The sequence below is a fragment of the Saccostrea cucullata genome, unplaced genomic scaffold (assembly GCF_032062105.1).
Source record: "Saccostrea cucullata isolate Sc308-1 unplaced genomic scaffold, CSIRO_AGI_Scuc_v1 ctg4169, whole genome shotgun sequence".
Lineage (NCBI taxonomy): Eukaryota > Metazoa > Mollusca > Bivalvia > Ostreida > Ostreidae > Saccostrea > Saccostrea cuccullata.
Genome location: NW_026919217.1, coordinates 60591 through 132679, shown reverse-complemented (window position 1 = coordinate 132679; position 72089 = coordinate 60591). Strand labels below are relative to the sequence as shown.

General features: G+C 32.5%; 1 protein-coding gene, 1 long non-coding RNA gene and 1 other non-coding gene across 3 annotated transcripts; 1 reads left to right on the top strand and 2 right to left on the bottom strand.

Moving 5' to 3' along the window:
- The first annotated feature begins 40445 nt into the window (after positions 1-40445).
- On the top strand, positions 40446-42822 carry LOC134282536 (uncharacterized). The gene is made up of 2 exons (XR_009995314.1): positions 40446-40642; positions 42213-42822. It is a non-coding gene; the product is annotated as an uncharacterized LOC134282536 (long non-coding RNA).
- Positions 42823-44848: 2026 nt separating this feature from the next.
- On the bottom strand, positions 44849-45002 carry LOC134282564 (5.8S ribosomal RNA). Its single transcript, XR_009995315.1, has one exon. It is a non-coding gene; the product is annotated as a 5.8S ribosomal RNA (ribosomal RNA).
- An 11636-nt stretch (positions 45003-56638) lies between these two features.
- Positions 56639-70795, bottom strand: LOC134282554 (uncharacterized). The gene is made up of 9 exons (XM_062764958.1): positions 70787-70795; positions 69390-69462; positions 69220-69289; positions 68872-69119; positions 61454-61516; positions 59497-60057; positions 58350-58439; positions 56778-56891; positions 56639-56670 (listed from the first exon to the last, which is right to left on the bottom strand). Exons 1-9 carry the CDS (start codon positions 70793-70795, stop codon positions 56639-56641), a joined length of 1260 nt encoding a protein of 419 aa, XP_062620942.1.
- Between the last annotated feature and the right edge of the window lie 1294 nt (positions 70796-72089).

The window sequence follows — 72089 nt, the reverse complement described above, 5'->3', positions numbered from 1 at the left end:
AAATGGTTATGGTACCATTTCTAGTTTACTAGGTATGGTCCTCTCGTTTTTAGCCCTACTATATAATACTGTACGAATAAACATCAGGATCGTGGGCATCGATGTCCCCTACCCTGGGGTCTGTGAGTTTGGAGTTGGGGTACCAGAGGCCAGATACCACTTCTGTGAAAAAATGGAGACGGTACCATCTCTAGTTTTCGAGAAATGGTCCTCTAGTTTTTAGCCCTACTATATAATACTTTACGAATAAACATCGGGCTCGGGGACATCGAAGTCCCCTACCCTGGGGTCTGAAATTTTAGGGTGGGGTATTAGGGGCTAAATACCACTTCTATGAAAAAATGGTGATGGTATCATTTCTAGTTTACTAGATATGGTCCTCTCGGTTTTAGCCCTACTATATAATACGATACGAATAAACATCGGGATTGGGGGCATCGAAGTCCCCCACCCTAGGGTCTGAAATTTTAGGGGTGGGGTATTTGGGGCCAGATACCAAAAAATAATGATGGTTCCATATCTAGTTTCGAAGATATGGTCCTCTAGTTTTTAGCCCTATTATATAATACTATACGAATAATCATCGGGCTCGGGGACATCAATGTCCCCTACCCTGGGGTCTGTGAGTTTGGAGTTGTTGTACTAGAGGCCAAATATCACTTCTGTGAAAAAATGGAGATGATATCATCTCCAGTTTCCGAGATAGAGTCCTCTAGTTTTTAGCCCTACTATATAATACTATACAAATAAACGTCGGACTCGGGGACATCGAAGTCCCCCACCCTAGGGTCTGAAATTTTAGGGGTGGGGTATTTGGGGCCAGATACCAAAAAATAATGATGGTACCATATCTAGTTTCGAAGATATGGTCCTCTAGTTTTTAGCCCTATTATATAATACTATACGAATAAAAATCGGGCTCAGGGACATCAATGTCCCCTACCCTGGGGTCTGAAAGTTTGCGGCTGGGGTACTAGAGGCCAAATATCACTTCTATGAAAAAATGGTTATGGTACAATCTCAAGTTTCCGAGATATGGTCCTCTAGTTTTAAGCCCTACTATATAATACTTTACGAATTAACATCGGGCTCGGTGACATTGAAGACCCCTGTCCTGGGTTCTGAAATTTTAGGGGTGGGGTATTAGGGGCTAAATACCACTTCTATGAAAAAAATGGTTATGGTACCATTTCTAGTTTACTAGGTATGGTCCTCCCGTTTTTAGCCCTACTATATTATACTATACGAATAAACATCAGGATCGTGGGCATCGATGTCCCCTACCCTAGGGTCTAAAATTTTAGGGGTGGGGTATTAGGGGCCAGATACCCCTTTATTAAAAAAAAAATTATGACGGTACCATATCTAGTTTCGAAGATATGGTCCTCTAGTTTTAGCCCTACTATATAATGCTATACGAATAAACATCGGGCTCAGGGACATCGATGTCCCCTACCCTGGGGTCTGTGAGTTTGGAGTTGGGGAAATAGAGGCCAGGTACTACTTCTGTGAAAAAATGGAGATGATACCATCTCCAGTTTCCGAAATATGGTCCTCTAGTTTTTAGCCCTACTATATAATACTATTCGAATAAGTTTCGGGCTCGGGGACATCGAAGTCACCTACCCTGGGATCTGTAATTTTGAGGGTGGAGTACTAGGGGCCAGATACCACATCTATGAAAAAATGGTGATGGTACAATCTCTAGTTTCCGAGATATGGTCCTCTTGTTTTTAGCCCTATTATATAATACTATACGAATAAAAATCAGACTCAGGGACATCAATGTCCCCTACCCTGGGGTCTGAAAGTTTGCGGTTGGGGTACTAGAGGCCAAATACCACTTCTATGAAAAAATGGTGATGGTACAATCTCAAGTTTCCGAGATATGGTCCTCTAGTTTTTAGCCCTACTATATAATACTTTACGAATAAACATCGGGCTCGGGGACATCGAAGACCCCTGTCCTGGGTTCTGAAATTTTAGGGGTGGGGTATTAGGGGCAAAATACCACTTCTATGAAAAAATGGTTATGGTACCATTTCTAGTTTACTAGGTAAGGTCCTCTCGTTTTTAGCCCTACTATATAATAATATACGAATAAACATCGGGATCGGGGCATCGAAGTCCCCTACCCTAGGGTCTAAAATTTTAGGGGTGGGGTATTAGGGGCCAGATACCACTTCTATAAAAAATAATGATGGTACCATATCTAGTTTCGAAGATATGGTCCTCTAGTTTTTAGCCCTACTATATTATACTATACGAATAAACATCGGGCTCGGGGACATCGATGTCCCCTACCCTGGGGTCTGTGAGTTTGGAGTTGGGGAAATAGAGGCCAGGTATCACTTCTGTGAAAAAATGGAGATGTTTCCATCTCTAGTTTCCGAGATATGGTCTTCTAGTTTTTAGCCCTACTATATAATACTTTACGAATAAACATCGGGCTCGGGGACATCGAAGTCCCCTACCCTGGGGTCTGAAATTTTAGGGTGGGGTATTAGGGGCTAAATACCACTTCTATGAAAAAATGGTGATGGTATCATTTCTAGTTTACTAGATAAGGTCCTCTCGTTTTTAGCCCTACTATATAATACGATACGAATAAACATCGGGATTGGGGGCATCGAAGTCCCCCACCCTAGGGTCTGAAATTTTATGGGTGGGGTATTTGGGGCCAGATACCAAAAAATAATGATGGTACCATATCTAGTTTCGAAGATATGGTCCTCTAGTTTTTAGCCCTACTATATAATACTATACGAATAAACATCGGGCTCGGGGACATCCATGTCCCCTACCCTGGGGTCTCTGAGTTTGGAGTTGGGGTACTAGAGGCCAGATACCACTTCTTTGAAAAAATGGAGATGATATCATCTCCAGTTTCCGAGATATGGTCCTCTAGTTTTAAGCCCTACTAAATTTTTGGGGCGGGGTACTAGGGGGCCGATACCACATATATATATAAAAAATGGAGATGGTACCATCTCTACTTTCCGAGATATGATCATCTAGTTTTTATCCCTACTATATAATACTATACAAATAAACATCGGACTCGGGGACATCGATGTTCCCTACCCTGGGGTCTAAAATTTTGGGCGTGGGGTACAAGGGGCCAGATACCACTTCTAGGAAAAATGGTGATGGTACCATCTCTAGTTTCCGAGATATGGTCCTCTAGTTTTTAGCCCTACTCTATAATATTATGCGAATAAACATCGGGCTCGGGGACATCGAAGTCCCCTACCCTGAGGTCTGAGATTTTGGGGGTGGGGTACTAGTGGTCAGATACCACTTCTATAAAAATGGTGATGGTACCATCTTTTGTTTCCGAGATATGGTCCTCTAGTTTTTAGCCCTACTATATAATACTATACGAATAAACATCGGGCTCGATATTTTGAATACATGTATGTTCTTCATTCCTATAAATAACAGGTAAACCCCTTTTTGTCATTGTTTTCTTCGGAAAAAAACTTGGATTTTATACGAAACAATGTTTAGCTTCCAAGTAATACTTGTAAATAATATATCGCATTGTTTCTGTATTTACATCAGAAATTGGAAAAAAAGCTCGAGTTTATGTTCCGATTATTTTGACTTTATATTTTATTTCAATGATTGTAATGTCATTCACCTCTGAAAGTTCATTTCAACTATATTGTCATTTCGGAATTATATTTCTTAACAAAAATAGGTCTACTTAATTACAGCAGATTAGATCTACATGTACATGTGTATAGTTTAGTAATTGGGGAATTGGGGGTTTACCATTTTAATAAGAATCCAGCAATTAAAAAAGGGGGGAGGGTTACTGAGAAAGAATTGAAAAATAATTAAAGTGGAAGAGGATATCCAGTATTTTTGCGAATATCTTTGGATATGATTTATAGGCCGTAATAAAAGTGTTCTTATAATTTATTTTAGATTTCTTTCTCCATGAATATGAAAATTTTATATAGCAAGATTTAAAATCTACGTTAATTTTTTTTAAGTTATAAAAATTTAATTATCAACTTTTGTTTGATATTATACCGATATTCCCCTTTCATGATGTTTATCCATAGATATAGTTGTGTATATACTCTTCACAGAAATGCAAAATACTTTTTTTGGTGGAGTCTATATATAAATGAATTGACCGTATGAAAGGACAACCAGGTACGTTTGTTAATTGAAAGCAACTGAAAAAAAATATTTTGTATCAGCCATAAGTTTTCTCTTTCATCTTTTTATCCACCAAACGAAGTTTAAAGGAGTATATACAAATTAAATTGTCTGTCTAGCTGTCTGTTCGTCTGTATAGCTGTCTGGTTACATGTGCAAACGGGTCCGGTCCACATGTTTCTTTTGATGAAACTTATGAATTTTACGTCTTCCTGCTAAGATTGCTCATGACCCAAGGATGTGCCATGACCTTAACGAAAGGTGAATTTGGAAAGTTCAAGGTCACTGGAAGAAACTTTTTCATATATCGTGCCCGGCTCATATTTTATGTATACACTTAGTAAGTTCCCATTTCACACTAAAATTGCTTATGACTTGAGGTTGTGCCATGTCTTGACTTAAGTACATTATTTTGTGAAAGTTCGAGTTCAACTTTAAGAAACTGTTCATAATTATATTTTCTATGCAAAAACATAAATCTACCACTTTACACAAAGAATGCTAATGACTTGACGGTGAGTCATGACCTTGATTCAAATTATTTTGTGCAAGTTCAATGTGACTTTAAGAAAAAGTGCATAATTTGTGATGTAGTCCATATCTTAATTATGGAAAAATTTGGTTGGTTTTCTTTTATACAAAGATTGCTAATGCCTTGAGGGTTTGACTTGATTTTTATTCAAGGTTTTTTGTTCACGTTCAATTTCACAGGAAGAAAATAGATATATGTCCATAGGACATAAATGCCCCGCAGAAGATATACCGGGATATTGTAATGCAACATAAAAATTTGTATGAAATTTGTTCAGAACATCTTGAAAAGTGATGCAGTTGAATACTTACATCAGTATGTATCAGCAAATGACGTTTCAGAAAAGTGAGGTCAAGGTCAAATGAAAGTTCATGGTCAAAAACTTGTGATACAGTATAACAGCTCTCATCCGTATGTATCAGCATATAAAGTTGAAAAAAAAAAACATTATGAATGGTTTCTTTAAAATTCACATTACACAATTTGATAAAAATGACGTCCAGGTCAAATGAAATGTCAAAGGCAAAATGTTGATATAGTTGAAATGCTTACATCAGTATGTATCAGCATATTAAGTTTGACACTAATTTTGGAAAATTGAGGTCAAAGGAAAGGTCAAGGTCAAAATTGTTGGTGCAGTTGAAAAGTTCTCATCAGTATATGAAGTTTGATAAAATATCTTGGGTGGTTTCTTTAAAACTGAGTTAAACACTAATATAAGAAAAGTGTGGTGAAAGTTCAATGGAAAGGTCAAGGTAAAAAATATTGATGCAGTTGAATAGCTATCAATACTATATATCTGTATATGAAGTTTGATAAAAAAATCTTGGATGTTTTTTTTTCAAACTAAGCTAAACACAATTTAAGAAAAGTGTGGTCAAGGTCAAGGAAGGGTCAAGGTCAAAAAGTTTGATGCAGTTACATAGCTCTCATCAGTATATACCAACGTGTGAAGTTTGATAAAACCACCGTGAATGGTATGTTTAAAACTTACAAAACACCCATTTAAGAAAAGTGAGGTCAAGGTCAAAGGAAAGGTCAAGGTCTAAAATGTTGATGCAGTTGAAAAGATCCCATCATTATGTATCAGTAGATGAAGTTTGAAAAAATATATCTTTGATGGGTTTTTTTATAAACTGAGCTAAACACTAATTTAAGAAAAGTGTGGTCAAAGTCAAAGAAGAGGTTAAGGTCAATTAACTTGATGCAGTTGCATAGCTCCCATCAGTAAGTATCAACATGTGAAGTTTGATAACACCATCTCGTATGGTTTCTTTAAAGCTGTGCTAAACACTAATATAAGAAAAGTGAGGTCAAGATCAAAGGAAAGGTAAAAAATGTTGATGCAGTTGCATAGCTCTAATCAATATCCATCAGCATACGAAGTTTGATGAAAATATCGTGGATATTTACTGAGCTTTAAACTGAGCTAAAGCCGAAATAAGTGTCAGATGAAAAAGTAAAACATAAGGTGCACAATGGCATTATGTAATGAATCTGTGTAAGTATTATTAAAGAACTGCGAACGTTCGTATTGTTCCCCTGCCTACCTCCAAGTCAGTTTTCAAAAGTTTGGATATTTGAATTATTTTTTTATATTTATATTGGTATTGATATTTCATAAAACATTGTTTATTTAAACCAACGAGAGGAAACTTTAACATTTGGGTAAAACTCGTGTTTTTCAACATAGCAAACGGAAAAGAGGGAAAATTTAAAGCATCTAACCCCTCCCCCCCACCCCCACCTTGAAGCATAAATTCCTTTTTACGGCCGGTAATATGGGCCGTGATTTCATAAATTCACACCAAAGTTTTTTTTTTGTTTTACGAGGGGGGGGGGGCATATGTTTATAGACAAAAAACGACAACAATGCTTATTTTTTCAGCAATTTCAAAGTGCTTTACAACTGAAACATTGTATTTTTACTAATATATATGCTTCCTTTTGTATGCATAAAACATATGAAAAGATTTCAGATACATTTATTCATATCCAAGACTATTTCAGAATATGGTGATGCTCTTTAACCCAATTTCAGTGAAAAATATCACATACCCCCTTAATATCAAGAGCTGGAACTAGTATGATTTACTTTTTAGCACTGGTGTTAAATAAATGATCAATTATCATTGAACTGTTCGTTATATTAAACAAATATGTTATGGCCAAATGTCATCAATATTGAATTAAATGGTTTTAAAATGTAAGCAGGAATCAAGAGCGTGCGTAGTTCTTTTATTCCGTGGTATAGGAGAAGTTGCGGATAAGAGTTGGGTACTCTTTAATACTAAAGAAAAATTTCACTGTTAATGTTTTGCCTTGGAAAAACAAAAATATGTGTCAAATCAAAAAGTAAAATAAGAGGTCACAATGGCAATATATAACAAAAATTCTGTGAAAGTCTCATTAAGGTACATTGATGTTCTGATATGAGAAATAACTCTTAATGACACACAAGTCTATTATTCCTTCATAAATTTGTCAAGTTTAAGTGCCTTTTTTTATTATCAAATTCTGCCCCGCAAGCCATGCTATAATTGTTTGTATTTTATTCAGTATATATATTTCCTTTGGAAAATCATAAACGGTAAAGAAAAAAAAGTAAGCAGGGGGTTTATGTACCTTTAATATAATTTAGTGGTAAAAGAAGAAGTGCGAATAAGAGATAAGTACCCCAAAGCGTAACAGACGGACGTACAGAAAGACGGACATCCCGATTACTGTACCCCCGCTTTTCAAGTGGGGTATAATAATACGTTATTTACTTTAATTGAGTTTCCATTTTTACTCAACTGAGTTGAAAGCTCGTGTGAGCTTTCCTGATAACAGTTGTCCGTCGTCTGTCTGTCCGTCTGCAAACTTTTCACATATTTAACTTCTTCTGAAGAACAACTGGACCAATTTTAGCCAAACTTGGTAGAGAGCATCCTTGTTTAAAGGGACTTTAAATTATTAAATTAAAGGGCCAGGTCCCCTTGCAAGTGGGGATCGTCACGAAAAGACAAAAATGAGGTTCCGGAGACTCTAACCGAAGGTCAGAATAGGGAATAAAAATTTGCATTGAAATATATGTAAAAATCCTTTAACTTCTTCTCAAGAACTTCAGGGACAGATAAACTAAAACTTAAATGCAAACATCTTATGGTAGCTTGTCTAAATAATTACCATTGCTGGTAGGGGTTTGGTAACAACAAGTTAAAGAAGAGGTAAGGAACAGCATGGTTAAAATAATTCAGGTGTGCCAAATGCATCTTGTACTAAACCCTCAAGATATCAGAAGCCGGGGTGGGGGACTTCGATGTCCCCCAGCCCGAGTTTATTCATATACATGTAGTATTATATAGTAGGGCTTAAAACTGCAGGGCCATATCTCAAACTCTAGAGATGGTACCATCACCATTTTTTCACAGAAGTGGTAACTTACCCCTAGTACCTCACCCACAATATTTCAGACCCAGGGAGAGGGGACTTCGATGTCTCCCAGCCCGATGTTTATTCGTATAGTATTATATAGTAGGGCTTAAACCTGGAGGGCCATATCTCGGAAACTAGAGATGGTACCATCACCATTTTTTCAAAGAAGTGGTAACTGACCCCTAGTACCCCAATCCTAAAATTTCAGACTCGGGGGTAGGGGACTTCGATGTCCCTCAGCCCGATGTTTATTCGTATAGTATTATATGGTAGGGTTTAAAACTGCAGGGCCATATCTCGGACACTAGAGAAGGTACCACAAACATTTTTTTACAGAAGTGGTAACTTACCCCTAGAACCCACCCACAATATTTCAGACCCAGGGAGAGGGGACTTCGATGTCTCCCAGCCCGATGTTTATTCGTATAGTATTATATAGTAGGGCTTAAAACTGGAGGGTCATATCTCGGAAACTAGAGGCGGTACCATCACGTTTTTTTCAAAGATGTGGTAACTGACCCCTAGTACCTCACCCACAAAATTTCAGACCACACAGTGTATGTTTAAATTTTGAATTGCGAACTGCGTTCTAGAACGCAGTTTACTTTTGAATTGCAAATGGTGAACTTCGAACTGCGTTCAAAAATATGAACGCCCTAAATAACAAACCCGATCTGTCAATACATTAGATTCTTTATTTTTATTTCGTTCCCACGAATTTTATTTCGTGACCACGAATTTTATTTTGTTCCCACGAATTTTTATTTTGTGGCCACGAATTTTATTTCACTCCCACGAATTTTATTTCGTGGCCACAAATTTTATTTCGTTCCAACGAACTTTATTCGGATGATTCGCTATGCATTATATATTCATGTAAAATATTGTCATTGCTACCCCAACCACTGCCATAGCCCAAATGATAAAATGTAAACTTAATTGAAAATGAAATTCTTAAAATATCTATGAATGGATTGATTTCTACTGTACACTTTTAATCGCACGTCATTCCTACCCCAACCACTGCCATAGCCCAAATGATAAAATGTAAACTTAATTGAAAATGAAATTCTTAAAATATCTATGAATGGATTGATTTCTACTGTACACTTTTAATCGCACGTCCTTTTAATATGCATGACGCAAGAGAGACATGTACGTTATTAACGTCGTCTAGCAAAATTAACGTCGGGACTGACCTTACTACCGCTTAAACACTACTTTTTATCATAATTTGCGATGTGTTACACGTAATTAGATAAAAAACAACTTATATATTGTTAGAAATAAAAAGTTCTCAACTTTTGAGTGCGATAAACTTCAATTTTGTTCACGGTTCGGTGAAAATCAACCAATAACGTACTTTGTTTGTTCTTTGATTTTTTTTCTAGAATAACGCAATCCCTAGAAATAGCGATTTTCAGAATGGTAAAAAGCAATACACGTTTCTTCCCTGTCTTTCCCATCTAGAAATACATGTTTGGAATTTTATTTATGCTGCTCACAATGAATTTAATCCATACACATGCTTAATCAAATATTTCATGCCTATTTCGGTCAGGAATGTCAAAATCCGAAACCGATTTTCTGTTTTCCTTTTCCATATTTAAAAACTGCCTTGTCTCTCTCGCTCATGTTTCTCACATGCTCTTAAATAAGTTATCGTCATCCATTTCAAACATAAAACAACACAAATCGGATATTTTCAATCATCTCTTTTATACATTTATAATGCACATATGATGCAGGTACATTTTTCAATGTTTTCACTTACGCTCAGGCTCAACTTCCGTCTCAATACGCAGATCATATGCATGTTATTCCCATTAATAGTTATGTCAGAAATTTAATCAGAACCTACCCTTTACATCTTAACTCGAAAACAATCTCATTCAAGCTCATTTATACACCTAGGAGTGTGTTACAATATTTTTTAACATGGTCTTCTTGCGTGGTCATTGGATTTTAATGAGATCACAGCTACCCTGAGTGGACACTAACTAACTAAAAATAATTTCGGAAGTATGTTTAGAGAAGTGATAGTTACACCAACTCCGAGACCGATCTTAAAGCCCAAATTTTGCCGTTTTATTTTTTTCTTGCATTTCTTCTACTTTTTTCCAGCCAAAATTACATTGAGACGCTCAAAAAGGTGAAAAAATCTCTAATTCGTCACTGAACAATTAGTCTACTAGTGTATTATTAGTTCTTTCTACCTTTCTGTGGAAAGACTTCTTGAAATCCTTACTCAGCTATGTTAAGGAAGGTCAGAGTTCACATTCCTTGTACACCGCATTGTAAATTTAATTGTGACGTCATTGAAATTTAACAAGTCACAAAATTAATTAATGTCATAATAATGCATATATAACAAATTGTATTTATTTATTTTATTAATTATTTATAAAAAACTTGTAAATTTAAATTACAATACTTGATAGCAATATAGTCGAGTTATAGAAGAAAGTCTTTCGTCAAATATGAAGTCATCAGTCTTGATATGACGCAACGCATGTGACCCAGAGGACTAGATTCACTGTTTAATAATTACAAGAATGCTTAAATAAATATAATATCATCGCTAATTTTTAAACCTAATCTTAAAGAAAATAATTTATTAAATACAAGTAGAATATGAATTTATCTAGTACTATTGGAGCTTAAAGGAATAAGGAATGTAGAAAATATCGCTAAAACGATAAGCGTATTCCTGATTTACATCAAAAGGGCAAGGGAATATACTATTTTGTTTGAGCTGAAATTTGGAATATTTATTGCTTATATAGTGTATATTTTAAAAAGTGCTGGGAGCTGATTCTGGTCTGCATATTGCCATAACATTATTTTTGATTATAACATATTTAATTATAACAGAAGTTAAGCGAAGTGGAAATTTTTAGCTATATATTATAAGCATTTTCGGAAAAAATTTCAGTACTCCGCAAACAGCACAGACTAGCTGCGAGCACTTTTTGGGTAGAGGAAATAAGCATCTTTTAATGTGTATCAGTTTTTTACTTGAAGAACAAGCCTATGCCCTTGAACTATCCCCATTTCCTACATTCAGCTTAACAATTCTATTTCTATACATGTCACGTGACAAACAGCTGATACATGCAATATAACTAGTAATAACTACGGCCCAGTCCTATCCATTATTGATAACTTTATTACATTTTTTTTTACAAGTATTCAGTTCCTTTATTACAATTTTTAAAAGAAGTAATACAAATTGAAACCGTGCAATGGAAAGATTTTCAATATCGGTCCTTAACATAGCTGAGTATGTTTCTTATTATTTTATTTCTCAACTTAGCTTTTAAGACCGTAAGACTTATCGTAAAACTTTATAGTTCATGATACTGGATATTTAAAGTTATTCCAAAAAACGAACTCCTATGTCTGAACTTTGACCCCTTACGTAGACACTTTCAACCTAAAGCTTGTTATCGCTACTCCGAAATCGTGAACAAAACCTTCACCAATGTCTTCAACTAATTTAGGAGACTTGTCAATCTACTCATTGCAAAAGTTTATTTTGACCCCTTCAATGAGTTACTGTCTTTGAGAGTTTATAAATTTGATAAAAAAATAAAAATTTCAAAACGAGAATTCGTAGAGATATGAAACTAACTGCATAAGGTTCATTGACCTCTGACCTTCAAATTTATTTCAAGGTTAAAGGACAAGGTCATTCTAAATATGAGGAATCAATTTCTTTTAATAGCTCTTATGTCCTTAAACACATACTGACTATCTTCTGACTTTAATATGTACTCGTGAAACTCTTTCAAAGATTTTATTTTTTGTGTCCTAAGATTGTCCCTTTTAAAAGTTCTTACTCCTTTCGCAAAAAAAGCTTGTTATCACTACGAAACCTTTACTATTGTCTTCGACTAAGTAAGTAAACACTTTAATGATTCATTGTGAAAGTATTTGTTGACCCTTTTAATGAGTTATTGCCCCTTAAACTTTTTTAATTTTACAAATAATTAAAGATTTTCAAAACAAGAAGTCGTAGAGACATGAAACCAACTGATAAAATTTACGGACATTAGATCTTGAAATTTATGCAGAGGTGAAAGGTCAAGGTCATTCCAAAACTGAGAAATTAAGCTGTTTTTACATATCTTTTGTCTTTCAACATATACTTTAGGTCTTTGCATCATTGATACGCACTCTTAAAACTATTTCAAAAATTTCAATCTTGTTCCCTAAGTTTCAACCTCTCAAAAGTTATTGCATTTGTGCAAAAAATCTTGATATCGTTACTCCTCCAAAACTGTAAACCGTAGAGGCACGAAATCTTCACTGATGTCTTGAGGGCCAAAGATCCACTTCAATGTATTATTGCATTAGAATCTGATGACCCCTTATATTAGTTATTGCCCTTTAGTGCATAAGCGCTTACTATTAATCCTTATAACATTAAAAGTATAAGTAGTAAAGACATGGGATTACTTGCAATGTGACTCTTGACTTTTCACCTTGAAGATCTGATCAAGGTCAAAGTTCATGGTTATTACAAAATTTTTATTTTAAATTTTTTTATTATCTTTCACTCTATTTTTCCTGAAAATTAAATTTAGAGAGAGTAAAATATAAAATTATTAGAAATTTATAAAGGTGGAAAGACCTCATATTGTTCTGTGAACAATAAGTCCCGTAGTTTTTCTTCCGCTGATTTTTTGTTTCGACATTTATCTAAAAAACTTTTTGTTGATCGCAAAGGTCATTAAAAGTTAGGAGCAAATTTAACCCAACGCATATGATCTAAGAACCATTTCAAAGTTATTGTCCCTTTCGCAAGAAATGCTTGTTATCCTCCGAAATCGTAAACGTAGAGGTACACATCTTCTTCAATGTCTTCGAGTAATTTAGTCGATTCTCCAAACTGGGATGTGCAAAAGAATTCCAAAACCCCTTTGATTGGAAAGTTTTAAAGCTTGAAAAACAATCTAAAACTTTTAAATGACAAGTGGTAAAGGCATGGGACAGACTGTGTGAGATCTTATGATCTTTGACCTTGAAAATTATGTCAAGGTCATTAAAATATGACAAACATATCTCTTTTTGTATCTCCTTTGTTCTTCACCAAATTTTAAACATCTCTGCACCTTCAATTTGTACTCTTAAAACCATTTCAGAGATTATATGCTTGTCCTCTAAGATTGACCCCTCTAAATGTTAGTGCGCCTTTCAGTGTAAACCATTGTTATCGCTACTCCTCCAAAACTGTAAACCGCAGTAGTTCTAAACCTTCAAGAATGTATATGACTAATTTAGTAGACTTTTGAATCTATTAATTGCGAAAGGATTTGTCAGCCATTTTAAGAACATGTAGTTATTGCCCCTTACAGTTTCTGATGTTTATGAGCAACTAAAAACTTTTTAACCACAAGTCATAAAGACATGGGGACAATGCATGAGATTTTTTTACCTTTGACCTTGAAGATAAGGTCAAGGCCAAATATTAAGGTCATTTGGAAAGTATCAAAATTGCTTATATATGTTTTTTGGTAAATGATCTTGACCTTTGACCTTGATATTTACCTTGAACCTAATTCAAAAGTAATAAAGAAAACATCATTATATGGATTAAGCAATTTTTAAGTGTTAAACGCAAGTTTATTATTTTTTTTTTTGGATCACCTTTGAACTTGAAAAATGGCCTTGACCTTTGAACCATTGTCCCAAAGGTCACAACCAAGCTTAAGGTCCTGGAGGTATTTACAATTCTCACTTTAAAGAATGCCTATAAAATAACCCTCACCGCCTTCTCTTCAATAGCAACGTAGAAAAAACAACACCACAGATCGACATAAAATTCATGGTATCATTAGGAAAAAACCTTAAAGAAAGTGTCCTGAAAGTTCTACGGTGATTCTTTTGAAAATAAATTAAATTCTACTCAATATCAGCAAAATGTACATTTTTTCTGTCTGAAATGTATCTTTTGTTGAACATACAAATGATTAAAGCTTGTATTGGCTATTTCTTCAAATTTTGTTATTATTATCTTTTTTTTGCTCTAAAACGACGTTTTAATACTAAATATTCTTCCTTACTTTAGAACGTGGAATTATTTCTATTTTATTTGGATTTAACATTAATCGATTGAATCGAGAAAATAACGATTTTTCCTGTCAAATAAATTTCCTCGCTCTCAGTGTCACGGTTTTCTTCCTGATATGCATGTTTCAAGTTTTATATATGTTGGTTACTATTAATTTGACCCAAATAAAGATGATTGTTTAATCTTACCTATGAGTTCACCACATCTGTCAAAACGAACGTTTTTTATGTTTTCATAAATTGTAAACAAAGTGTCCACACGGAAATTAGAATTTATCATAATCCCTGTATAATCAATTTATTCAGGCTATAAACAAACTCAATGGAATTATTTTATAGGAAATCTCCATTTTCATCATCCACCAATCGTTTTTCTCAGAACTATTCATTTTTCCTCTCTACATTCATCACAAACAAATAAATACAGGTAAACTTCGTTATCTCGACATCGAAGGGACAGTCGGGAAATGTCGAGATATCCGAGGTGTCGAGATATCAGAGTTGAGACTCGACGTCCTTAATTTTACTGAATAGTAAAACTATAGACCTAAACTGAACAGACGTGTAACTACAGATACCTACATGTCTTCAATTAGATTGTAGCTCGTTTGTTTCAGCTATCCCTCTATAATTATTAGAAATCTAAGAAGATTTTATGAAATGCTTTCTTTTTTATTCAAATCTTGTCATTTTACTAAAACCGTTTCCATCCAGTAGTCAATCCGCGTGCCACTAGCTCTGTCAGAACAGGATACAAAATGCGCTCTTTAAACTCGAAACCGGACCGGTACAATGTCGACTTCCGAGATCCGGAAAAAATCAATGCGTATATTTTTAAAATTATTTCATTTCACTTTTTTTTTATTTCATAATCAGTCATCATTAATTTTTCTTTCATTTTTAAACCAAATTTAATTGGAATTGCGCAATTAACAAGCTTAATTATGTTACATATGCATCCATATTACGGCAGATGCAGTATGTCGTAGATTTGATAGATTCCTGTTGAATGAATTTTTACTACAATTTCTAAGTTGATTTGGATTCATTGTGTATATTATTCATCGTTATATTCAGTTACTTTTCTTTTATAACATGTTTTAAGTTTTGTCAGATTTCGACATAAATAAACGGTTTTACATTTACGCAGAATCGAGATTTATCAATGACATTACCCAAGTTGAACATTAAACAATCAACGTATTAGAGACGCCGAGGGGACTTGGGATTCCTCTACAAACATATTTCTACAGAGCAGTATGTAGTCAAAACATGGGCGTGAAAGGTGTGAATTTCTGACGACGTCGAGATACACGGAGTCGTCCGTGCGTGACGAGCGACCAGCTTACAAACAATTAGGTTAAGTAGAGCAGAAAATTGCCCCGATGTCGACATATACCAGGTAAATTTTGCTCTTGGGACTGTGAAATACGTCGAGATAAGCGGGGTAGTCGACATTACCGAGGTCGACATATCAGAGTTTTTGCAAATCATTTATATAGTAAATAATGCCGGGACCGCAGGCAGACGTCGACATATCCCAGGTTGTCGACATATCCGATGTCGAGATACCGAAGTTTACATGTACACGTGTTTCTGAACTATTTAATAAAACGCATGTGTGTCTATTTTCGTTTAAATCCATGTGCTTTCATTTTGCCTGTCAATCTGATTGATTGTATATTGTTTAACGTCCCTTTCGAGAATTTGTCACTCATATGGAGACGCCACCACTAGCCGGTGGAGAGCTGCAAATTTTGTCCTTTGCTCGGCACTTAGGGCCATTGAGCAGGGAGGGATATTTTTCGTGCCAGCACCTACTGCAACACGAAGCCTCAGTTTATACGGTCTCATCCGAAGGACCGGTTTCCACGTCCCACAGTGGGATTCGAACCCGCGACGTAAGGATTAACTCCTTACTTTGCGACTCTAGAGCAGACACTCTAACCACTGCGCCACGCGGGCGATACTGTCAAACTGAAGGTCCCGAGTTCGAATTTGGCCCTGGACACATTTTCTTTGGGAATATTCTTTTTGCATTTTCTTCTTTTTGTCAACCCAAATGACACGGAAACACTTAAAAAAGGTGGAAAGACTGCTAATTGTTCTCTGAACGATTAGTTTACTAGTTATTTTAATTGTTGTTAATTCAGTACTACTGCTGAGCTGTACTTTGATTTTTCACTCACACCTGGACCTGTGACACCGTTCATATACGGATTAATTTACCTATAGATCTTTCTGACGAATTAATTCACCCGTATAGATCTGTGGATCCAGATCAGACCAACGCATTATGTTTTTGAACATCAGAACATTATAATCAGACCCGCGCCAAATTTATGCTTTTTACTATAGTACTTGCATATATAATTAGAAATACAATCAAATTATGGATTTATTAAACATAATCTAGTACATGTAGGATGAGATTGTAGTCGATGAAGCAACTACAAATTAAAAGAGATTGATAAAGAAAAAAAAATTTGATTTAAATGTTTACATAAATGTTTCTATTCTGATAACTTTATGGCTCTTTAAAATGTCATACAATTACTTTTAAAATATTATGAGGGAAAGGAGAATAAATTACAATTATTTTACACAGACTTACATATCTTGGATATCTGATGTATATTTGTGTCCTCCATAGTGACGTGAGTAAGTATGTTCATCTGTAGACGGAGTAGCAGTAGCTGATCAAAGGTACCGTAAAAATCGTCAGTAATGACACACTTCTCTCCAGGTTTTCTGTTGTATCCGTGTAATCTCAGGTACACACTGGCTGTGTCATAACTACTGTAATAGAATGGTTTATCACGGCTTATTGATGCTATCCTATACATTGTCTCATCTTTTGTGTCCCCCGTTATCTTGTCCTGATCTTCCCAAAGGTAATCACGTGACTTCAGTCTGTCCAGAGTCTGCTGTGCTTCCTCACGTGTTACATGATTCCATTTAAAGTACCCTGTCCATCCTATCCCATTAAGCAAGTCCAGCCACTCTGTGTCAGTGAAGTCAGGAGGACCGGAGTCAGAACACAGAAAACAGAATAACACCGACACCTCGTCATCAGTCAGTGTGGAGAACTGATCTAGAACACGAAAAAAAAACATCTAACTAATTTCTCTGCAATTCTATGATAAATGAATAAATCAATGATTATTTCTATTTATTGTCAATACAATGATAAGAGTACTGTTCAATATTAATCCCCGTTTCCTTGTCTTATGTTTATAGGAAGAAATCAGCTTTATTTTCACTTCAAAGAACCATTGTCAAGTTAAAAAGCTCTAAGGCAACGCACTTTGGGAAATGAATACGCACTTTGAGAAAGAACAACTCAAATTTCGTAATATTTCAAAGTGCATTGTAACAGAGCTAAAACACTATATTATTTCATTATTGTTAAACTGTAAAATTAATGTGATCTGGAAAAAAAACTGTGCAAGACCGATAAGATTAATTGTGTAAACCTATAGGGGTTAGCAAAGAAATATTGTTTGAACATTTTAAACTTAGACAATATTAATATTATAATCATTTTTAGTTATTAATAGTAAAATGATATAAATGTTTAATAAATCAGAATGCATTCTATTAGTGACGCAGATTCGGTGACTTTATAATTGGAAAAAGGACTTTAATTTTGTAAACAATTATTATCTTGTCAAAACAAATTGGATTTTGTTGTTGTTCAAATGCACTATAATTTGGTAGATCATTTTGTAATGAAATTGATCCGAATAGACTAATCAAGCCCATCGATAGTAAGTCATACAAGCAAATTCAAAGAATTGTGGTCCCCCGCTTTCGGTTGCTTTGTGGATAAGATGTTATTTTTTATGACATATTGTGTCTAATATGAACATTCTATCATATGTCATTTATTTAGAAATTATCATTGAAGTTGATTTTTTTTTTAAGGATGAAAACCCTAATCCTGACTGTAAAAAGTTATGGCCAAAGTAAAAAAGTTTTTTAAAAGTAGGTCAACTCCAAGGTCAAGATCAAAAGGTCAAATTTATTTTTATTCAATTAAAGATTTTTTCACAAGGATTACATATGTGAAGTATGAAAGCCCTAGCCCTTACTGTTCAAAAGTAATAGTCAAGGTTAAAGTTGTTTCATAAGTACGTAAATCTTTATGGTCAAGGTCAAAAGGTCAAAGTTGTTGAAATCAAATGAAAGGACTTGCCACAAAGAATACAGATATGAAATATAAAAGTCCTAGTATCTACCGTTTAAAAGTTGTGACCAAAGTTAAAGTTTTTCTAAAAAGTAGTTAAAACTCCAATGTCAAGGTCAAAGGGTAAAAGTTGTTAGTGTCCAATAAAAGGTCTTATCAAAAGAATTACATATATGAAGTACAAAAGCCCTAGCCCTCACCGTTCAAAAGATATGCTCAAGGTTAAAGTTTTATCATAAGTATGTAAATCTCCAAGGTCAAGGTCAAAAAGTCAAGGTTGTTGGAATCCAATTAAATGTCTTGCCACAAGAAATACATATGTGAGATATAAAAGTTCTAGTATCTACTGTTAAAAAGTTGTGACCAAGGTTGAAGTTTTATAAAAGTAGTTAAAACTCCAGGGTCAAGGTCAAAGGGTCAAAGTTTTTGGTATCCAATGAAAGGTCTTCTCACAAGGATTGCATATGTGAGGTAGGAAAGCCTTAGTTCTCACCGTTCAAAAGCTATGGTCAAGGTTTAAGTTTTTTTACAAATACGTAAATCTCTAAGGTCAAGGTCAAAAGGTCAAGATTGTTGTTATCCAATGAAAGGTCTTGCCACAAACAGTACATATGTGAAATATGAAAGTCCTAGTACCTACTATTCAAAAGTTATTGCCAAAGTAAAAGTTTGGAATTTTTGTGTAAAAGTGGGTCAAACTCCAAGGTCAAGGTCAAAAGGTAAAATTTGGTGGTACCCAAAGAAAGGTCTTGTCACAAGAAATACACATGTGAAATATGAAAGTCATAGCTCCACTAAATCAAAAGTTATGGGCAAGGTTAAAGTTTTTGTGACGGACAGACTGACGGACAGACGGACAGACGGACAGACGAATGAGATTTAATGTCCCCTCGCGTTCGCGAAAGCGGGGGACAAAAATTCGAACGGAAATACAATGGTATTATTAAGAGTTTTGACTAAGAGCAATAAAATTGGGAACTTTGATGTAAATAAGTAAAAGAGCTTAAGGCTAGAACTCCTGTGGTGCAGAGATGGGGACTGAGCCCATAAATATTAGTAACATGTATTTATTTGCATTTGAGGGTGGTGCCATGTTGGGGTTCATAGGTCAACGGACAGACCTACGGACAAAGCGTAGGTGGTTGGTGATGGTAAATTATCCAATTAGATGCATTTTTATATCCGGGACCATGTATACCCACTGAGCACAAAATACCCTGTTTTAGTAAGAAAAGAGTATTTCCGCTTTTATTCCTATTCCCAGTCCTAGGCTGAAATTATAACTTCTCTCTAGCATTCGATTATTTTGGGAATCATTATTTCGGACTTTTGATAATTTTGCTATTTGGAGTTCAGTCTTAAAACTCTTTACATTCTGGGATGGAGCTAGTGAACATTATTGTTCATTGGTCTATGCGAATCACTTTTCAAATTCGAAAACTATACGATCACGGAAAAATGTAAATTGAAATTATTTAATAAACTTTTGAAATCAACTAAAAAGTTGTCATTGGCTTACAATTGCCTCTAATTTTAATTATACTTTGGAAGATATAGGCCGACTGTAGCTTTTATTGAGCAATGTTTCGCGCATCATAGTAAAAGGAAGCATATTTAGGTCTTAAAGCATCGTTTTTCACTTGATTTATAAAATTAAACAAACTTAAGAAATGATAGGTTTAGAAATTTAATTAGAAATTTATATTCCTGAATATTTAACCAATTTTGCAACTGATAGGTAGGTTGACGGGTGTGTTCCCCGAATGTCTACTACCGATAAAAAAATGTGTAATTACCACACTAATTAAAAGGCCCGTCTGAGGGGTACAGGTAGAGTTTACCTGTGTTACCTGGCCTGTGTTCTAAACTGTATGAAAAAACTACCTGCATTAATTTTAGAAGACTATATCAAAATGGGGAATTCTAAGCAATAAGCCCTATTAAATAAATTAAATGTTATTCAATTTTTAAAATATTTTTTTGCTCAAATTTTCCAAGTATTTTCTAGGTATTTTAGGTAATTTATATTAATCAATGTTTCAAAAATCTAACCAATAATTCCTATAAAATGATTTAATTGTTATTCAAATTTTTAAGTAGGGAACTGAAGTTATATAAACTATTTTTCATTTTGATATTGAAAGCATAGTAGTTATACTTAAAATATGACTTTCAGAGAGTTCAAAGTGTTTTGATGTATTTAAAAATTAAATATTTGTAAATGATAAACTTGTTGTCACTTTACATCTATTGTATCATAGTGCTTGTAATGAAATGTACTGATATAATGATAAAAATATTTATCATGTTTATTAGTAAAAACACTTATTGGTGTCTTGAATTATTGTTATTTAATCAAATAAATTGTGTTTTGGTACATATTCTTTATCTGAAATATAAACAAATTTATCTGATTTAGACTGTTAAATCACGATAACACAGGTAACACGGGTAAACTCTACCTGTACCCCTCAGAGGGCCTCTTAATTGAGTGTGATAATTATACCGTTTATATAGGTAGTAGATGTTTAACCGGTTGACGTCGTTAAAGTGCGTCTTTGACGTGATGATAAACTGAAGCTCTTGACGAAAGGGTAACACTTAACTATTCAAATTTTTAAAATGATTGAAAGTATTGAAATGTTAATTTATTAGTTTTTTTTTATATTCTTGAATTCCAATACTTGATACTGATTTGGTTTATATAAACTTAATATTTTAGTTCAAAAATCTAAATTTTCAAATTTCCAAATAGGTTTGAGAATTTTATTATTTTAGATTTTACCTTAAATTTTCAAAATTTAAATTACCAAAAACCGTTTATGAATTTTGAACGTTTGAGTTTTTAGTCCACCCTTTGTTGAGAAATTTTACACTTACCAATCTAAAGTTCGGTAGTATTTTCGTCTTTTGATTATTTGAAATTAGCTTCAAACTTCTAAAATCCAACTTTGAAACGTTATTTTTTTTTAATTGGAATTTTTATTCAAATGTTCTTATTTTTAAATACTTTGAAAACACTTTGAGCTTTTAGAATTTTAATTTAAATATTCACAATTGAAACTTGGTATGGAGTTTGATATTTTGGATATTTAAGTAAACTTTAAAAAGCTCAAAATGTACAAAGGGTTTTCGTTACTAAAAAGTTGTGTTTTTAAATCAAAAATTTAAATCTCTAAAAATTTAAAGCGTTTCAAAGATGGAAGTTTGAACTATTTTTTTAAATGACCAAAAGACGAAAATGTTAAGAATTTTACATTTTATAGCGTAAAGTTTCTAACCAAACGGTAGATTAAATCTTAAAAGTTTAAAATACAAGATTTGCTTTTGTAAATTTAAATTTGAATATGTAAGATAAAAATCTAAAAACTAAAAATGTTGAACCTGTTTGGATATTTGAAAGTTTGGGTTTTTTCAGCTAAAATATTAAATTCCAATAAATAAAATCAATTTGAGTTTTTGCCATTTAGAAATTTGAACTATTTCATTGACATTCTAAAACTATTAGTCGCTTTAGAAATTTGAATTGCTAAGTGTTACACATACACGAAAGGGGTACTAAAAATGTTATTAAATAAAAAGTCATTAAAAAAAATAAAAAATCTTGAAATTTAAAACATAGAAATTTGAGAATATCTCCATTATTCCTATCATTTTTTCATGGAAAGCCTTTGTGTCCGTCATTTTTTGTAGTACTCTCTAAAACAGGAAAATTCGTTTAGTTTTATGTCTCTGAGATGCTCCCTCTGGTAACAAGATGGTAGAATTTTGCTATATTTTGCTATATTTTACTATATTTTACAATATAGTACTATTCTTCATACATTATAGTTTGAACAAAAATTCTATTCTAGTATTTGAATAAAATTGGAACTTTCCTATATAGTCCTATAAATAGTAAATGTACCTATAATGAGACGGTCCCTTAGAAATACCTTGACGGTATATTTCGCTCAAACTGTGCATTTAAGTTCATGTAAGTTAAATATGGTATAAAAATGAAGAGAGTTTCGTCATTGTAGTTTTCACACAATAAAACCCCAGTTGCCCCCCCCCTTAAATTCAAACATATGAACAAAAACTGATTTAAAATGTCCCCAAAGTTTGAAACACCTGACCTAAAATATTCATTAGAAAAAAAGTCGTCAAATTTATAGTGTTCAATTGTATTAGCTGCGTTACTCTAGCACCAAAGAAGAGGAAATAATTAAGAAATGATATAAAAAAAAAACAGAACAAGAACAAAAATTAATATACATTTTATTTTCAGTTGGTGACACTGTAGCTCTTCGGTCTGTCAAAATGTATTTTGGAGAGCATCAGTTCTGTAGCTAAAATTGTATCCGATACCACTAGCTTAAGTGAAATTACTATTTTTATCACAGAGCACAACCGTATTATATGGATTAAGTTGACTATAAACATTCCATAAATTTGATCAAATGTACTGTAATTTTTCTAATGCTCTTTGTTTTTTTCCTTGAAGCGGTTGACACAATTCTCTGAATCTTTTTTTTTAAACAATAGTACCTACCAGATAGCTCTGTCTTCCATAAATCATAATTTCCCAACCAATGCGAATAGAAACCTAAATAAAGAGATGAAAAGAATAAAAAAAATAATAATTTTCAAACTATAAGTAAACATCAGTTAGACACATTAAAGTCCTAACACCATTTTGATGTATATTTAGGCATTTTCAGGTAAAAGAGTTATAAAACTTCATTAACGTAAGTAAACACTCGATGTAAGATACGCCAAAGTTATCTTAATCAGTACATGAGATAACCTAGTTGATATATCGACCATGACGACATATAGTTAAACAAATTAATGAGGAATGAGACACCTTTAGAATCAAATTATGAATTATGTCAAATTGACATAAAGACTTTGAAGACATACTGCAGCACATTGAGAAAGAATATCTTTTCAGAAACATGATTTAATAGATATTTGAACTTGTGGACAGGACAAACCTACCAAAACGACCTTTCCTCGTAAGCATACGTTTTATGGGGCTAGGGTATGGATATAGGAAAACCGTTTGAATTGTTAAGAAATATTGATGTAAGATAATAGTGGGTGGGGTTGGGGTCTTGGGGGGGGTCATTAATTTTTAATTCTTGTGTAGATGGCTTAAATAGGCTATGCCTACTGCCAAATCCATTTATGTATAAAATAAGGTTCAAATCAAATAAACTTTTAAAACCTCAAACCAGGACTTTACATTCCAATTTCACGAAGATATGTGTTTTCAAGGAGGGTTCCGCGTTTCCTAGTGAACTCCAAGGCCACTTCTACTTGGTTTAGTATGAATATAAATATTCTAATTAGAAAAAAAAATCAATGGGAAATTGATTATCTGATTATCTCAGGCACAAAAACCACTTACCGCATAATCATTTATTAAGGTCTTCCGTCTTCACGGAAGACCTTATAGTGATTCTATTGTTTCTTATTAAGGTCTTTCGTCTTCACGGAAGACCTTATAGTTATTCTACTGTTTCTTATTATTCTTTTTATTTTTTTTCAAAAATTTTGTGCACGCGATTTCTCGAAGACTACTAGATGGAATTACATGAAATTATCATAAAAGATGTGTCGTAACATGAACTTGATCTATCTGAGCGATTTTTTGAAAATTCCCTTTTGGTGCCAAGTTACGGGACATTTCCTGATTTTAAAATGACATTTTGTCCGCGGTTAAACTCAAGAACGGTAAAAGATATCAATGTGAAACTTTCAGGGATTATAGATCGTGATATTCCCCTTCCAGGACGCGACCTTTCGTTCGTCGTCAGTACTTCCGGTCGTTACGACAAGCGAATGAAAAAAAAATCATATTTCCTAACTTTTTTGTTTTTCAATATTTTTCATTTATATTTGGAATATTAATAGAAACCTTTCTATTGATGCTTACCATATAATTTGTTTGAATATTAATAAATTAAAACTCTAGATATGAACATTTGAAAATCTGTAGCGGGCCAAAGATGGCGGCTGTCTCTGTCAACTCCGCCATTTCGCGAGTAGGGGGTTAAAGAGGCAGCTGAGCGTTTGCTTAAATGAAAGTTACATAAGGATGAATGGAATGTAAATGAGTACGTTGATTGTCACGAAGTAATTACGTTACAATTCTGTGTCAAACTAAAGATATATTCCAGGGTCTTCTCAAACGTCTTCTATAATTGGTTTTGGCTGGTTATCAAAGTAGAAAAAGAATAGACTAAATGTAGAAATGAAATAGATATCTACTATCTTTGAACCACGGAAAACAGATCTTAAATCTTAGTATGAGTAAAAGTTTTTTAAGAAACAATACCGATCTATATAGTAAGTATAAAACGTAAACATTGTTACCCCATGCACACTTGTGTCATATTAAACAAATAGAAAAGACCAAAATAAGAAAAATATTTTTAAAAAGATCGTTTAATGTACTAGTGATTTGAATTAACATTCTTTTCTCAAAGATCGATACGATCCAAGTTATTAAACATAAATGGTATCCGGTTTCTTGACCGTCGTAGGGCGATACATGTTTTCGTCGAACCATTTCAACCTTTTCATGAAAGTGTAACTAATAGGGATAGTTCACTCTGGGGATAAACGGGAAATTCAAAAGAGGGTTTTAAATTATAGCAATTGCATTGCTTTAGTTTAACTTACCTATATACGATATAGAATGTGTAGAATGCAAAATATAATTTCTAAACCTTGAAATTTAGGATTTAGGAACGTTCTTCTTTTTAATTTCACTGTAATAACGGTCTTAATATCACACCCATTTAATGGAACATTCCAAAGAAAAGGCGCAAAGATTTACTCGTGGCGTTTGGCGCAAAATTATGAATAATTGCCCGCCTTTCATGATGTACTATTGTAGAAGTATATATACAGGAACATTAAGAATAGTAGTCCCAATAGCGTAGTGGTGTGCGCTGCAGTTAGAAATAAAAAGTAAGTTAATTTTTCCCCATTGGGTTCAATCCCCATTGTTACAAAAAAAATTTAATCCCCTTTTTAGCTTCATTTTACTTTTTTTTTCAAGATCGGACGGAAGACCTCTCGTTGCTCGCAACGAGATCGTTTCTAGTTATAATTATTATTCTTTTTTTTTAGACAAAATTTTGTGCAGGCGATTTCTCGTAAACTATTCGGTGGATTTCATTGAAAATTTCAGGAATTATAGGTCATTATATGAATTTTATATAAAATTCCGTTTGTTGGAAAATTCGCTACAGTGCCAAGTTATTGGCAATTTCCTGATTTTAAAATGCAATTTTGTCTTCGAATGTTCTCGAAAACAGCTCAAGATATTAACTGGAGACTTGTTAGAGATGATAGACCATGAATTATAGATGTGCAATTTTGCCTTCGTTTGCGTCGTCAGTACTTCCGGTCGCTACAGGAAGTGAATTCAAAATGTGCACTTTTTCAACTTTTTTTGTTTTTCAATATTTTTCTTTGATATCATTAATGGTAATTAAGATTCTACTGGAAAGGCCAAATATATAATTTATTTAAGAATTGATCAATCCACACACTAGATATTCGCATTTAAAAACCTGAAGCGTGTCCAAGATGGCGGCGGTCTCCGTAAACTCCGCAATTAAGCATTTCGGGTTCTAGAAGGTCAGCTGAGCGTTTAGATGAACGAAACTTCTACCAAAAAAGATTTATGAAATGTAAAGGATTCTTTAGATTGCTACATCGCAATTACGTTGCATTGCGTATAGTTCTAAAAATGAGGTTTCCTCAAACTTCTATTGAAATTGCTTTTGTCTGCATCTAATAGTAGAATACAAAATGACTACAAGTGGAAATACGATGACTACAGTCTTTTGTTTTGCACCAGGGAAAACTTATCCTAAACCATGGTTATAAGTAGTAGCGTTTCAAGAAACTTGCCTGACTTAATATTCACTATGTTTCTGAAGTATTACTTGACTTCTGTTTATTTTACCTCGCAGGCTTATGACATATTAAATGAATAGAAAAGACAAAAATAAGAAAACTTTTTTTAAAAAGATTGTTTATTAAAGGTTATATAAATATTCTTGTAATAAGTGCAAGTTATTGAACATGAAGAGTATCAGATTCCTTGACCGTCGGAGGGCGAGTGATTTTTTTTTCAGTGAAACATTCTAGTCTTTTCATGAACGTGTAACTCATCTCCACTTTGGGGGTAAACAGGATACAAGATTCGTATAAAATCTTACCGAATTCACAGCTTTAGTGTTACTTGGCCGTATACGATATTATATTTGTATAATGTGATAAATATACATACTTACGCTCGAAATTCTGGTTATAATTTTCATTGAAGCTATCAGATCCATTAAATAGATCAAACATTTCAAAGGAATACTTGTGACGTTTGGCTAATGTATCATGGCCGACCTCAGTAGTAGATAAATGGCGACAAAAGTGCAGAAATATATAATAATGGCATGTCTGTATATGGTTTTGCATGGAATAAAAAGTTTAATACATATCGAATAAAGGAAAGAAAACAGTATCTGTTCATCACTATTAGATATATCCTAAAAATTACTGTTAAAACAGATAAATTGTTGATCATCTTGAGCAAGTTTGGCGCAAAGATTTAACCGCCTTTCATTATTCTAAGACAGATGAATTGTTTCAGAAAAAAATATACAAGTAGATTTAGTGGTCCCAATAGCGTAACAGTAAGCGCTTTGTATTTCCATGCTGGCGACCCGGGTTCAATCTCCTTTGTTTCCATAAAAAGTTTTATCACTTTTTCAGCTCGGTTTTTCGGGGTTTTTTTTTCAGAATCGGACGGAAGACCTCTCGTTGCTCGCAACGAGTTTCTTTTCTAGTTAAATCTATAATTACAAAGAATGTAACGGACGAAAGTTACCCATATATTTCATTCCTATTTAGAAACTCTATCGTGCTTCTAATAAAATTAACCCTTTAAAAAGTGTACAAAAAATGGTACTTTAATTCACGTGCATTTAATACTACTACTATTCGGATTTTAATGTGATTTAGTGGGCCGAATTTAGAACAGTCCTCTTTGTGTGGTTAAAAAGCTTTTGTATGTATTATGCGATTACTTTCAGGGTCATTGCATATTATAATACTACGTATGAAAAATAGCATCATCGCAAACCACAGCCAAAATGTACGATCCTCTCCCATTCTGGAGAGCGCTACATATACAGATTAAGACTTCGACTTGAGATGACGGAAAAAATAGAGGCAGAAAATATTTTGTTAGTTTGTCTTTATTTTTTTCTCGAGCAGTATACATTGTACGAGTGTTGTCTGTTAAAATCATGGAAAACGTTTTTCTCGAAAAATAACAATAATAATAATACAATATATAATTATTTTATTAAAGTTCATTTTAGCTTTGAGGGGTTAGGGATTTGTATTTATTTGTATTTTAATTTGATGGTAAATTATATTGCATCATTACTATCCATTGATTTTTCTCTTTTATTTATTTATTTTACCTCTTTTTCACTTCTTTGCATTATCTATATGCTACTAGCCAAAAAGCCAAGATTTTCAGACTTAGTTAAGTCTTTAAGCACTATCACACGCATTCCTTTGGACACTTCAGTTATAGTTATTGTCAAAATAATGTTATTGATTATTTGTTCTCATATCAAATTACTTTTTTTAGATCATTCACTTTCCGGTCAAATTCCTTTCCTCATGATATACTTAATTACAGACGATGGCTATTTGAACTTTTTATTTCACAGTAAGAAAATTCAGAAGTTTCCCAAATATTATCACCTATTGGTTGTTATAAGTACTTTTATTATCATTTAACAAAAATCTTTTACCAATTATTTTTTTTTAGTAAGATACATTTTTTATACATTATTATATGTGTTACTGTAACGGTTTTTAATTCGATTGTTTTTTTTCATTCCAGACAAATTATAAATTAAAATAAAAAAAATGCCTGAGAATTTAAGATATTTTATTAAGCTTAAAATTTGCTTTTAATTGTTGCAATTGCATATGCATGAAATAAATATTTTATCAAATATACTGTAGATGTGTATAAAAATATATAATAGAAGTCCTACATGTACTTAATATCAATTCTATATCAAAATCAAAATTTTAAATAGGGTCGTGGACATGACATGTCTCCGATTTAGCTGAATTTCACACCATTTACTACAATTGGTATATCTTTAATAAATATGATATTAAAGTCTAACTTTTCAATTCGGTTGCCATGGTAACAAGGATGTTAACAAGGTGCACATTCAATAAGTAGATGTAAATTCACATGAAAATTATATCCTCTGAGCTCATATTACTTAAATCTGAGAAATGAATTTCAGTCAAGATATTTGAACGGAGATTAAGCGAATTTTCATCGCAGAATTAAAGCTGTTAGCAAATTGGCAATTTGCCAAATTTGTCTTTTTTAGTCATATTCAATGAAATTTTTCACCATTTTGACAACTGACATATTTAAAACCATGTAACATTAAATAAACTATATATTCTAAGGTTTTATGAGAATAAAAAAATATAAATGAGTAAATCAAAAACTTTCTATAAATTATTGCATGAAAATTGGCAATTTGCCAAAATTGACTTTTCTAGTCATACTCAATGGTATTTTTCACTATTTTGACTACAGATATATATTTCAAACCATGTATCATTAAATAAACTATATATGGGTAAATATACAGCTTTCTAGAAATTATTGCATGACCCCCCCCCACCCCCACCCCCCATTAATCACAAATAACAGAGAAGATCATCTAAGAACATGTTTTATCAAATTGAAGAAATTGTTATGTAATATGAATATAACATTAACTCAGTGACAGGTAAATTAATATGTTGCCATGGAAACAAATCAGGCTTCTAGTTCTTTTATTCTAAATATGAAATAAAACAAGTGAGTTTCCCACAATTCTTACAAATCATATAATGGCCTGTAATTGTTTCCAATCCTTTTGATTTATTCACTAAAACATGTTCAAATTCAAATCAATTGTTTTCTGGTTATTTTTTTTTAAATGTATAATTCAAGAAAAAGGGCAAAGTCATATCTAATAAATAATATGAAAGTATCTTATGAAAACATGAAAGTAAGTCAGACAATATAATGTCAAAACAAGTTGGCAAGACAATCTTGATTACAATGCTTGTTTGCCCTCTCCCAACTCAAGGTAAAATTATTAAGTCGGTAAGTAGTTTGAAAGACCTTTTTCCCAGACAATTTCAAAATATTTGTTGACGAGATAAGATGATAAAAACATCCTGTCTTGCAATGTAAAAAAGGTTTTGAATTTTAGTCAGTCTGTTGGGGGGAAGGCAACCAATTTTTTTGAATGGCCTTATATGCTATATATTGTGGAATCAATTCTTATTATCACATTGCTTATCAGCATATTCGGAAAGTCAGTTATACTATTATGTTCTTTTAATGGGTATAAATATTTTTATCCATTTGACCTTGACCTTAGACATCGACTGACTTCAAAAAAATTTAACAATAACCACAACTTTTATGTTTGGAATAAATTTTCATATTTCACAGGTGTTTTCTTTTTGACAAGACATTTCTTGGATACCTCGTGGGAGTCGTGGCATAAGCTGCCATGTATGGGGGAATCAGTGTTTCAAAATTAATCTTGTTCTCAGTTTTGTTAAAATGTACTCATATTCTAATCATACCTGACATACTGTGTGAAGCCTACCAGTTTTAAGAGAATAAAACATGACCTTTGGAAAATTGAGAACATTATGAAACTTTCTATATTATTTTATTTCCAAGTTACCTCCTCGTAAAAACTTGCTCCCGCTATCCCACATGGTTCTACGGATTCATTTTGCTTTGCATTTGACGGTTTAATTTTAAAATCTTTACAATTTTATTCCCTTTAAATTGTGCTTCCATCCTATCTTCAAATGTCACGATTTGTACAGACTAGGATCTACAATACATGCATGTCAGGATTCTCCCATGAAATATTTTATTTTTCTACAAAAGTGATGCTCCAAGAAAAAACAAATAATTCCACTCTTTCTACCTATATCACCTATCCTTTAAATAGAACAAATTCCTTCAATTAAACAAATTACCCCCTTTCTACCATTTTTTTTTAATTTAAAAATAAGATGGAACTTTTACATTTTTGCAACTGTTATAATTGAAACTCTCTCATTATAAAGAAGGGGGTGTAATTAATAAAAAAAATTTAGTTTGTGGGACGATTAGAATATAATCTCGATTTTCTTTTAAATTGGTAAGGGGCTGAGATTTTAAAACAAGGGACGCACCTTCATTATGGCAACTTATATCTAACCTACATATAATTGTTTTCATAAACATTCTTTAACCTACATGTATTTATTATTATTTTTTCTCTCTAAAACTTTTATAATTAATAAATCATAATTCAATGTTTAAAGCGATAATATTTTTAACATTATCATATTCTTATGTATTAAAAGACACGGGAACACATTTTTTCTCACAAGGGGAGGATAGACGGGATATTTTTCGGAGTCATACTACTGTGCAATTCAAGACCTTAACCCCCCTCCCCCCCCCCCCAAAAAAAAAAAAAAAAAACAAACAAACAAACAGAAATCAAAAAAAAAAATTAATTAACAAAGAATAAACAGCATTTTTTTCTCCCTATTGATAAAAAAGAAATCATAATTTTCATTAATTTTATGTGCTTACTTTTCATATGAAAGGGATTCTTACATTTTAATGTTTATTTCTTTATTTCATGTAACCACATCATTATGAAATACCCATTAAAGTTAATTACTTATTTACACGGAAATAAACAATATCTACCCAGCTATCCTCATAGGTGAATCATATACATATTCTCAATGGAGAATAAACAATATGATCACGCCATTTCCTTAAGAATATCTAATATTCATAAAGAGGAATTGAAATCATATTTGAGATTCGACTTTCTGAAAATGTCAACAGGTGTAATATCATTCAAATTGTGGATGCATCTCCGTATATTCCCTTGTGTATGTATTATCATCAATATTTATTCTTTACTGTACCAAATTATAATCAAAATTTATTATTTTTTTACACAAAGTTTCATAAAGAATTAAACATCTTTATTCCCCATCTACATTATATCCTATACTTTTTTCTCCTATTTATAATATCGGGCTTTCGTGCATTTTACACAAGATAGATATTCTCACCTGGCGGGCACTAAATAAGTAATGGTTATATGTAGAAAACTGTCTATTATGTCAGAAGAAGGATATGGAGATAACGAACAGTATTCAATTTCAACGTCCATTAAACAATATACAAAATAAGAGCAGAGCAAACACAGACCTCTGAAACATCAGAGGTGGGATCAAGTGCCATGGAGGACGACCCATGGCGCGTTAGCGCCGAAGAGAGTCTAATATCTGACAGAATCGTCGGTTTGAGGATTATAAGTTACTTATGGTTTCGTCAAAGGTCAACATCTCTAAAAAAAAATTATTTTTACAATATCTCCAACACAATCTGTGGCATAAAATCGAAAGGTTTACAGTTTATAATATATCATTGATTAATAGACATAAGGTATCACTTGATAACAAATATTTAAAAAAAAAGATATTTTTTTTAGAAAATTTGTATCAGAAAATGTGCAAATTTAAAGAAAAATGCACCTGCTTAAAACTGTCCTTTCTGTGAAAACCAACACTGTAGAATAATATATGTTTATCATTGAAAGGCAAGTTTGACGTGGATGTTCTCTGAAAGACTGTTTTTGAAAGCATGATATGTATAAAGACAAGACCCCTGTAGAATTCGCCATTTGCGATGTAATCTTATTTTCAAGTCTTAACATTTGGACAAAATAAACTGGGAAAACAACTTTCAATAGGCTTCCCAAGTCCAACTTGCCCTTCATTGATAAAGATGTTTTGTTTCTGCAGTGATGGTTTTCACTAAGAGCACAGAATTAATTAAGTGTATTTTTTTGAAAATATATGCTTTTGTAAAATAATTTTTTTTTCTCAATTATTATAATTCCAAGTATTCTTTTTATCAAGTGATACTTTCTATCTGTTAATCAAGGTAAAATTTATAAACTCTAAAAGATTTAACTTTATACCTCACATAGTGTTGGGACTATTGTTAAAGTAAATTTTTGAACATGTTGACCTTTGACGAAACATTAAACATTTCACCACTGTGGAACACTTTCATCGTTAACTTATTGTACACCTACAGGTAAGGTCTCGTTCCGCTTGGATGACTTCCTGGAACTGTTCATTCAGTTCTGGTTTTTTCTTCAGTCTTTATAAGTAGTAGGAATTCTCGATAAATATGAACAATAACTTTAATCTTATCAATCCGCATTGCAACATTCAATATATTTACATCTCATGCGTAAAATGTAGTTCTATTATATTCTTGACAATTCATTCATTTTACAACCCAACAACCACGGATAATGAAGTAAACTTTGAAAAAAAGACCTGCAGAATCGGGTCTTTGACAATGCCATTTATCGAATACACGTTTCAGTTCTAGTTTTCTTTTGTGAAATCCAGATATTCACTTTTATGTTTTGGAATTTGCAAGAAAGTTTCCCATTAACAGGTAATTTTTGTATAGCAATAACATTTGAAGTATTATACTCCAACCACTCTTTGAGCATTATCTATGAAATAGGGAGATTATTTCTGATGTATTTTTAAAAAGTGGGTTCTCTTTTGTGTGAGGGTTTTGAACTCTGGAGGTTTTCTTGCTACAGCCACTCATTAAAACAACAACAGACACACGCTCAAACAACGTACGACTAGATGCACAAATGTTAATGAATCACCGAATGAAAATACAAATTCCGTTGGAATTTCGTGAGCGATATTTTATGCTAAAGGATTCAAAAATGAATATTCAAATAACCAAAAAGCTGAAGGTTGTGTTTCAGGTAGTCCGATCCTCAGGCTTATAGAATAAGCAGTTAAGTAATTAGAAATACTCATAAAAGTATCTCTGAATCCACAAAGTTATGTAAATTTATCCACACTATTTCGTTAAAGTATAAGATAAAAGTATTATATTATATAGGAGAAATTGTGAAACCTCCAATATGTTACAGAAAACGCGAACTGGAATATCAGCAATGCATTTTATAATTGCAAATTGAATATCAAATATATTTTAGGGAAAAAAACAATAGGTATCCACGCATTCAGAGAAATCATCATGATTTTTATATTCGGTATTTTTTTGTCTTCCGTTTCCTTCATGTAATCTATAACACATAGTGTAAAAGGCTCTAGCCTGACACCACAAATCATTTCTTATTCCATATCATGCAAATAAGCATTGGTATCTAGGGTTGAATTAAAGTAAATCTTATTTCTCTAAAACTGTATTATTTTTTCCCTTTAAAGGGTACAAATGTAAACTTTTATAAGACCTTTTTTATGACTTCCAAAGACTTTGAATTTTATAAAAATCAATAAAATGAAAATTGTTAGGAAATAAACTGTTTTATTCTAATCCCCTTTAAAATAAATGATAAATAATGATTTTTGTCCCTTTTTTTAATTTGTAAACATATGCCCTGCGAAACACAAGCGCTTTGGTATGAAATTGTGAAATGACAGTCAATATCACCTGCAACATGTGAAATATCAAGAAGATATCGGCATGCACGCACTATGAAATCTAACTAATTTTCAATAGACTATATTGGCGGTGTTTTTCGATGAGCAAAATAACGATTCATAACACAAAAGAATTGATTAATTTAATGAAGTTTGTAAGGAAAAAGGACTAACAAATGATTTGTTTAGTTTTTGGGGGAACATTTGTAACGGTTCCCCTTAAAATCAACACTCGGTAACTGCTGCTTTTACGCTCACTAATAAACCTAGGAAAAACACGTTTAAAAATCTACATTCCATGACAAACATGAACTCTAAAAAGTTAAGTTAACGAAGTGCAAAAATCAGCCTAGTCATAAAAATAAATGTAATTTTCTCACATGATACTCTAAGATTAGTATGTTTTAATAAAACATTTTTTTTTACGAATATCTTTTATTGTTTTCTTTTTACAGCCGTTTCAATTGAGCATTGTTTTTTGAATCAATGCTGTCACGTCATTACGTTGACGTTCTATGCTTTATCCTCATAACGTTGACTTTTGTATAAAAATAACACACGTGGGGTCATGGAAAAAAAATCACCAGTATAGGCCATTTTTAGGCAAATATTTCTATAATTTCTTAAGAATTTTTTATAAAATAGATTGCTTTTTTATATATTAATTTACTTGTAAACTTTATATACATAACAGTTGACTGGAAAAATCGTGGATACATGTAACACCTTTTAAATGAAAATAGGGGACAGAGTAAGCTGAACACAAACACAAAGTGTCAATCTATCATATCCGAGTATAACTTAATTTCTTGTAGTAAATTGAAAACGTCATGAAAACGGATTTAAAAATTCTCATTTTTTAAATCTTTTGGTCCTACGGTATACAAACTGTTGGAGAATAGAAAAGTCTAAGAGAAATGTTTAATCAAAAATTAATATGTTTGAAGTTAAATCACCATTTATTATATTGTCATTTAAGATATCGCCGCTTTTCCGTAATTTTAGACATTTTCTGAACATTTGAAATGTGCACTGTTCTTACATGTAATACATGATAAATAGTGACGATTGAAGCACCTAGCAACAGTGGGAGGGGGTAGCAGAAGGGTCCTGGCTCTCCACTTTTCCACTTAAAATTACTTTTACTATTGTAAACGATCATTGAAAGGTTGCCCCCCTCCCTCTCCACTGGTAACTGAAGTAAGTGATGTCAAGGAAATGTAGTTAATGTACGCAAAAAAATAAAATTGGCATTGGTAAATAGTGACCATTGAGGCACGTACATGTAGCAACGGGTGGGGGAGGGGGGGGGGGCTTCCACTTTTTCCCTTAACATTACTTTTACTATTGAAAATGATAACTGAAGTAAAGTGATGTCAAGGAAATGTAATAATGAATGCCAAAAAAAAAAAAAAAAATTGGCATTGAAAAAAAAAATGCCTTTAACACCCCCCACCCCCTGGAAAAAGAATTTCGGAGTTTTGGCAACTTTCCATTGTTTGACAACTTTTTCAGGTAAGGGAAAAAATTCTCTTGCTGGCCCCCACTTTCAAAATTGATGCTAAGGGCTTCAAAAATGGATAAAATGAAAAAAAAAATTAAATGTAAATTACTTAATTCAAATAAATCCACTAATTATTATAACGATAAAAACTAAAAACGTTATATAATCAAAGTAAAAAGTTTTACCAAACTTCTCTCAGAATCGCTAAAAAAAATTCTACACTTCCTCTTCTTTAAATACACTGCAACGTGTGCGTGTTGAAATGGGGGATGGGTGTTAAAACTACGAACGCCTCAATGTTCAATGCCTTTATGAAGGTTTTTGGCAAAAAAGGGGGAGCGGTGCTGTAAGCCCCGCCCCCCCCCAACTTTCTACGTGTTTCTGACGCTTATACGGAATTAACTTCACGTGCTAATATCAAAAAATCTTTGTAACATGACAATACTGATGTTCTATCAAAATATATGGGAGTGAAATAAAAAAAATCGTTCTGTCACTTGAATCTGTAATTCATCTACTATTAAAACAAAATCACTTCTTTTTAAGAACTTTTAACAATATATGAGACATTTTGGCTCCGTAATTCATATGCGGACACTGAATAAGTTCTGGAGAGCAGTTTATGCAATAACTTTCACTGGGTGAAAAGTCCAGTTTCCGCAAAACTGAAACTATATGGAAACCTTGCTGAAACTTGGCGTTGAAGTTTCCTGTATGGTTTCCGCAATGCGGAAACTATATAATAGTTTCAGCAAGTTTCTGTAGGGTTTCCGTTTGCTGAAACTATTACGTTTGTTTCCATATAGTTTCCGCAAAACGGAAACCAATGTAAAATTTAATGAAATGTCAATTTAACGATACCTTTTAGTTTCAGTAGGTTTCAGTTTCCGGAAACTATTGATTTCGATTCCATATGGTTTCCGCATGCTGAAACCGAACTGAAACTTTTTCTTTTCTTTTTTTTCAAATGGGTAAAAAAAATCAATTCAAATGACTTTTTTACTACTGATTTCGATTCCATATGGTTTCCGCATGCTGAAACCGAACTGAATTTTTTTCTATTATTTTTTTTTCAAAAGGGTAGAAAAATCAACTCATATTATCTTTACTATTGATTTTGATTCTGTATGGTTTTCGCATGCTGAAACCGAACTGAAACTGTTTTTTAATTATTTTTTTTTTCAAAAGAGTAGAAAAATCAACCCATATCATATTTTTATTTACTTATACATTTTAAAAAATGGTTTTATTTTTAAATACCAGATATCTACTAGTTCATATTCAGATTTTGAGATGTGTTCTGTGTAAACTGACACATACCGATATTGATATCAATGATAAGCACTTTATACAAGATCCTTGCTTCATATTAATTTATTTCATATTGTGCTGGAATTAAAAAAAAATATCATTTCTAAACAAAATTGATTCCTCTCACCAGGATTTTCTACATTACCCAACTCGAGACTCCCCCTCGGGAATTAATTCTTTTCATAACATACATTATTTTCACAAAATATTACAGTACTTCCGTATGAGAACAAATCAAAGGTTATATATGGAGGTTCGAATTCCTCTGTCTACAATTACATTTAATGTTAATTTGTTTAAAAAAGAAAATTAGTGTGTCTTCATCGTGCATGAAATACAGATAATTACGAGAGCGAACGTTTACATTATCTTAGATAGTAAGTTTTGCATTTATATTCCTTATACATGTATCTACTAGTATATTCCTGAATGGAAAATTATCATTTCAATAATTCAATTTGTTAACAACACATACTGACAAGGAAGCCTTTTTTACTATTCAGTGTTCAACATAGATATATAGTGCAATAGTTACTACATTGTAGTTGTTTTTATAATTTTATGTATTTTTATCTCCGTTCTCATGAATACATTTTATTCGTTTAACAGGTGTTAATCTTATTCGAAAGCCGCGGGTAAATATTGCAAGAAAACATGTCCTGAACATTTGATGTCATGGTTCTTAAGATCTGCAGCATATTATGTCAATCTAATTAAAATTAAATCGTCTCATTTGTTACCCAAATGCTTATTCGCACGAGGAAGACTTAATATTAATGTAAAAAGTCTGTTTTTGTGAAACAATACCTTGGGAGCGAATGGAAGATCTCATTTTAATTAGATTGCAAATTATGTGTAGGCTTTTTTATTTATTTATTTTTTTTTTCAAATATCTTGCTTTCGTGATGTTAATTAATGCAATATTACTGAAAACGCGGTACCTATACTTTTTAGTAATATGTTCAATTGTATTCGTATAGAGATGTATAATGTGCTAAATTTGTAATTTAGAAAACACTTTTTTTTAAAATAAAAGTAGTATGTAAGTTGATCAAATTTTCAACCCTTTTCTTTGAACCCCACTCGCGGGCACCTGTCCTCACGTGCCACAGGTGGGGAGACACGTGTCGCGAAGACACCTGCTACCGTGTTGGTGTATTTTTTGTATATTCTATGTGGATTGAGAGGTTTTTCTACCTTAGAGGAACAATGGGCTGTGACCAGGCGTAATATATACATGCAGTACATGGTATACACAGTATAGTCACTAGTAATGACCCCAAGGTGTCTGAACATTCAAATTTTAAAAATAAAAAAAAAAAAAATCCCACACACACTATATATATAAAACTTCACCTAAATCAAACAAATAAGATTGTTTTATAAAATATTTTATATATTAAAATGTTTCATATAAGCTATTAAATTTATTATGTGTTGGTGATTAAAAGAAAAAAAAAGAAAAACCTCTCAGATATTTATCTATAGATCAATCTAATAAATAATAGAACTAATCTACAGGTAAGGAGAATATTTGCTAGTTCAATAGACTATTTAAAAAATTTCAATATTATTTTACAATTTCTCCACAAAGAAATCGGCGATCACAAAAAAACGACAATTAACGGTATTCCTTGTTTGCCACCATTGTATTAACTTCAAATATTGAAAATATCTAGAGATCGATGACACGCAACTTAATGAAAACAAAGTCTATGAATTTTATTTCATAACTTTTTTTCTCTAGGTTATTTCTAAGTACACAATAAAACAACGTTTTATTTCTAATTTAGAGTCCAAAACAGAAAAGTGTGAGGATATTACAATAATAAGAAAAAGATAAAAAAAAAAAAAAAGATAAATACATTTAGTAAACAACAATATACATGACATGTGTAAAGGACTATGACCACTATTACATGATATCATTTATAAATTTGCCCGCAAAATTAAGAGTTTCCGTATCTTCTGTATTGAGTAATAACCAATAATTTTTTGTTCATCGTCTAATGCTGAGAAGTAGCGGTATTTACTATTTTAAAATTGTACATGTAGATATTTTCTGAGATGGAAATTTTTAACAATTGATTAATAATTCTTATAACTCCAATTTTGCTTTTGAGTTTCACAAAAGTAAAAAAAAAGCAATACCAGAGAGAGACAGAGACAGAGACTCATACAACACATTCTAATATAGTTTGTAATATTTTTCTTCGTTTTATTTAAGTTACGAAGGTCAAAATTAATCATTATATAATTCACTGTATAACAATGATTATAAACTTACATGTACTTTGTTAATTTATCTATTCTATTTTAGGACACAAATAAAAATGTATCCCGTAGATTAAGATTTTAAAAAACATATAAACATAAATTTGCAGACTTGTTATAAAGTTTTAACCAGCTAATTCGTATCGCTTATACTAGAAAGGGGGGGGGGGGGTAAAATCGCTCTTGTATGTGGATAATATGCCATCAGCATAACTTTGTTGACTTGTATACCTTTTTTTTACACAATAATCTAAGTACATGTGTATATGATTTTCAATCTATTTGTAAAAATCTGGAAAGTCCGTTTCAACAATTACCATAATCATCACTATTCACTCTAATAATGCACACTTTCAAACTATCTGAACAAATGTTTGAATTTCTATTATCCACATCTGATCATGATAACCATGATAATAAGGGACTTAAAATACGGTTTTATACCCAACTTCGATTCCATGATCAATTTTATCTAAGCATTTAAAACTGACAGGTTCATTCAGTTGTCATAAATGCAAGGACGTCTGCAATATAAAACGTAAAAAAAATATTGCCAAAAGAGAAATGCAAAAACTAAGGGGAATTTTCCGTAGAGACTGACATTCAATCACTAGGTGGCGTATCGCGATAGAATGCTTCTCTCTCATTGGTTAGATTTTTAGTAGAAGAAAGGGACAAAATGGCGAAGAAAACACCAAGAACTTGCTCAAGAAAAACAACAGAGATGAGAAGGTCTTTTGACTCTACACAGAAGAAAGGCACCTCAAACGACAGATTGATGTAGGAATCAGCTCTTACTCCCCAACTCTAGGCGTGTCGCTCTAACCACTGGCAATGTGACCCATTATGAAAATTTGACATAATACTTTTATGATCTCTAAATTTTATTGACTTGATAAAATGACTGATACACAAATAAGATTTTTGTAATCTCTCTGTAAGGTTTATAGCTGTTTACCATTTGCCATATTTCTATCACTAATTAAATCAGTTTTCAACAATGGCCACTGAAGAGTCCTAGTTCTGTGTTATTATACAAATGATCTTCCCTTGATGTAAAATAGAATATTAAATAAAATTAATTATCAAATGAATTATAATTTTGAATCGGAGAAGGCCTACATATCTTAAACAACCATAATTTAGATGTAGTCTTGCTTTTATGGAAAATTATAACTTATTTAATTTTTCTCACTCTCAGATATAATTGCTTTTCAAAATCTTGTAAATTGAGATTGTGATAGCCTGATAGGACTGCCACTTAGAATTAGACCAGAGTGTGACTGTGTCCATTTTAAAATGATACAATTTCCAATCATTTTTTTTCTTTTTCATGTGTCCAATAGAATTTTCACTGCATGTCAGGTGCAAGGAAATGGGCATGCAAGTAGTTTTTGGGACTTTTCTGAGCTCATGCTAAAAACAAAAAAGTTATTACTGTACGGTACTGTACTAACTCGATCTATTTTAATTTCAGATATCCATGGAACAAATCATCTGAAAACTAAGAGAGGATGAAGAATACTTCTGTTAAAAAGTATGTTTTAGTAGTAAGAACTTATGTAAACTCTATTTTAGGAAATTAAGGACTAAAGCACAAAGTTTATGTTTTTATTTTCTTAATCTCACTGTATAATTTAAAGCTCTCTATTTATAATAGTCAGTGGTTGTCAGTGTGTGTTGTGGGGGAGGGGGGGGGGTGTAAGCTGCTTTCCTCTACTTTTTAAGCTTTATATAATATCTTTATATGTTCGGCATTTCCATCAAATTAACAGATGTTAACATTTTCTTAGAAAGTCTCATTTTGCGAGCTAACTACTAAAATTCTCTGATTTATTTAAAGTAAGTATTTATAAGCAGGCCTATTTTTAGGTCACCTTAGTAAACTCAGGTGACCTATTACCATCTGTTTTTGTCTGTCGTGTGTTGACATTTGAACATTTTCAGCTTCTTCCTTGCAACCGCTCAACCAATTTCAACCAATTTTGGTACAAAGCATCTACGGGTGAAGGGGAACAAAATTTGCAAATTTTATGATACCCCCCCCTTGTTTTTTACTACTGGACATCAAGCAGTCAAACTGTTGGCATGATTGAAATGAGCACTGAGTCATCTACCATAATTATGAAATTCATAGCCCCAAGGTCAGGGGTTTTAGTACTAGGGTTGGTCCATATAGCTCTTTGGAATTAATCAACCATTTATGATGAAATAAAACTTAAGATAACATTTAGAAAATTTTGAAATCTGTGGCCCCAGGGTTAGTGGTTCCTGTGGGGTGGGGTACACAACTGGTGGTTTTAAAATGGAATAGCATTTTATCTTTATTACTCTGATCCACCTTTGGTTTCTGAGTAACCAGAGTAAGCATGTTAAGTGTATAATTATGATAAACATTGGTGCGTCTTTCAAAATTTGGAATTTCATGGCTTTTTGTTTAAAACACGAACCAAATTCAATTGAGTGAAAGTTGTTACATGATACCTATTAGGTCTATGGGCCTCTAGTTGTTATTCAAATAAAAAAAAATATTTTGATGAACAAGTAGAATGAAAGAAAATTCCTTAATTTATTCTGAAAATCAGGAACAAATCTATACATACATATTCAGGTACATTTAACATGTTTAAATAAATTCAAGTTTGTTTATTTCATTATCCCTAGTCAAGTGTTTAAAAGAGGCATCTTTAATAAACTAATGATATTTTACACTTGATAAATTTTTAGATTTCATTTTAAATCATTCTGATAAAAAAAAAATGCTTAAAATGTGAAATTAATCAAACAAAAGCTTGTACTAGAACAGCATTAGGGACTTTGTCCATCCAATTAATATTAAATGTTAGATACTGCCTAAATCTAACAACATCCTGTAGAGTGTCTCATCAGAGGTCAAATTCTATTAACCAATCAAATAGTCAGCTGCAAAATTATTGTATTTCATAAATTGGAACGAATAAGTCTAGAGTTGTTCCGTATTTGACATCTGACGTGACCTTCTATGGGATGTTGTTAGATGTTGTGAAGCGAGTATGCGAGAGGATCTAACATGTTGTTTTATTTAGATTGAGATTTTGTTAAACTATATTTATATATATTTTCAATAGGTTGAAGTAACTGATGAGCAGATCAATCCAACTTGAACATGATATCATTTCTCCAATGATGAAAACAAGTCTCTCTATACTCAAGCATTGATATTTTTAAAGTCAACTGAAACTGGAACAGGTCATACATGCAGACTACAGTGATGTGTTGCACAGTTCCGAAAACATGCAGCCACCACTAGCATAAGCATGATAAGTGTAAGTGGGTCATCAAAGAATGAGAACCACTCAAGGACTTTTCTGTTGGTTGATGATGGACTACAAACTGAATTTTTAACAAAGGAATCCACCTTGGTGCTTATTGGCTACTTATGATGTGAACTTGTGCATTTATTATACCAAGTAATTTTACATTTCCTTAATAATACTAGACTTGCATAAACCGAATTCAGGTTTAGTTGATTGATTACAGTAATGCAGATCTAAGTTCCTCTCGCAAGATTATATCTCTGATGTATGAGACATCATTAAATGCAGACATTTTCTCTGTCCTCCTGTCGTGACTTGAGGGCTCGGACTTAGCTGTAAAAATGTTTATGATGCAAGAGAAAAATGTTCAACCGATGTATGTAAATGTTGATAATAACATTAAATATTCTTTGATAACTAGTGTTAGTGTGTTGTTGTTTTTTCCAATATGAGAATTCAGGGGGAAAATGACTTTTGGTTGAAAACCAGGGCTAAAATTGTGTAGTCAATACTACAGTTTCCGTTGCGGAAACCTATAGTATACCCTATGTATATCAATATTGTAAACGCATACTGAAACCTTGCGTATACCTCAAGTTTCAGCAAGTTTCTGTTGCGGAAACCATTGGTAAACCATATGTATTTCAACTGTATACGCATACTGAAACCTTGCATATACCTCAAGTTTCAGCAAGTTTCTGTTGCGGAAACCATTGGTAAACCATATGTATTTCAACCGTATACACATACTGAAACCTTGCGTATACCTCAAGTTTCAGCAAGTTTCAGTTGCGGAAACTATTTGGATTCGTGGACACCTTTGGTTTCCGCACTGCGGAAACTTGATGAAACTTGAAGTTTCCGCACTGAAACTTTGCAGAAACTATTAGTAACCTTAAGTTTCCGCAGAGTTTCAGTAGAGTTTCAGCCATGCGGAAACTGTATTTTTCATCCAGTGTTTGATGAAATCCTAAATTAATGAATATCTGATGAGAAATGAAAAACAGACTCAATCCTAACTACCCTTAAAATAAAGTACAGAGCGACTTCTTAAAAACTTTAATTCATGACATATAGGAGGGCTGTCCGAAAAGTTCGTGGACAATGACGGTTTTGCTAAAATAAATGGTTCTATATGCATCTATTGTATATCAAAATATTTCTCATGAAAAAATAAGTCAGTATGATTTAATATTTATTGATGAAACTTAATATTTTTGAAGAAATCGGGGTCTTTAAAGATAGCAGATTGTGCGCACAGACCAGTCTGACGTTACGCTAATTTCATTATAACGTCAGACATTTGGATATTGATTTAACACAAAGTCATGTTCATGTACACACACTACATTTCTTTTTAGGGCGCAACGCACTTCCAATTGCTAGCAATCATCTTTAAGTATAGATTATAATTCATTAATTTTTAAAATTTTAAAATTTTAAAATTTTAAAACAATGCACACAAACTTACCAGCGTCATCTAAATTAATAGTTTGTATACCCAAACTGAACAGCCCAGTCCGAACGCTGCGCTAAATTTATAACAACGTCATGAATAGAAATCTTCATTTACAGTTAATAATATGTGTTTTTAAATTCTTGTAGGGTCTTTAAATTTGTACACAATGTTGAAAAATCGTATATACGAATCCCTAATCGACACCTTCAATATATTTCAATGATTTTGAGTTGTTTTAACAAATATTTTGTCTCTTACATCGTTTCAACCGTTATAAATCTAATTTTTTTTTGACCGGACGCTGCCCCGTGCCGACGGACGACGTCACTTTTTCTGTTGAGTTTTGACACCTACTTGTTAAGGTTTTCTTCGTGTATTTTCGTTGTCTATATAGTAAGCGATATTTAAGATGTCAAAAGAGGACAATAACCTCTTTATTTGTGTTACATAAAATTTTTACTAATTTTTGACTTGTTTTTTTTTTTTGTTAAAAAATAATCATTTTAATCCAAACTCTTTATATCAGAGCTTTCATCATTTTAACCATGGTCCATGCGCACTATTCGCGACCTCTAAAGACCCCGATTTTTTTAAAAAAAAAAATATTACGTTCCATCAATATGATGGCGCCCGATTCCCTCCGCCCTTCTCTCTCCCCTTCGATCGCCGTCCGTACTTGCACCGCAAGGACAAAGCGATTGGTCGGGTTTGGTGTGAGGGCACTTCGTGACACACATCGGTCAAAACCCGCCGCCGGCTAAGTCGCCCGCGTAAATGGCCAGACCGCCTTGCCGTCAACGCCCTCGCCGACCTCTCGCCATCCGCCCGAGCAGACGTTCGAGAAGCTCTGCGATGGGGAAATATCAAAGGCAGTGAGACCAGCGACGCCTATGAGCCTGCGTCGGTCTGCATTTAAGGCGACGGAGCCTGTTCGGCTGCGACGGCCCAAGGCGGACTTGGAAAACCAAGTCCGATTGATAGTTTCACCTACCCATCAAACAGACGTGGCCTCGGGAGTTACCCGAGGCCGCCATGTGCGTTCAAGATGTCGATGTTCAATGTGTCCTGCAATTCACATTAATTCACGCAGCTGGCTGCGCTCTTCATCGACCCCCGAGCCGAGTGATCCACCACTTAGAGTTGTCAATAGATGCCAAAAGTGATTCGGCCAATTGAGGCGCTCAACGAGGTACGCCTGACGCGACCGAGGAAAGAAAAGCCTAGAGACTTTGCCTTCTTCCGACCCCTTCCTCGTCAAAATTAAGATTTTGTATACGTGAAAAGTACATACCCGGGCGCCTACAACATCGGAACAATGACCGGCGATGCCGAGCGGTGTTTTGCGACCTTCCCCGTCAAAGTCCGGGTCGCGGTCGACCTCGTCTGAACTTAAGGCGACGGAGCCTGTTCGGCTGCGACGACCCAAGGCTCTCTCGGTGCGCCTCTGCCAACGAGGACCCGACCGAAAGAGAAAGCGACCTGGTCACGGGCACGGGGGTTTGGACACCGTTACATCTCGACCATGTTAACTTAAAAAAAAAAACTACCCATTCATAAATTTTAGTCATATTGAAACAGAAAATTTCATACAATAGGCTACAATTCTTATATACTTATAATCTAATGACATGGTTACTGGCTACCTGTATCAACATTTTTTTTGTAAGTTCCTTCCAAAGGTTACTACAAATTTGGGCAAATTTTGGTACATTTGTGAATTGAAATACAGGATAAGTCCTTTTCAATTTTATTATTTTTCTAAACTTTGAAAAAGTTATTTCATTGTTTTGTGTTGCACGATATAGGTTAGTTTGAAAAGTGTAAAATGAAGATTTGGAAGTCTAAGATGCATTAGTGTTTTCAGCCATATTTCGCCTTCGAGCAGCTTCCTCCATTGTTAAATATTCAAATGTGGTGAACCCTGATCTTATAATGTTATTTTATGACTCCCTTCTTTTGATACAAATATTTATGCAGTCAAGCGAATCGCCATAAGCACGCATGTATTTCCAAATTGTATATATGAGTATTGATAATTATGATAGATAAATTATATGTACGAAAAAAAAGGTAATGTTTTGACTTCCTAAGACGTGTTTTAAACATTCATTGCGTTTTTGAAGCCCACTACATGTATATAAATAAATCAGAGTAAACGAACTTAATGGAAAAAGTGTGGATTAAGGATGTAAAAGGTGTTATTAGACACAACATATACAGTGAATTTATAAAATTGCTAAACAAACTACCGCGCAAGCGCGGGAAATTGCATTTATGTAAAGAAACCATTTACAGCAGAAAGATTATTGTAGTTGAAAATTCAGTGTAGATTTTACTGACAGACTACAGGCTTATAGAGGGAAGAAATATTTTGTTCAAAATGCCACTTGATGTAGACGTCACCATCCCCATCAACTTTTTTTTGAAAATTTGAAAAAATCTTTTTTGAATTGGCGTTTCAATGTTATGTTTATTGTACTTAAGATATTCTTATTTCATTTTCTTGAAAATTAAAATATACACAATGTACAAAGAGATTGACTTTTAGGGGGCTTGGCGGGGGGTAAAAATTCACAGGTACTTGTGTTTTGGTGTACAGGTACTTGTGTTCTGGTCTCCATATGAGTAAAAAAGTCTCGAGAGGGACGTTAAACAACATACAATCAATCAATCAATGTTCTGGTGTATAATTATATACATGTATGTGTAACGTGTTGAGGGGTCATACCTGGTTGATTCCAGGATCTTGTTAAATATTGATATCAATAACAAATAATTTTTCTTTTTAAAATGATGAGTTAAAATGATTGGCCTGCAAATATATACAAATATGACCCTTCCCTAACTTATATAGGGTGTATCACACTTGAATTTTTGTATTTACAAAAATTACAGTTCACCCAATGGCACCGGGCTGAGATCAATATTGTCTTTCTTACGATCGTAGTGTCAATCACGACTTTAAGTCCATCGTTGCAACGAACCCGATCGACGTGTAGGAATTGTACTTTGTAATTAACTTGCTTGCAATCACTACTGGACGAAAAAAGTGCTGAGAATCCCAAATTTTACTGATAATGTTTGATAATTACTGATACGGTGCTGTTCTTGCTGATAAATACTGATATTTACTGTTATTATTACTGTTGTTGCTGATAATTTTAGTTGTTGCTGATAAATACTGATAATTACTGTTGCCTTTTACTGTTGAGTCTGATAAATACTGATAAATACTGTTGAGGTACTGTCGCTGCTGAGAATTACTGATAATTACTGTTGATGTGCTGTCCATGCTGAGATTTACTGATAATTACTGTGGTCATTGTTTTTAACCTAGTAATTGGTTTTAAATAAAACAGAGGGCTATAAAAACCTTTAATTATTACTTTCTTTTACTTGAATTATCATGACAAAATTTTCATATTTCTTTAAATGTTCTGCTTATGACAAAATTACATGTATGTAAGCTGATCTCAATTTCTACATTAAGTTTGTGAAAATTTTGACAATAATCAAATGAATTATTAATAGAATGAATATATAAAAATAGAATTAATAAAAAAAAATAAATGCAGCAAAAAAAATGGAATTTTACTTTTGCATAAGAACTTATTGATAATAAACTGTAAATAAAAAGAAAATTATGCTATCTTAAAAAAGATCCACCACCGCCTTTCCCGACTCCAAGAAATTTATGTAGGAAGATCGGTGATCTTTTTTATCAATAATAAGAAAAAAGTTCTTAATGGATGGGGAAAAAAAATCAGGATAAAAATGTTTCCTGCAGGTTAGAAAAGTTGGATTCGTACCTTTTTCACTAGGTCAACTGGTCAGGTTTGGACAACATTTTCTCTTTGAAGGCCTTTTTTCTCTCGAAAACAATTTTTATCTTGTTAAATGTTGTTTTCTGGTCTAATTTCGGGAAATATTTGAAAATTTGCTAGAAAATTAGAAATTTTATCCCTTTTAAAAAGTAACTAAGAGATGAAAACAGGGTTGAATATGTTCAATCTGTGAGCACTGATTTTAATTAATAATTTATTTATTTATTCATTTATTTTAATGTTATAGACGTTTGTAGATCTCCAAGAATTAAACTCCTCCACATGTACATACATTGTATGTACAAGTACACACTGTATGCATGGGCAACCGGCAAATGGGGCGAGCTGATTAAAAATTAGAGGTTAAGAATCCCTAGAGCAAAAGTACATGTGTTTAGTTTTTCTCTTAAAATTTCAATACAAAATACATTTTTTATTAAATCATTTTTGAAATCTCATTAGTTTTTTTTATTTGATTTTATGGAATGGGAAATAAGAACTGAAATGAGACTCAATTTAATATGTTACTATTAGTATATGATCAAACTGATCGATTTTAATTTTGCAGGGTAAAAAGTTTTAAGGAAAACACCTTTAAATTGATTTCAATTGATCCGAAATCGGTGATCGACCTGTAAAAGTTCTACTTTCGTTTTAGAATCGGGTCAATTATTAGTACATTCTGCCATAGGGATATCGTTACGGCTTGTGTTTTTGTAAAATTAGAATTTTGTACAGTGATTATAATTTTTTTTAAATTCCATTTTTGTCCAAGACCTTTGTATAAACGAACAGTACAGACTTGGTGCTTATTTATATAATTTTACTTGATTGTAGCACAAAAAGGAGGGGGTGAAATACTGTTTACAATTAAGTGATAGCCGATAGGGCAAGGTCTGTTCTTTAGTTTTGTGTTTTAAAAGTCATGCAAGTTATGATATTATACTTATCGAATTTTTTATATGCATGAATAAAATTATTTTAGAGAATCAATTGTAATGAACCATACAAATATCAGAACTGAAGTAATTATAACATTTATTCATGAGTGCGATACACAACGTCATGTTTCTGACATTCAAAATCCATGTATACATTTAAGGGTTTTTTTCTCGGATTTAGCGAAGTGGAGTTTACCTGCATCTGAATCAGGAACAATTCATGCTAATATTATTTCAAAAAAGTGCTTCACTAAACAATCTTTCTCTTTATATCTATATGATTGTATATTTTGCACACTTTTTTTTTTATTAAAAAGTGAAGTCAATTTCTCGTCTACGTATTTACCGGTCCCGAACAATCGTTAGCAGAGATTCAAAATTGAAAATACATGTGACCACCTCCCCCGGGATATTCTTTTATCTGATAAACAAAATATACTCCCCGGCCTAAATTCCCTTACTTCGCATTCATAGCAACCTACAATTTTTTTTGTTTAGTTTCTTATTCACGCATGCCTTTTAGACCTACTGTTATGTATAAAATCACCTAAATTTTTTATGTTTTTGTGGTCTATGTATACTAAAGTAAAATGGTAAAAAGATTCAAATAAATGATTGATTGATTGAAGAAATATGCGTAAAACTAAAAAAATGAAATTAAATACTGAAGAAGATAGATCTTTGAGAATTTAAATAATAATGAAAGTAAGTCTGTACAACGTACATGATGTACATGTATGTATCTTTTTTTCATTATAGTACCAAAGTGTTCTATTCTAAATATTTTTTCTATAAATTTTATTAGTCATGGAATTTTTTTTTTCGTGCGACCATAAATTTTAAGATTGTTCCAAAGTAGCGAGTACATGTACAGTGTAGGTAGTTTGTTTATTGAAAACACTGGTAGCCGCAGACGAAGAACAATAGGTAATTAGTGCCCATTGTTACGCTGACCACTACAATTTGCATGGAATATACAAGTTGTACCCCGTTCTACCCCGGGGCTGAAGACATGTACACAATACAGCCAAATCACAGGTCAATCACCGATTTCTGATCAATTGAAATCAATTTAAAGGTGTTTTCTTTTCAACTTTTTACCATGCAAAATTAAAATCGATCAATTTGATCATATACTAATTAAGTCTCATTTCAGTTCTTATTTCCCATTAAATAAAATCAAAAAAAAAATTAATGAGATTTCAAAACTGATTAAATAAAAAATGATTTTGTATTTAAATTTTAAGAGACAAACTAAACACATGTACCTTTGCACTAGGGATTCTTAACCTCTAATTAATAATCAGCTCGCCCCATTTGCCGTTTGCACATGCATACAGTGTGTACTTGTTCATATGTACATGTGGAGGAGATTAATTCATGGACGATCTACAAACGTCTACATAACATTAAAATAAATGAATAAATAAATAAATTATTAATTAAAATCAGTGCTCACAGATTGAACATATTCAAACCTGTTTTCACCTCTTAGTTACTTTTTAAAAGGGATAAAATTTCTAATTTTCGAGCAAATTTTCAAATATTTCGACGAAAAGAGACCAGAAAACTGAACATTTAGCAAGAAAAATATAATTGTTTTCGAGAAAAAAAGGCCTTCAAAAACAAAATGTCCAAACTCGACCAGTTGACCTAGTGAAAACGGAACAAATCCAACTTTTCTAACCTGCAGGAAACTTTTTTTATCCCGATTTTTTTCCCATCCATTAAGACCTTTTTTTCTTATTATTGAAAAAAAAGATCACCGATCTCCCTACATAATTTTCTTGGAGTCGGGAAAGGCGGCGATGGATCTTTTTTAAGATAGCATAATTTTCTTTTTATTTACAGTTTATTTTTCAATAAGATCTTATGCAAAAGTAAAATTCCATTTTTTTTTCTGCAGTTATTTTTTTTTTATTAATTCTATTTCTATATATTCATTCTATTAATAATTCATTTGATTATTGTCAAAATTTTCACAATGTTAACGTAATGTAGAAATTGATATCAGCATACATACATACAGTAATGTAATTTTGCCACAAGCAGAACATTTAAAAAAAATATGAAAATTTTGCCATGACAATTCAAGTAAAAGAAAGTAATAATTGAAGGTTTTTATAGCCCCCTGTTTTATTTTAAACGAATAACCAGGTTAAAAACAATGATCACAGTAATTATCAGTAAATCTCAGCATCGACAGTACCTCAACAGTAATTATCAGCAATTCTCAGCAACGACAGTACCTCAACAGTATTTATCAGTAATTATCAGACTCCACAGTAAAAGGCAACAGTAATTATCAGTATTTATCAGAAACAACAAAAAATATCAGCAACAACAGTAATAATAACAGTAAATATCAGTATTTATCAGCAACAACAGCACAGTATCAGTAATTATCAAACTTTATCAGTAAAATTTGGGATTCTCAGCACTTTTTTCGTCCAGTAGTGCTAGAAGCTTCCGTCAATTTTGAAATCGGCGATTGACGAAGATAATTTGCACTTCCCGCTTTTTAATCGGTAATGAAACTACATGGACAAAGTTATTAATTTTTTTTTTGTTATTTAAATCAAGTTTTGAATAATTCAGTGACGATAGTTTACGAAATAAATAATCGATTATTTATTGTCAGTTTCATTAAAATTTGCCGGTATCTTAGATCTGCCAACCGGAAACGCTACCATACTCACGTTGATGCTATTTCAAGAAAATTTAGATTTACCCTACAAAAAATAACTTTCTTCAATGTGGTTGCTTTAGCTTTGCATTACGGTGAGATGTAAGCAAATGAGTACACTTTTGTGTGTTTAAAAGCTTATAAATCCAATTTACATGTACAAGTTTACTGAGATCGTATAGTTTTTTGTAAGCGTTTCCGAAATTTGAAATTTGATCCGTATAAACCAATGCACTGTTAATATAATTGTTCAAAGGGTAGGTCCGAAATACATAGAGCTGAAGACCAAACTCCCAATAAATGAATAAGCAAAAGTCCAAAAGAATGATCCCCCCCACAAAAAAAAAATACGAAGAGAGAAGTGATAATTTGAGAGTAAGACCGGGAATGCTCTTTTCTGACCAAATCAGAGTGTTTTGTGCTCAGTAGGTATCCATGGTCCCGGATATGAAAATGCATTTCATCGTCTAACCTACCATCACTATTTACCTACGCTTTGTCCGTAGCTCTGTCCGTTGACCTATGAACCCCAACAGGGCACCGACCTTAAATACAGGTAAATACTCATTACTAATATTTATGGACACAGTCCACATCTCTGCACCACAGGAGTTCTAGCCCTAAGCTTTTTACTTATTCACTTCAGTGTTATAAGTTTTATTGCTCTTAGTCAAAACTCTTAATAATTCCAATGTATTTCTGTTCAAATATTATTACTTACTATCGGTGGGCTTACTTGTTATATTCGGATCAATTTCATTACAAAATGATTTACCAAATTATAGTGCATTGGAACAACAAGAAAATCCAATTTGCTTTAACAAGATAATATTAGTTTACAAAATGAAAGTCTTTTTTCCAATTATAAAGTCACCGAATTTGAGTCACTTATAACATACATTCTGATTTAATGAACCTTTTTATCATTTTACTTTCACTGCGAATAACTAAAAATAAAATGTTCAAACAATATATCCGTGCTTCTATAGGTTTACAGTATAAACTGCATCAATATTATACTTAAGAAGAAATTTACTCTTAAGACTTTTGCTATCTAAATTTGTTGCTACATTGTAGTCATAAATACTGTATCTAGTAAAATTGGTGGGGGGGGGGGGGGGGGTTAAGCACTTAAAGTCTGCTATCATCAAGAATTAAGAATTTTGCATAAGCTTTTAATTTACCGTATATAAACTTTACCAATGTCATTTTTGAGAGGAAAGTTACCCCGTAGATTTTTGCTACATGGACATGTATCTTTAAGATGTTTTAAGTCAAAACTTCTGTATCAGTTATTGTCTTTGATGGATATTTACCCCGCAAATAAACGTTTACTATCGATAAATGTAAAAATGTATTGTCAATATTCAATCTAAATGTTTTCAAATAAGTTTTGTTTTGATGCTAGATCGTCTACATACTAGAAATATGCTGCATTTTCACCTTCTTTCTAATAAATATCATTTAAAATTCTGTTTTTTATTTTGTTTGATTTTGTCAATACCTGAACGCAAAATGCTTAAAACAGAGAAAAAAATGTTTTGATTTTAAATGCATTACGTGTAGAATATTTATTGTTTGGTTTGGTTTTTTTGTCCACACTGTAACAGCTTATTTGTCAATTTAAACTTCTTGAACATGTACATGCAAAGAACATATTTAATTAGAACCAGATATAAAATGTTATCACGTTTGACGAAACGGATGATCATTCTCGAAATGATCATTCAAAATATCAAGTTGATAATATAAACTAAAAATCTGAATGTTAGCTTTTCACGAAAAAGTTTGAGGTAATAATAAGGAAAAAATCAGGACTATCTGCAGTTGTCTCTATTGATCTGCCCCCATATTTTGCAAATTCAATGAGGGGTATCATGTACATGTAACACATGTACTATTTTTTAGTGAATTACATAAGAGTTTGCAATCAACCCAAGGCATATAGTTTAAGTTACTTCAAAGAGAGGATTAAAGACATTGCACTTTCCTCTGCATCCACCACTGGTGTATAGGTGGTGAACCATTTTATATTATTTTAGTCCTCCGCTTCCGTGAAAGCGGAGAGACATTAAATCTAATTCGTATGTCCGTCTGTCGGGCTTTCAGTCTGTAAGTCTATCATAAAACTTTAACTTTGCTCAAAACTTCTGAATGAGAAGATGCCAAAAATTGTTAAAATTGATCTTGACCATGAATGTTGACCTACTTTTGAAAATTGTCATTTTTCCTTATACCTTTTGATTGAGAAAAATATATAGCTATCATATTTGACATGTACATCACTTGTGACAAGATGATTAAGAGGATTCTCTGGATTTTTTTTAACTTTGTCCTTGTCTTCATATAACTTTTGATATAGAAGAGATAGGGCTTCCATATCACAGGTACATTACCTGTGACAGGATATTTCGTAGAATGTTTTGATTTCTAACTCTCTAACCCAGACCTTCTCGATTGATCTTATCAATAAAATAACTTTGGCGATAACTTTTGATTGACATACTGAACATGTATAAATGCAAATTTTAGCGAGATGTAAATTTAGCGATTTGACGTTAAAACATGGGTTATAATTTATAGAAGAATGTAGTTTTAGCGATTTTAAAATGCTCACTAAATAAGCTATTTCAAATGAAGCGCAATTAATTTTTAACGATATTCTATTTTAATGATCTCAGCACCCTCGGCAATAATTCCAAAATTAAATACTCGCTAAAAATTCTGCTTGTATGACATATAGCCAATAGAGGTAAACAGGTTTATCAAAGATTAGGTTTCCTAAATAAGATGAAATACAATATTAGTAGAAACACTTTATATAAATTGTACATTACTATTACAAGATCACTTCTTGAACATTGTTCTATAGTTTGAAATGTATGTTCTTTACAAGATGTTGAAAAATTAGAAAAAGGTGCAGTTTTATGGGATTACCTATCATTGTTTCAAGAGATGCATAATTGAGAACATTATGAAACTTTCTATACATGTGTATTTCCATGTTACCTCCTCGTAAAAAAACTTGTTCCCTCTATCCCAGATGGGTCTACGGATTCATTTTGTTCTGCATTGCACGGTTTAATTTTAAAATCTTTACAATTTTATTTCCTTTAAATTGTCGTTCCATCCTATCTTCCAATGACACGATTTGTACAGACTTGCATCTACAATGCATGTATGTCAGGATCCTCCAATGAAATATTTTTTTCTCTACGAAAGTGATGCTCCAAGAACAAACGAATAATTTTACTGTTTCTTACCTATATTACATATCCTTTAAATAGAACAAATTATTTTAGTTAAACAAAATACCCCCTTTTATGACATTTTGTAAGATTTCCAAAGACTTTAAATTCTTTAAAAAAAATAATAAAATGAAAATTGTTGCATGAAAAAATTTACTTTCAAGCTTCATTTTGATACATTTCAATTTAAATATTAATTTCTGGAGTTATCCTTCCTGGCTGAGGATCGGATATCTTTAAGATCGAAAACATATTCTTCTAATTCTTCTTTTATGTCCTTTGGATTTTATGCATGTTCCGTGGATCAATCATTCTGATATTTATAAGTCTATTATAGCAACGAACTTTGAATTTAGAAAATTTATGATCGAAGCCACGGGTGCGTCTACAATAATGAATGAGAATCATTTTATTCACTGTGAATGTTTTTATGCCATTTTCAATAGGATTTTGTGCAATACATGTATATACATCTTATGCCCCTAAGTTTCAACATTGTTCATATCATTTTTTTTATTGCATTTAAAACGCTGTTTATTTATATGCCCCATCCTTTGTTTTTATTTAAAAGTTACCTGTACCTATCAAATAAGTTGAGTCATATTGGATACCTACAGGTGAGGTATTCGATAGGGTGCAAGACAATTACAAATTTACTGAAGTAAGTCTAACAAAATATTTCGTCACAAAAATGGTTTGATTTGTAGATTTACCAATTAATATACATTAGGTAACCAAAGCCTTATAATACATATTTTGTATGATATAAATATGTATCAGAAATCATACGTTCAGACTATTTATTTTTAAACAATGGCATGACAACGTATAAAATGGACATAGAGCGAAACAAAATGAAATTTGGAAATTTCGCTGCGTTATGCTTACACCTCAAGGACAAAAAAAATCACCATTTTCATGGTTCAATGTGGAGCAAATTCTGATAAAATACCGCGATTCAAAGATTGAAGCCATGGCTGGAACCAAACTTACAGTGAAATCTGGAACCTTAATTATGAAATCCCCGTACACCCTTGTTTGTACCTGGATAACGAATTGATTTCCTTTGTTACCATAACAATTCTTTGTAAACACCAGAGTGTGTCTCAATCTAATAATTAGATAACTAATTACTACAATGCATCGTGACATTGTTATTTTTGGTTTTTATCAAAGAGAATGTATGCATTGTAACGTCATGTTTTATTTACACCCGGCTCAAGTTGGGTGTATATATTTACACCTGACTTTGTAACTAAGCAAAGCTCGTTTTACAAGCTACATAGGAAATAAACCGTTTATATTCTAACCCCCTTAAAACTTAGTGAAAAATAATTATTTTTGTCTTTTTTTGTAATTATATGTCCTGCGAAACACAAGCTCTTTGGTATGAAATTGTGAAATAACAGTCAATATCACCTGCAACATGTGAAATATCAAGAAGATATGGGCATGCACGCACCATGAAATCTTACTAATTTTCAATAGACTATATTTGCAGTTCGAACGTTCTATCTGTGTTGCCGTATTGCGCTGAACAGAAAAAGATGATGAAAAGCTTGATACATTCCACTGAAAATGCCTTAGGAGTATCCTTAAAATACACTGGCCTGAAAAGATAACTAACCAGCAACTATATGAAAGAACAAGATCAATCAGGCACCATCAAAAGAAAAAGATGGAGATGGATAGGCCACATCCTCCGAAGGAGGAGAACTCTCACATTAAAACAGCTCTCACATGGGCTCCTGAGGGAAAGAGATGTAGAGGACGGCCAAAGAACACCTTGTGACGCTCTGTTGAGAGAAAAGGGGAAGAACTGGGCTGGAACAGTTGGAAAAAAGAGCAAGATGTTGCCAGTGACCGCCGTAAGTGGCGTTCCTTGTTAAACGGCCTCATGCGTCCTCAGGGGCACGGAGAGGATAAGTAAGTAAGTGATATTAGTAGTGTTTTTCGATGAGCAAAATAAAGATTTATAACACAAAAGAATTGCTTAATGTAATGAAGTTTGTAAGAAATGGGACTAAAAACAATACTGATTTAGTTTTTGGGGAACATTTGTAACGGTCTCCTTTACAATTAACACAGGGTAACTGCTGATTTTACGCTCACTAATAAACCAAGGAAAAACACGTTTAAAAATTTACATTTCATATCATTCTGACAAATATGAACTCTAAATCTCCTGATGTTTGGATTTTTTTTATTAAACACTTACGGAGAGCAGAACCAAAATCTTGTATCGACAATTTCTCTGACTCGTACTCTTGATCACTATAGTCCGTCTCCTCTGATATACTACTTATGTCTGTTTCTTGTATGTCTTCTATCCCTAAATGAAATGATAAAAAAACATTATTTTGGGATAGCGGCATTTCATATTTTTTATAATTAAACTATTCTAAAACAAAAAAAAAAAAAAAAAAAAAAAACAAAACAAAAAAAAAAAAAAACAAAAAAAAAAAAAAAAAACTAAATTACGACTACAAATTGGCATGTAAATTATATTTTATGATTGATGTAACGCCAAATCGTGTGTTTATCGTCCATGATACTATGCACATATAACTGTGTACACTTTTTATACATATCGTCACCTGTTGGACACACACTTCAAATAACAATATCACAGGCAATGTGTTACCTTTGAAGATCCATGAATTGCTTGATATTAATGGAATTGTCAAAAAAAGGTGTAAAACCAAAGAGACGATTCTGCTTTTTAGCTCACCTGAGCCGAAGGCTCAAGTGAGCTTTTCTAATTACATTTTGTCCGTCGTCCGTCCGTCTGTCCGTCTGTCCGTCTAGCTGTCTGTCTGTCCGTCCGTCTGTAAACTTTTCACATTTTCGACTTCTTCTCAAGAACCACTGGGCCATCATCCTTGGGTAAAGGGGAGTTTAAATTGTTAAAATGAAGGGCCAAGTCCCCTTACAAGGGGAGATAATCAAGAAAAGAAAAAAAATAGGGTGGGGTCACTAAAAAATCTTCTTCTCAAGAACCACTGGGCCAGGAGAGCTGAAACTTACGTGGAAGCATCCTTGGGTAGTGTAGATATTAAATTGTAAAAATCATGACCCCCGGGGGTAGGGCGAGGCCACAATAGGGAATCCAAGTTTTACATAGAAATATATAGAACAAATCTTTAAAAATCTTCTTCTCAAAAACCACTGGACCAGGAAAGCTGAAACTTATGTGGAAGTATTCTTTGGTAGTGTAGATATTAAATTCTTAAAATCATGACCCCCGGGGGTAGGGCGGGGCCACGATAGGGAATCCAATTTTTACATAGAAATATATAGAACACATATTTAAAAATCTTCTTCTCAAGGAATCCAAGTTTTAAATAGAAATATATAGAACAAATCTTTAAAAATCTTCTTCTCAAGAACCACTGGGCCTCAAAAGCTGAAACTCATATGGAAGCATCCTTGGGTAGTGTAGATATTAAATTCTTAATATCATGACCCCCGGGGGTAGGGCGGGGCCACAATAGGGAATCCAATTTTTACATAGAAATATATAGAACAAATCTTTAAAAATCTTCTTCTCAAGAACCACTGGGCCAGGAAAGCTGAAACTTATGTGGGAGCATCCTTGGGTAGTGTAGATTCTAAAGTTTTGAAATAAAAAAAGGAAGGGGGTTGTTGGGCATGATAGGTATAGCAAGAGGGGGAATCTGGTAAAGATCTGCATCATCCAAGTTACTCAGGTTAGCGATGTGGCCCATGGGCCTCTTGTTTTACAATTTTTATCAATATTTATCAACTTTAATACACATTTTATCAGTACCTTCGATGGGAGTTGTGTCGCTGTGTGTGACATCTTCAAAAACCAACGGCATCCATCTTTTCTTATCGCCTTTCTTTGCAATACTCTTAGCTAAAATATGTAAGTTTTCAATTATTTTCTATCGAAATTAAGCAGAAAATCAGTGCAAGGTTCAAAAAATAAGATTAGCATAGGAGGACATGAGTAAAGCGGTAGATTCAATGTATGCATAAAATGGTCCTGCCATTAAACAAAGGTTATTGATAAATACATTAATTATATCAAACACAAATAAATAGTTGTGATTTAGTAATTTTCCCATAAAAAATCTTCAAAGAGAACGAAGTTAAAAGACAAATTTAGAAATTAGAATGCTCTCAGACTATATAAAAAAATGAATTTAAATACTTTTAGTGGTAAAAATTTGAATGTCCACACACCCTTTCATTAAAATAAAGAAACCAATTAATTAAATATGAATTAGTAAAGTATTAATTTAAATGATTTTGTAATCTTAAGAATTTTTTTATGAAATCCTTGCAGCTTAAACGTAAACATGTAAAATGTTTGATTTTATAAAAAAAAAAAGAAGCTCAGCTCATTTTTTATACATAAACGAGCGTGATAAGTAATTTCTTTCTTTAAAGTTAGGACATATTTAGTTTAATTGGACCAAGCAATAATCAATGTGTTCTGATATTAATTCAATGTAAGCAGTTATTGTTTTAAAGAATTCAGAGAGCAAAAAATGTTGCCAGAATTTTAACTTCATCTCTGAAAGCAATGAATGCAAAATGAAAACGCTTAAAAAACATCTATGTTTTCTTTTACCCGTTAAGTAATCTTACGAAACATATTAATTATTTTTCTGGGTTCTACGTCTTATAATTAAATATTCTATATTTGTTCCTTTGCTTATCACATTGGTAATTTCTATCCACTCTACAGCATTGCCTAAATGGAATGAATAGAAGGACTCATTGTGCTTCAGATTTTTTTTTTTTAAAGCTACTATCCCGTTTCCTGTAATCATGTTCATTAAAAAGCTCTAAATGTTTTGTAACATCTCTAGTCTTGTTGATAAGAATATTTATTTAGTTTTGTATGTTTATACACATATCAATATATTTTATGCATCAAAAATCTTGGAAGAATGAATAGTACAGACCTGCACTCTTCCAGCCAGAGTTAAGCATATCTATCACGTCTGAATGATCTGCATAATAAAGAGCATTGCAAATACTCTGTCTTGTGAGTGATGGTCTGTCTTTTTGGATTTTTGATAAAGCTCTCAGTATTTTTTCTCGAGTAGTTCTATTATCCGTCTTAATCTGATCTATATCACTCTGTTTCAAACCAAGAAACCGCAAGACGTGATTAGATCTCATGGCTAAATTTTGACTCATTATGATAAAGTCAGAAGACTGAGCTTGTTCTGTTGGATTGACTAAAGCTTCTTTATAACAATAAATGTCTTTAGAGAACATTTCCATCTTCTCAATTAAATCCTGTCTCTCCATGGAGGAGAAAACTTCCTTTAATTTAGCTTTGCGGTCTATGCGCGGATATTTACATCGCCACACATGGAAAAGCTTGCAGTAGGTTTCAGAGGGATTCCCGTCGATGTAAGTCGTCTCTGCAAATTGAAGCTCACCAAGATATGTAGAAACAAAAGGAAAGTCCGCGAAAGACAGTTGTCTGGACACAAAGTCCAAAAGGAGCTCCAAATCTGAAAACAAATTTTCGAAATGAAATTGTAGATTCAATGACTTCAATTATTATAGTTTTATTTGTTCTATTTAATCTTTTTTTAACAAAAAAGGGTTTTCATTTATTAACTGAGTAAGCTAAGGTTCGAGTTTTCATACTCCACTCCCAACCCCCAATGTATCATTTTCAATTGTGCTATATTTAGTCATTATAAATTATTCCACTGTCCAGTTGTATCGTGTTTGTTTTACGAAATTAGTCTTCCTAAACTGTTGGCGAAATCTTTTTTTCATAATTTTCTTTTTAATGACTTTTTAAACTGAATTTTATGAACTGTCAAATAATAATAATAATGGTGAAAAAATATAAAAGAAAAAAAAATTAGTGATGCAAAGATTTGTATTCAACCCAATTTTCTTTAAAATCCACCATAATTAAAGAATCAAAATGTGAGTATTATGAATTAAATATGTGAAGATTTCAATGAAAATGGTATTTAAAAAATGTAAATTGAACATATCTGTCATTGTGCAATATGAATATCGCTGTAAGGCTGACATTAAAATCAATTTATACTATTTTTTGTTGATGCACTTTTTAATGTATAAATCCCGTGGATTTTTTTTATCAAGCATTACTCCAAGTTACAATTATTATTTACAGGGTTTTTATTGTATATTTTGTGCGTAATGGTTCAGTTTTTCTGAGATAAGGTTTAATTTTTTTTATAATTTGATTCCAGTTAATATATTTTCTATGTACATCATGCAAAAACACCAAGTCACCACATCGTCATCGGTTTTAACATGCGTGTTTCGTTTAATTGGATTTCTATGTATAGTAACACGTATTTGAATATTTTAATGTTTGTTGGACATTTTCTATCATAATAGTTTTTTTCTGAAAATAAGCAATTTGCAATATTGTATTTTTGTAGGAGTTGTACGTGTAATTTAATTAACTCAATTGCGTAATTGTATTAGACAGTTACGTTATCTATTAATCTGATAATGAGTAAACTGTCTGTGAAAATACTCTTTTGTACCACTGTTCCATTTTTCTTGTGTCATTTTCACTATTGAGAATGGTTCATGTATATTTGCAGTTTCTTCAAACAGGAAGGTGTAAGAACAATTCATTTTTTGATCGATACGTTTGTTAAAGATCAATATTAGCTTTTATACCAGGTGATCCATGCCAGATAAAGCGTTATGTTATGCAATATGTATAAGTATGAAGTCAGCTAATAATAGAATTTACAAATCAAATAAACATTTTTCTGGATTGGAAAAATGTATAAACTAATGAAAGACAGGAATAGAAACTAATCAAAATTTTATGATTTCCAGCGTAAAATTGGCGCGCTGTATAATTACGGATGGGAACAACACCAGTGTCAATGTAAGTAGTCTCACCATTTCCTTTGTTCTTCTCTTGCCTTTGTATACCGATGACATCCAAATCTGTTGAGTTCACTGCTGCCAGAGAAAGAATATATGTTTTCCCATTCTTGTTATAAATCATTTTTTATCATTTTTACTAACAAATCAATCTTACACTTTCTTAAAGAATCTAAGCTAGCTGAAACATGTATTAGCTTGATACTAATTTTATGTAATTCATACAAACCTTGCAATTGATTTTTGATTAAAACTTTTTCCGAGTTCTTTCATACTGTATTATTTTATTTTTCATATTTAATGACCATTTATTAACCTTGAATATTTTTTACTCATCAACAACAATTTCAATCTGTTTTTTTTAAGTAGTTTGTTTCCTTCTTAAACATCATTTCGTTATTCAAGCCTTTTATTGCATTATGATGACACGGCTGTACTTGTATATTTATCTAATGTTCATATTAAGTAATATTTGGAGGTATTATAATAAATGTAGTTTTAAAAGTATAGAAAGTCTACTTGAAAAACTTCTTGTGCGGGTGTTTGTATTAGACTTCGTGTTTATTAATCAGAGATTTCAACATTTTCCAATGAAAAACCACAGGAGTTTGCGTACCAATCAATTTTAACGAAATTGTCAGTAAATTAAAAAAAAAATCAAAAAGAAATTCAGACATTTTATTGTTGTTGTTGTTGTAGTTGATTTTTTTTGGTGGGACAAAAAGCAAGCAAAAGAGTTTCAGAAAGGTGTAAACTATTTTGCTGAGTAAAATGATGTCACGGTAGCTTTTGGAACGAATCAGGTCCAGAATTAAAATTTGGTTTTTTAATATTTTCTCTATAGAATAAAAAAAAAGTTTGCAGTAGAGTCTAGGCTACAGAAAGGTGGTGGGACAAAATTTATAATGAGAAAGTTTACAATAATGTCACACAAAATTATTCTGTCCTCAAAATAAAATTGTGCACTAAATTATAATAGTTAGCGTTTATCAGCTGTTTTGGTAAATTATAAAACTTATTTTTTTTTAAAAAGTCTAAATTTTCCGAAAAATGATTTAAATGCTTCCTTAACATACCCGCGTACTTTTCTTAGCATAATTTGAGTAATCAGAGCACTGATTTTATTTATCTTTACATGTTCTTCCATTTTTTTAGTAGAAATATAAATAACTATATGCACTATATTGCATATATTTGCCCACACAAAAGTAAAATTTTGAAAACTTCCTGAAATGTGCTGAATTCATTAAATTGTATGAGAAAAATAAATTAACAGAACATATTATTATTTCAAAGTAGCTTATTTACATTTGTTGTTTTTAAGACGTCACAAACTAGTATGATTTTATAATCCTTTTTCAGAAAGAGGACAAAATGGACAAATTTCAAAAATTTTAGCTTTAAGATTTATAGAGCACAAGTTCAGGAACAATATTTATATATTTCATTGATATTATCATTCTATACATTATATCAAAACATTGAGCCTGAACAGACATGCGCTTGATAACTTTTACTCAAAATATCAACGAAATATGTACATTTTCCTGTAGAATTTATAAAAAAAAACTGAAATTCACGCCATGTTTGTGACGTCATTTCGTACATATGACGTCATAACTTGAAAATATTCAGTGTTTTGAAGTCAGCATATACCCCCTGTTTATGAACATAATGGCAAATGTTAGTTACTACCGAATAAAGTTCTTTCAAGATCGTAAATCGGACGGAAGATCTCGTTGATTTTTAACGAGCTCCGCCCTATTTGTATCTTTATTTAAATGTAGTTGGCCAACAAAATTTTGAACCCGTCATAATTTTAATTTTAGCCATAGAATATTGGAATGTGAATTGATTCGCAGTACTTTTCGCATAACACTTATAGTGTTACAAAGTATTTAAATTAAGATTTTTAACCTTTTATGCCCTTGAAATATAAGAAATTATAGATGATCTCTAAGCTTCAAATGTAAAGTGTAGATTTCAACCACATTATATATATATATATTTCTGATATCAAAAAAAGCCTTGAAATGAATTCCACCATCTTTGTAAAATATACATTTTTTTATCTTAAGAAATCGCCAGTTTTTCCACTTGTCACTTTAACTGTTCCGCGCATTCTAAGATTATTGCTTAAGGAATACGTGTCATCTACCGGATCCCCTTTTCTCTATAGGATGACATTTCGTTAATATCTTGTACAAGAAAAAGTGCCCCGGACGGAGAGACTCAGAGGAAACCTATCGTCCCATATGGTTTCACCGTTAGGGGATTAAAGATGTAAAGTATATTTCCTTACAAACGATTCATTGAAAGTAAATGAAACGTAGCATGCAGTGAATTTGTTTTAGTTCTATTGGTCGATAATTAGTCCCAGTGAAACCGGAGGGAGCTACAGATTTTCCCTGAATCTGTCCGTCCGCCTGTTTCTAAGTCCCAAGGTATATCAGTCAGTCTGTCCCACTTGGGTTTCCGCACTTTTTTCTAAACGCTTGAATATATTGAGCTAAATTTTGGAGTGTTTCTTGATGAGTTACAGATCAAGTTTGAATGTCGTTTCGCTTCTTCGATTTTTGACAGAATTAAGGCATATTTAATTTTTCATAATGGGGTTTAAAATCGGGTTCGTGTTTCGCTAAAAAAATGATCCATACAAAATTGTCAAGGTAAAATTTATTCATTTAAAGGTAGCTGGGTAGCTTTATAGTGACACACTCGATTGACTATTATTAAAATCATAACCTAATGGGACCGGGTAACGTTAAAATGCGTTCTATGTATAAGCATTGGCGCAATATAGGAAAGGAAATCAACGAGAGGTAACTCTTACACATTGCTAGGTTTAATGTCAGCATAGTTTGTAAATAGGAATCGAGAAAAAAAAAGTTGAGTCGAAAGAAAGTAAGTTAAAATTTCGTCCTTTTGTGGATTAAAAAAACGGTAAAAGTAAACGATCTAAAAAAAATTTAGTTTGAATTGATAATGTGGTTGTTATTTTGAAAGCAAATACTTCTGTTTTTAATAAATCGTTTCGGGGCAACCTCATTCTGCATTTTTTGCTATATTGCAATTGAATGGGAGGAATTCTAACTTTGTTGGAGGCAGTCTTCAGCCAAAATTATATGATTCTAACTAAGTGTCAAAACATTTATCTTGTCTGAGTTATTTAAATACTAGTATAAAATCGTTTCTTAACCTTTTGAAATTAGCTGCTCGGAAATTGTTTTGTCATATTTCATTAATGAAGAAGTAACTACCGAAATATTTCCATTTTTGGGTACCTCTTTCATACAAGATGATATAAAATGACATCCTTGTGAGAATAGGGGATGCCGGTAGAAGACATGTTTTGCAAATGCAACACTCAAAGAACCTTTGTCTGCTATAAATAATTTTTTTCAATAAGTCTTAGCAAGTTATATGTGATTTTTTTTAACTATGTCGGTCCCGTTGGTCAACATAGAAAAGTTTTCCCCGACACAGTAAAGATTAAAATATAAAGCTTGCAACCCTGAAAAAAATTGCGTCACAGTAAGATCCATGATAATCAGAAAAAGATAAACTTATATCAAAAAATTTGACTGTGTTTAAAGTGTTAAGATTAAGCACTTAATTTTGTTCTTAATATTAAGGACACGTTCTTCACCTAAAAAAATCAATTTTATCCTAGACCATATATATAGCCACATCTTATGCCAGAAGAAAACAAGAGAAATAATTTGTATCTACACGTTCATGTTACCGTAAATTTAATTGCTCCAATCTTAAAATATTATATTAACATTAAAAATAATAACATGTCTATACCTCGGAACAACGTATCTAGAATTTTGTTTGCACTTTAATTCAAAATAAGTAATCAGCTTATACTGTATCATGGTTTATCTTTACTGCTGCATTTCTTTTTACGAATTTTGGATGAAATAAGGTGATTTGAATAATTACGCGTTGATTTTTTTTACGAATTGAACATGCCCGGAAAAATTAAAATCTTCAGAGTTGAAATTCCAGATTAATGTTTTAGCATTTTGAATGCGTTTACATACAAAAAGGCTTAATGCCTCTGGAAAACACGATGTAAAAAATCCCGCGATATCGAATGCCGATTCGTTAAACTAATACAATATGTTTGTGCATTAAATTTTTTCACATATCATGTACCCTTCCTAAATTCCTGGGGTTTTTTTTGTTTTTTTTAAGTTAACGAAGCTACGGATAGCTATCACGTGACATTGCATGTAAATTCTAAATTAATTTTTTCGGATCGCTTATTCCAGAAATGCTAATATTCCAATATGGCGGACTGCAGTAGTTAACAACATGCACTGAGAAAAGTTCACGACAATTGTTGTTGGTAGGAAAATTCAGCCGTAAAGGTAGATCAAGAAATTAAGAGGGAATAAAAAATATAACGTTTCTATAGAAACAGAACAATAATTTAATTTTTTGAGTGAAATGAAATGTTCGTATATCGCATACGACTTGCACTCTTATTCCAAAGCAAACGATACAGCTGGTGTAAATCATAATGACATCAAATCGAACAAAGGACAAAGAGTTGTTGAGTTAAGGAACTTGCAGACTAGTTTATATACTTACAGTCACAGTGATAAAGCCAATCGTTTGCATTTTTCCAAGTTTGAAAGCGTTGATGACTTGGTACTTAATTTTGTATATTGGACCTAAATGTGATTGATAGAACAGCACCGATTGTGGATTTGGTAAATTACCGACACTTTTCCCACGGGAAAGGAATGCGATAGAGAGGCCTCTGATCACTATTGATATCAACTCAAACGTCAATCTTGGTAAGTCTAAATATTTACATGGCATACAATCCGTATCAATCTGTTGTTTTTGTAATACTGCTAATCCGAGATTCCTCTGACTTTAACACCTGCTTTTATATTATGACTTGGGCCGCACAAGTCATAATATAAAAGTGGGGTTAGAGTACTGGTATGGGACCAATCTATGTAGTGAATTGTCTTAGCACCTTTAACACTCTACCTATTGATGACCACTGACCACTTTAAATAAAAAGAGATGTTGGTCTCTGTTTATTGTGTTTGAAGCCAAGGAGGCTTGTTGGATAGCTTGAAACAAAAATGCTAAACTGAACCAGTTGAAATGCAGATTTGATGTTGGATAGCAGACCAAATCTTACTATCAGTAAACCAATGCCACTGGTAAAGTCATTGTTTAAATTGTTCCATGCCAAATTTAATAAGTATAACATATTGGCAATTTACATGTAGGGGGTGAAAACTATGCAAGTCATATAGATATGTACAGTGGACCTTCAGATATCCGGATGCTTCAGTATCCGGACGATTTTTCATCGGAACGAAATTTTTAAATGGTATTCTTTCTTGTTTAACTGGTGATTCAGATATTCGGATGCTTCATTGACGTGGAACCAAAGCGTCCGGATAAATAAGGGTCCACTGTATTCTATGCATACGAGGGGTGATCAAAAAGTTCGCGAACTATCTCTATATCTACAAAACCACAATTCATATGAGAATGGAATTCCGTACACACATAACCATACACAGGGTCTTTAAATGGCAAATGTTTAATAAGATATTTATTGCTTTTTGTGAAGTCACAATCTGAAAATGACGTCACTATGTAGGTGTTCACGTGTGACCAAAAATGGTTGTCTCAGTTGAACTCGTTTAACAAACAAATGTACAATGTATTGTTTATCTTAGAAACCCCTCTCCAGTATCATATAATATTTTGCACAAATTTTATTAAGATAAGTGAAGGAAGGAAGGTAGTTAAAAATGATACTTGTCATCTTGCCCAGTGAAATCAAGTTTGAAAAGTTATGCGTTTTTAATTAAGCAACTTACTATCCCAAACCCATTATTCACACTTTGAAAAATAGTTGAATATTTGAACAATAATGTAATTATAAAATACTTCAGAATTCGTTTACATTAGATTTTAAACATATGAGATATAAGAAAAAGGATCACCCATTCTCTATCCACCTTGAATAAAGGTCTCTCCCGAGACAGAGGATTCGCGTTTAAATTGTCGCATTGCTATTTTTTTAACGGATATTCTTATCCACCTGTTCTATTGAGGAGATTTGACTGTCTCTGACAAATGAACTTTTCTTGTCAAAAAAATTAACTCACATGGATAGAATTATAAAACTCAGAAAAATCCTTCAACTTTTTTAACAGAACGCTACGAGGGGAGGGGAGGTTCACGTGACCGCCAATATCGTATGATTTGCGCAGGCGCAGAAGGTTAGTTGATTTGCATTAATATCGGAGAAGATAAATTTAAAATAATCAATATTGAAACCAAATAGTGTTTTGTTTATAGAAGTTATTCAATTAGTTCGCGAAATTTTTGATCACTCCTAGTATGCAATGGTTTGGGTCATAAATATCGGCCGGGTTAGCTCAGTCGGAAGAGGCTGAGCACCTGACTAGTGATGCGGTTTAATTTCTGGTCCAGCCATTTGTTTTCTCCTTTCCTGTTGTAACATGTGAACTGAAATTCTATATATAGGATATTCAAGACATTTTGGGGAATACACTTAACGCATTTCAAAATCAAAACAGAAAATCGTTTTTTTCCCCTGTTTTAAGCATCTTGTCCTTTGTAATTGACGAATATTCAACAAATAACACAATTTAAAGATGGTGTTATTGGTGCAAATATTAAAAGTTTAAAAAACGCAAAAAAATCTGTAGAGTAAATTTCCTCTAAAAAAAATAACTGGATATAGTTAAAATACAGGAGTCAATTCAAAAGTCACTTTCCTTGATATAACAAGACTTTTTGGGGTGAATTTCCTTCAAAAAGAATATCAGTGATAGTCACTGAACAGTGTTCACTACTAGATTTACACTTTCAAAACAGCAAAAAATCTACAGAGTAAATTTCCTCTCTAAATTCACATTGGTGCATTGTACATTCAGTATTTCAAAGCCACGTCAACAATCGTTTACAAAACTTTTATATTTTACGGAGTAAACATCTTCCCAAAGGCTATCACTGAAACAGTTTTCAGAACTTCAATTACAATTTGAGAATAGCAAAAAATTACAGAGTAAATTTCCGTTATTTCCTGATCATGACAATGAGCACACAGCGGGTGTGACCGGTCGGCAAGGGATGCTCACTCCTCCATGGCACCTGATCCCACCGTGTTTGTTCTGCTATTATTTTGTATTTTGTTTAATGAACTTTGAGATTGAATACTGTTCGTTATCTCCACATCCTTTTTACATGTGCAATTTAAATCTATAGTTACATGTAAGCAGTAAACAAACGTACTAAATTTGGTTGATTTGAATTATCCCTACATATAGATGTAGCTAGTCTACTAAATGTATATACAGCATTTGTGAAGAAACAGCGACAGAACGATATATGCACTATATATGTATAAATAAACTCACTTGTGTTCCAAGACCGAGAACATTTTTTCCAGTAAAAAGAGAGGACAATCACGAAAACAACTACTAGACTAAGTGCGGACAATGATGAAACTACTCCAGCAATTAAATGTGTGGACTCAATCCCCGGCTGCAAATTAGAAGTACTGTTTGGTAACACCGAAGAGAGATTAAAGTTGTCTGTGGAAGTAATATATGATGGGGAGTCATTAGGTAGAGTAAAAATTGTTGAATTTGGTATTCCTTGGCTCCTTAAATAAATAAAACCAGCCATCACAATAACGTATTACTTTGATTTAATCCTTCTTATATTTTTATGGGGAATACAACAAAGTGTACAGATGTACTTACGTTTCGTTTAAACAGTTTTCATTTGCTAAATAGCAGCGTTTTTGTGGATTGATTTCCAAGCAGGCTGGATCTGAAACAGTTATGACTCCCATTATGCCAAATATCTTTTTTTTATCTACAGTCATTCATTACTTAGGTTTCTATTCCATCAGAAAAAGAGTAGTTCTTACATTTGTAAATTTCATTTGAATCGTAAGGTTCCTTAGGACAACCTTTGAGAAAAATTGGAGCAGCTGATTGCTTCTAAGCGTCCTGAAGATACAGCAAAAGGGCAAGTATCTAAAGAAATTTGGGAAATATTCAAAATTCAGTTAAGTTAAGATATGATCCCACCTCTGATGTTTCGGAGGTCCGTGTTTGCTCTGCTCTTGTTTTTTAATGGACGTTGAGATTGAATACTGTTCGTTATTTCCATATCCTTATTATAATGGTTTTTTTTTCGTTATTTCATGTTATTTTTTCGCTAAACTGGTTAGTATTCATTGCATTTGCAAGCGATAATGAAAGAAAAAATCTGATAAAAATTATTATCATCTTTATGTTTTCTTTTAATTATTATTAACTAAAACAGTCACAGGCATTTATTATAATAAAAACTATAATTAATGAGAGTGAGCAATATATGAAGCTGCTTGGACATTAATCATTTATAGCTGATAAATACAATTTGTCGTCAGCATATCTTACGGAGGCCGATTCTAATTCGAGTGCGCATCACTTTGCGCAGCTTTTTACTTTCATGCAGTCATTAATTATTTTAATTTTAATACAAAATTATTTGTACTTCCTACTGATCTGAAAATTGAATTTACTACAATTATTGGAAGAATAACGTTGAAATGGCTCTAACAACGTCACCATAGTTATGCATTTTTACCGTAATATGGCAATTTTAGAGGTATTTGGCCTCGACCTAGACCGATCCAGATGGTAAACTTTATTGAAATTTCACAATTTGGTGACTTTTTACATTTACTTTCATTTTCTTTAATGAAAAAGAAATCCCTAGGGCAGAAATACAAAAAAAGTATTAAAAACATATAATATTTTGGCGATTTTCCATCAAATTCCCATAGGGTCTAAAAGTAAAGTTTGAAAACATTTATGATGGACCACCCAGAAAACGGGGTGGTAAACATTCGATATTTTAATCCTAAAACAATAAATATAACAGTAAAAATTAATTATAAAAAAAAATTAAAAATCCCTAGGGCAGAAATAATTAGACCTGGCCTCGTTAATTTTGAGTTTAATCCATTCAAACGTATATGTAGCAGCAAAAAGGAATCATTTTACGCATGGTTTTTTTTAAAATATCAATTCCTAGAAAAAAAAGAACAATGCATTTCGGTTAATAAAGGAATATATTTAGTACTCATCGAAACTCCATAAAGAATGAGTCCTTTTAACGCTGCAATCTCGCCCCTTTTTAAATTCAGAGTGTTCGAAGTGTACAAAGTTTTATAATTAAGTGACACCTAAGTGACACCTAAAAACCCATTTTTCTTGTAAGCATCTTCTTTTTTTCATTTGTCAGGCTTAACTTCATTTTTTCTGTTTAACTTACGAGTTTCATTTGCAATGATTTATCAGAAATTCGTCGAATTATTTATATATAAAAATAAACAATGGCTTTAATGAATAGAGCGTATAACGCAAGAAACACTTTTTCATACTTTAAAACTTTATTTTTTATAGCGATGATAATTAATCCACTAGGGCTTACAGAAGATCCATTTAAGCTTATTACTGTTTCGTAAATAATTATTTCATAGTATATACATATATAACTTTGCAAAATTCGTGTGCTACAAAAAAATGGTTGAATTATGATATAAAACATTATGTATAAAAGTTTGATTTTTTGTCCATAAAGAATAAAATCGCACAAAAGTGAAAAATTAAACGTCAATATTATCGCTGCTAAATATATTTAAAAAAAAATAGAGTTAGACAAGTACAGTCCCCAGATTGCATTATTAATCCATGCCATGCACAGACAAGTTACTGTGATATGATTGTCATGTTGTATATTTTGAATTTACCGGGTGGCAGTAAATACAAAATTTACAACATGACAACTTACAGGATCTTCCTTTTTTAGGAATTATTATTTGTAGAAATCCACTCGAGTACATATTTTGATTTTTACAAACTCTCGTACTGTTCTGAAATAAATAATAAATCATTTCAAATAATTTTTACGTCCCTTTTCATTCGATTTTATTACGAATAATTATATTCAAATCTTTAATTGTTGTTAGATTCTGTGCCGATACAAAATGATATAACATTTGTTGTGTCGTCAGAAGAAATCCGGAGTTTTCTTCTATTCAATAGTAGGGGTGCATTCTGTGCAATGTATTCGTCTAGTGACTTTTTGTCCGATATACAGGTCTTTTTAACGTCCCATTGTTCAATGTGATGTACATAGACTACATACAATGTATACTTAGGAACAAAGGAAAAATTATAATATATATATTCACAGTATTTTTTTTAATTCTGTATTAATGGGATACAAGCAGTAAGTGCTAGGTTTGTAAAACAAGCTTCCAAAATATATTGATATATACCGAAAACAAATCAAACATAATCAACTGAAATTTCGTTTAATAACAAGTAAATCAAAAATGTTAACACATTAAAATAATCCGGTAAAAAAATTATTCCAGGGTACATTACCCATTTGAATATGATTTGACCATCGATAACTTGCAACACCGGACACGATGTCGAGCTCAAAGCATGAAAGTGAATAGATTTGAGTCACGTGTTCGATGCTTTGTTATTCATGAGGCCAAGGGCGGGTTGAAATTTGTAAACAAGGTGCCTTTACTATAGGGATAGATACACGTGAATTTGCACCT

Coding starts and splice junctions, on each gene's coding strand:
- LOC134282554 (XM_062764958.1), bottom strand. Junction 69,120..69,219: donor GAAAACTGTTTAAACGAAAC/GTAAGTACATCT, acceptor TATTTATTTAAG/GAGCCAAGGAATACCAAATT. Junction 56,892..58,349: donor CGACACAACTCCCATCGAAG/GTACTGATAAAA, acceptor CATTTCATTTAG/GGATAGAAGACATACAAGAA.